This window comes from Physella acuta, unplaced genomic scaffold, assembly GCF_028476545.2.
Source record: "Physella acuta isolate Inbredline_101_S28 unplaced genomic scaffold, ASM2847654v3 ptg001446l, whole genome shotgun sequence".
NCBI classification, from domain to species: domain Eukaryota; kingdom Metazoa; phylum Mollusca; class Gastropoda; family Physidae; genus Physella; species Physella acuta.
Genome location: NW_026732961.1, coordinates 71,663 through 143,751, shown reverse-complemented (window position 1 = coordinate 143,751; position 72,089 = coordinate 71,663). Strand labels below are relative to the sequence as shown.

Sequence of the window (72,089 nt, the reverse complement as noted above, 5' to 3'; positions counted from 1 at the left end):
CTGTCTCTGTCTTATTAGGATTTTTGTAGCTCAGTCTTGATGACCTGGACTATGCTGAAGACACTCATCACTTATACCCCACGGGCCACATCCAACAACAACAAAAATAATAAGGTAAAATGTATCACTCGTGTCGTAAATAGACGCTCTGATGAATACACACGCCGACCACTAGATAAGCGAATTTTCATCGGGCTATAGAGTAGATTGGCTTTTTAAAAGAAATAAGGCGTGTTTTTTTTCGCATCAGCTAAAGTAATACTATAGGCAGAGCTACAGGAGGAAAAGGTCAACATGTATAATAAACGTATCACTCTTTTCTTTGTTGCTCTCCATAATTCTCAGGAAATCTGCCGAACCACATACCAAAATTTTTGACAATGTTTAGCATCTAGAAGCATGTTTTCAGTTTTGTTTTACATCCGTATCATCTGTTTCTTCTTCTTCGTTCTTAATTGTAATGTTGGAACGTAATCCCCCCCCCCAACACAATTAAGTATTCGTGTCAACTTGTTTTGCGCCATATAGGCTGTTAATTTTTATTTCATCCTGGTTTCCTTTTTGGATTTGCTTGTGTAGTCTTTGACCAACCAAGAACAAATTACAAGGCAACAATTGTTTGATTTTGGAGTTGTCTCTCCTAGAAGAGTGGCTGTCCTCAGCTAACGAACCTCATCTGCCCGGGTGTTCGAACTCGTGCCTTTTCGGTTATATATATATATATATATATATATATATATATATATATGTATATATATATATATATATATATATATATATATATATATATATATATAATTTTTATATATCGGATAGACGACCTCCCTGTAGGGTGTGACTAAGCGTATCGCGGCTATCCTAGCACATTTGATTCATTGTCTGATGTGTTCTGCAGGGCGGTCATGGGTGATATTTAATTCATTGGTCAAACTTTACGAGACGCGCGCTAGGACGTCAGTGTGATGTAGTAACTCGAGGTGTTTTCTCAGCTTTGTACAACGTGCAGACTACTTTGTTGCTGTACAATGTGCAGACTACTTTGTCAGCTTTGTACAATGTGCAGACTACTTTGTTGCTGTACAATGTGCAGACTACTTTGTCAGCTTTGTACAATGTGCAGACTACTTTGTTGCTGTGCAATGTGCAGACTACTTTGTTGCTGTACAATGTGCAGACTACTTTGTCAATGTACAATGGGCAGACTACTTTGTCACTGTACAATGTGCAGACTACTTTGTTGCTGTGCAATGTGCAGACTACTTTGTTGCTGTGCAATGTGCAGACTACTTTGTTGCTTTACAATATGCAGACTACTTTGTTACTGTACAATGTGCAGACTACTTTGTCACCGACAATGTGCAGACTACTTTGTCACTGTACAATGTGCAGACTACTTTGTCACTGTACAATGTGCAGACTACTTTGTCACTGTACAATGTGCAGACTACTTTGTCACTGTACAATGTGCATACTACTTTGTCACTGTACAATGTGCAGACTACTTTGTGACTGTACCATTTGTGCAGACTACTTTGTCACTGTACCATTTGTGCAGACTACTTTGTCACTGTACCATTTGTGCAGACTACTTTGTCACTGTACCATGTGCAGACTACTTTGTCACTGTACAATGTGCAGACTACTTTGTCACTGTACAATGTGCAGACTACTTTGTTGCTGCACAATGTGCAGACTACTTTGTCACTGTACAACGTAAGGACTACTTTGTCAATGTACAATGTGCAGACTACTTTGTCACTGTACAATGTGCAGACTACTGTGTCACTGTACAATGTGCAGACTACTTTGTCACTGTACCATTTGTGCAGACTACTTTGTCACTGTACAATGTGCAGACTACTTTGTCACTGTACAATGTGCAGACTACTTTGTTACTGTGCAATGTGCAGACTACTTTGTCACTGTACAATGTGCAGACTACTTTGTCACTGTACAATGTGCATACTACTTTGTCACTGTACAACATGCAGACTACTTTGTCACTGTACAATGTGCAGACTACTTTGTGACTGTACCATTTGTGCAGACTACTTTGTCACTGTACAGTGTGCAGACTACTTTGTCACTGTACAATGTGCAGACTACTTTGTCACTGTACAATGTGCAGACTACTTTGTCACTGTACAATGTGCAGACTACTTTGTCACTGTACAATGTGTAGACTACTTTGTTGCTGTACAATGTGCAGACTACTTTGTTGCTGTAACCCCTATAGACAGATGGTGTTGTAAGACAATCGTCATCGGGAGAACCACCATCTGGTGTACGTGTGGGATTTTTGCATTCAGACACCTTACCACATCCTTTTTGATAAGATAATTTTTCTTTTTCATTTTTTAAAATGTCCCTGTCTTTAGTTTAAATATGCATATATAATTTTTGTGTCAAAAGCTTCAGAGAATTTAAGTAAAGTTATAGTTATATGCTGTTTAAAAGAGATCTTCAAATTAATACATAATGTAATAAGCCTAATCTGTCGTATATGGTACATGCAAATTGTCAATTTTATATCCAAGTTTTTACAAATTTAAGAAATTACAAAATTCAAACATAACTATCGTAATAGATGTCTCTTCGTTTCTAGCTGTATAATTTAAATATTTAATTTTGCAAAATGTGGGATAAGGCAGATAACTGTGTACAAAAAAGTATCATTATTTTTAATTGTTATTTCCCTTAGATCAAAGTCCGAGTTAGTGGCCATATTTCAAATAATAAATACAAATTGTAGCTGAGGTTAATTCAATTAGTAATAAAAGCAGATAGTGTTAGTTTTATTACTAATCCAAAATAAAAAAATAATCTATCATTTACTTTTCCCCAACAACTACATTAAGAGAGGGAAAGATGTGGGTAAATCTAACGGCTCTTCAATAACATACTATAAACATAATAAATTCAACAAATATTTAACTTACAAATCAACTTAATAGTTGTACCTTATTTAGACACTGTTACTATCAGCGAAGAAAATGTCTTCAGTTGAGGATTTATAACAATTAAACCTACGACATATCCTCTACTACTACTAGAAGCCATAGGCCGATGTTTTCAATCGAAGATAAGCATGTTGTCATTAAATGTGATGTGAGGATATTTAGTCACATCCCCTAGGTCCAGCCACACACGTTCAGTGTGTCAGAGAATCTCTTTCTATAATAGCGTACGTCAGAAGTAAATTATATCTTATGTACGTCTTTATGTATGTTACATTTGGTTCTAGGACATTAACCCCCACCCCTGTGAATTACCCCCTCCCCCTGGATATTCCACCCTCATTATCCTCAGGAGACATAACCCCCATGTCAATTACCGCATGAGAAATTAACCCCCGCCCCACCCTCCACCAAGATAGAATCCTGACCCTACCTGCAAAATTGTACCTATATTATCTTAATCCAAGCTTTAAGAAAAAGACCAAAACCTAGGTATTCACTTCAACAAAACCTAACACTAACCCTACACCTAGCGCTATCCCTAACCCTAGATGTACCTTAAGCTATAACCGGGGGGGATGTTCTACTGGGCGGGGGTAATGTTTCGGGAATATCCGAGAGTAATTAACGGGGGGGGGGGGGGTAATGCCCTGTTCCCGTTAAACTTCATATATGGATCATCTACAATATCTCAAAACAAAATTTGGTAGAGTTTACTGTCGGGTACACAACACATCAATATCACTTCACATTTGTGTACAAAAAGTCATAACTTCACTACGGGTATCTTAATCATGGACTAAACTGTAATTACATTGTGGGTTTTGTTACACAGTCGCGTTTTAGTTACAAACTTGACTGCCGACATTAAGTCAACAAACTTGACTGCCGACATTAAGTCATCAAACTTGACTGCTGACATTAAGTCAACAAACTTGACTGGCGACATTAATTCTCAGCTACAAACTTGACTGCCGACATTAAGTCAACAAACTTGACTGCCGTCATTAAGTCATCAAACTTGACTGGCGACATTAATTCTCAGCTACAAACTTGACTGCCGACATTAAGTCAACAAACTTGACTGCCGTCATTAAGTCATCAAACTTGACTGGCGACATTAAGTCTCAGCTACAAACTTGACTGCCGACATTAAGTCAACCAACTTGACTGCCGGCATTAAGTCATCAAACTTGACTGCCGACATTAACTTTCAGCTACAAACATGACTGCCGACATTAAGTCTCAGCCACAAACTTGACTTCCGACATTAAGACTCAGCTACAAACTTAACTGCCGATATTTCTCTTCACTACCATCGTGTTTTGTTTATCATCAACACAAAACATTAAGATTATTAACGATAACAAAATGAATGAAAGAAACTTTGAAATCTTCTAAAACTTTATTGACAGCCATACAAACAGTTGATTAATTATTGAAAGAAAAATGTTCAAATAAAATCCACAAAGTTCGTACAGATTAATCTTAATGATTAATTAATAAGCAACAAAATGCATGTTTTGAGTAATTAACATTTGTTTATAATTTTGTTTATATGTCTAACAACTCTAAACAAATGACGTGAAAGTAACTAAATCATTTATTTCTTGTGTTCACCAGAATATAAAGTTGCTGATGAAGACATTAAAGTCTTGACACACACACACGTTTAATGGAGGGAGCCGCCGTTTTGTTTGTTTACATTAGACAAGGGGAGAGAACTAACAGTTACATTAGATAAGGGGAGAGAACCAACAGTTACATTAGGTAAGAGGAGAGAACCAACAGTTACATTAAACAAGGGGAGAGAACCAACAGTTACAGATAGATCACAACCACACATTCTCCCCACTATAATTTCCTTCAGAGTTTGATCCACTGTGGTAACGTGAGGGGAGATGAGCTATGTTAAAATCATTAACAGGTATAAATTTTTTATGACCTGGATTCTTCTTACAGCCGGTATAGTGCTTGTGTAAGTCAGCTTCACCTCCATAGCAGATCTCGGCTTCATGATGTCCTGGAGATTTACAAGGGGAGATAATTTATTGAAAGAAAAGTTGAGCAGTTAACTAATAAACAAAGTATGGCAGAAAGGGAGATCATTTATAATATTAAAACATCACTATAGAAAATATTTCCTAACTAAAAATATCTTACCTGGTATAAAGACAGGTTCACTTTGTGTTTCAGCCATGTTTAGAATTTTACTTTCTGTAATCTGAAAATAAATTAAAATTGATTGCAGAGCATAAAAATAATGGAATAATGTATGCAATAATGTCAGCTAGCCCCCCCCCCCCCCCCACACCCTCTAAACACACTTATATGTTACAAAATCAGACCGAGAAGCAGGCTTGACAGTATATGTATATTTACTTTATTTTAAAAACTCTATGACACATCTCATATATTATTTAACTTATATCAAACTGTGAGACATGTTACTCTTGATTTAGTTATAACAATTTGAGTATTTTTAAAAATTAAAACTTAGGAGTTAATCAATATAAAAGTTCTATAAATCAACAATTACCAGGTTCACTTTGTGTTTCAGCCATGTTTAGAATTGTACTTTCTGTAATCTGAAAATAAATTAGAATTAATTACACAGCCTATGAATGATGTAAGCAGTATGGTCAGCTAGTCCCGCCTCCCCCCCCCTCTCAACACACTTATATGTTACAAAATCAGATTGAGAAGCAGGCTTGAGAGTATATATTACTCTATTTTAAAAACTCTTTGACACTTCTCATATAATATTTAACTTATATGACAAGTTACTCTTGATTTAGTTACATAAATTTGAGTATTTTTCAAAAATAAAACTTAACAATTACTTTTTATTTGTGTCGTTTTAAATTATTAAGTACACTTAAATATTAGGTGATTAGTTAGGACATTTTTAAAAAAAAACTTTGATAACTGGTATATAAAATGTTTGCAAGTTTTGCTGGTACAACACTTTTTATGCCATTCAACAATTAAAAATGTTTGAAATGATTCTTTGAGTATTCTATTTAAAATGTTAATAAATTGTTTAAGTTTAGATTGATTAATTAAAAGAAATTAGTTTTTACAACAGATACAGATGCTCTTTTCATCAGCTTACCACCACTCACTAATTACGTCATGCTGTAAAGCTTATTTTAAAATTCTCACCTTCAAATTCCACTATAAAATCCGTGTGTGTATTGCCTGATTTTTCGTTCTGAAGTCTTTATTTCTTTACTACCTGTTAAACAGAAGGATACAAATTTAAACTTGTAAAATATACATAGGGTCAAAATATAGAAGGTGAAAATAATTTTAAATTTGTTTAACTAAAGTAGAAGAATTAACAAAAAAATTAAGTATGTATAAAAATCAGGTTTTAAAATTAATGGAATTCTCATTTATATCTAAATATCTAAATATACACAATGGAATAAAGTATAAATTTACCATTTGACACATTAGGCACCCATAGGTTGTGTCTGATGTTGGCTGAGCTTGTGATGTCTGATGTTGGCTGAGCTTGTGATGTCTGATGTTGGCTGAGCTTGTGATGTCTGATGTTGGCTGAGCTTGTGATGTCTGAAGTTGGCTGAGCTTGTGATGTCTGATGTTGTCTGAGCTTGTGATGTCTGATGTTGGCTGAGCTTGTAATGTCTGATGTTGGCTGAGCCTGTGATGTCTGATGTTGGCTGAGCTTGTGATGTCTGATGTTGTCTGAGCTTGTGATGTCTGATGTTGGCTGAGCATGTGATGTCTGATGTTGGCTGAGCTTGTGATGTCTGATGTAGGCTGAGCTTCTGATGTCTTTATTGGCTCAGCTTGTGATTTCTGATGTTGGCTGAGCTTGTGACCTGTAACACCCAGTCAAATACTTTTTCAAGGGTCCTCAAATAATTTATTTAGCTTTATGACATGAAAATACATGAAAGTAGAAAATGTATTACAATGGATTGAAATATGTAAAAGTATGATGATAGTGTCGTTATTAATGATTCTTGTATTTTAAAAGGCATTTTGTTGTGTCTTTAAAGAATGGACAAATGCCTTGAGTTAAAATATATATATCCTAGGCGAATGGTAAAATAGTTGAGTTTATATAATGTCTAACATTAAATGTATTAGAAATTAAATTTCAATATTTTAATTACAGCACACATAGTTATTTTCTCTTACTTTACCAAATTACATTTTCCTCTTAAAAAGATAAAAAAAACTACTTACGTCAGAAATGCAACTAAATTTATTTGATTAATAATGCTGACTAAAATATTATATGGCTTTAATTGTATTTGGTATTCATATGCTAATGTAATATTGTATACAAATACAGACACATCACAACCAAGAGCATTTAGTTTTTGAAGTTTAAGACAAATGAATTATACACCTTATAATCAATTTCTGCTACCAAAATATACATTTCTATAATCTTCTTCCATATTTTGGGACATATTTTTATGAATTTTCAAATTGCGGGTCCATTAAAAACACTAGTTTAATGCCCCAAATTCACCAAAATTAAGTGAAATTTTGAAAATTCATAATAAATTATTTTGAAGATATGCACTTAAATTGTTTAGCTGAGTGCTCCAAAATATGGAAGAAAATATGGAAGAAGATTATGAATTCATTGTTTATTAAGGGGTTAGTTTTTTAAGATAGCCGTCGATGTCATGGTTACCAAGATTTTGTTCCACGAATCTTATATAGTGGAAATGCATATGCGGATGTATTTTAATAAAGCTGTAAAGAAATAACTGTTTTCTAACGAGTATTGAAAAAGTTTTTTTTACCGGAGTCTCCTCCCTTAAAAATCGTAATCATTGAGTGACAACTTTTGAAACTAAACTAGATTTAACGACTAACATTAGCCCAAATCTAAATGGAAACTCACAAAATTGGTTTTGATTATATTTGATAGTGACGGATTAAAAAATTGTACATTTTATTAAATGCTCTTTGAAGTGCTCTGGTTAATGTTCGACTCTCACAACTAAAAAGTTCAGCTTTTGGCTTTCAGATAACAAGATATATTTGCCCCCCCCCCCCCAATCCCCTATCATACAGGCACATAGGCTAAACTGAAAAGGAAATATAAAGTCTATTTTTAACTTATTGTTTTTCCATAATCACGTGACTTAGTTTTAAAAGTTAGTTTTCCCGTTTCTAAAAAAGAGATTGTAACATTTATATAGTAAGCGGAAATAACTTTTAAAAAAACACGCCATTTATTTGTTGTTTTAACGAATGTACTAACTAACAATAGATTTACGCTCGAATAATCTAGAATATACTTCAGGCTGTAGGGGCGATGTCAAAACATGTAGACAATATTCACATGACAACATAATTGTCATACAAAAATCTTCAGTGAAGTAAACCCTAAACTGACGTAACACCTAAACTAAAAAGTGCTATATTGGTTGGTTTTTAATACCGATTTCATTATCAACATTGACTATATTGATCCATATTGATTACAATTTACGAAAAATATAACAACACAATTTTAAAACACAAAATAACGACTAAAACTCACTTTTTAAAATGCAAATTATAGGCACACCCTCCTTAGTCAAACATCGTCATTAAAGTCCGAGTTCCCTCTATTCTCAATGAAAATTAGGTCAATTAAAAACGTTGCGCCACCTCACCCCCAATTTAACCCACTCCTAGAATAATTTTTTTTTCACAAAGATGACTGTTTTTTGTCAATTTTTCTGTCCATGCTTACAAAACTGACCCCCCAAGATGTGTACTATAACGTCACATTTACATATCCCACGTCTCCACTGTCTTGGCCCATACTCTCCCCTATTTTATGAGCGTCCCTATCTTTAAGATCTTTAAAGTAAAGTGCTTACCAAATAAAAACAACAGAACCGGGCTTCCCATCTATCAAAATTTTAACAGACCAAAACAAATAGAAACTTTCAACAAAAACTGACCTCTAACGCCGCTATCTTCAGCTCCAGACAAACTGTCTTTTGAGTTGCTTGGTCTACATGCTTAATGAACAGGATACTCACTAAAAAGCTAATTTTAACAACAGGGTTTTCCATAATCTAGTGTATTTAAAAACCCCGTTTCTTGTCTAGTTTTAAATTAATGTCAATCGGCTAAAGTATAAAAAATATTTGGTCCTCTTACTTGGCATTTTTCTTTGCAATGTTACTCCTAACGTGCAGACTTACTAAATCAATAACTAGATCTATAGATTAGATCTATATTGTAAATAGTCAATATAAAAACGGCTAATTTCAGTGTTGCTCTAGGAATATCTTCAAGCCACAAGCATATCGTAATAAAACAACAAACACACGTCCAATGTTTAATTTACCTATTTCAAAAAGTAGAGGTTTCTGTAGTTTTTAATGATTATTTTTTCTATGATTTTTAAAACGGTCTTATAGCTTTATTGAAAGTTGCTATGTCAAGAACTCATGATTCTAATATAGTGTACTAAATTTGTTTATATATCTATCGTATTAAAAAAGTTATGACGTTTCAAAAAAGTTAGTTTTTAGCTTTTTTTCAACACCCTAAGAGGTGCCATGTTTGAGAGGTTTTAATTGTAAAAGTTTATGTCACAAACACAATCTTTTGAACTCAACACAAACACACATACACAGAGAAAAGACTCATTTTTTTTTCAAACCTCAAAAATAAGTAGGCCTACATCATTTAAACTGGTTGCATTGGCATTGGCGTTTCTCACTTTTCGATAAAATTAAAAAGGGAAGTAAAAAAAACACAGATTTTGTACTTTTTGAAAACAGCACAAAAAAAGGTCCAACAAAAGATCAAACCTAGATTAATATATCAGAATGTAGGGGAACAACGCTTCTTTGAATTTAAGTAATATGTATGCCTATAACATGTATGTTTGAAACACACATTTGATAAGAAGAGTTCAGGGGTTCACAATCTGTCGAAAATGCATCTTTTCCAAAAAAAAATAAATTAAAAATACATTATGACACTTACAGTAGATCTGGGTTCATAGAAATAAATAATAACCATAGTTCTTAACAGGTAAACATTCTTTGTGTCAGTGACTAATTTGTTAGCGATCCAATGGTGGCTGGAACATTGCTAGGGTCACATAAAGAAAATATTTTTGTTGAAATAATTACTAGTCTCTAGAACCAGTAGTACATTTAAAAGTAAGAACATTTATTTAGAATGCCTCAGTCGATGTATCTTTATGTTATAAATATGTATTCATAAATAGCTGGTTCAACATTTTTTGCGATATGGTAGGGCTACACCAAAATACACTTGTCGTTCTTCACAACTATAACCTGTAAATATGCAATCAATGACCACAATAAACGGTCAACATAATTTAGAGGACGTAACAAGGTTATTTTCGTAGACAATGGCTATATTCTTTTAAAGGACTTTTATAACGGTTTAATTTCCAAGCTGACTGCAAAGTGTAAATGCATTGGCACTCGTGCACTGATCATTAATATATATGTAAATTGTAATAACTGTAGTAAAGATATCGCTTACCCCCCCCCCCCCCCCATTCCAGGTAAGTGTTGGAGGCATTAACAAAACATCTACTCAAAATGAAATTAAAGAACACACTCACAAATCGATTCTTTTGCAAATGTAAAATATTTTAAGCTACACATCATGTACTAGTTAGTTTAAAATCCAAATCATCCATGAACTTAGCTGTGTTTTATACTTTAAACTATACCCATATATTGTTGACACTGGCGACGAAATATACGATCACGTGACCTTTTACATTTAACCTATAAAAATATTCAGGTATTCTAAAAAGATTGGAAAAATATGTTGTAATTAATTTTCAAAGTACCCTCTGTCAGAAAAGACAAAAATATTTGAACTAAGCAATCAGAACAAAAATTAGACTCTGATACAAAGTGAGGAGGGGTTTAGCACATCGGACGAAGCTGAAAAATTACGTGGAAGTCTAATCATTGAACGGCGTTATAGCTTTAACAATAAGCATATACTGAAGAAATAAACAATAAATAACTAGACCAGTGGTTCCCAACCTTTTTTGAGTGGCGACCCCCTTTCATATAACGTAAGTGACCCGCGACCCCCATATAAGTAACAAATCGAAATTAGAAAAGAAAATAATAAGCACTAAATTAATATTTTCTAGTAGACTTTAAATATGAATTATTCTTGATAACTGTTTTAATACGATGAGCAAAATTACATGCTATTAACAAGCATTAACAAGCGTTAACAATTAAATTTTGCAAATTTAAAAATTCATCTTGGTATTCATCGGCAATGCTGGTAACATCAAGGAAAGTAGAGAAAGGGTGACTATGCAGATTCTTCCTCTTTCAGCTCGGGGAAAATAACGCCGCAGTTCGTTGTCAAGAGATTCAATATGCACAGAATTCTTTCAAAATTTTATCTATCACACCACACTGCAGAGTTTCTCAAACATGGCAGTATTTCAAATATTTATTTTTCCTCGCCAATTTTGCAGCTTTGATGAAAATGCCAAGAGATTACCATGAAAAGAGATAATATTCGTTCCTTTATCAGGTTAAGCTTATGTTGATGTTCGAATATATTTGCTAGGTATGATACTCTCTCCAACCACACCATGTCGTTAAAGTATATCAAAAGAATTTGTTTCCTTGCACTTCCAAGAACATCTTGATTTCATCTTTCAATTAAAAAAACACGATTGACATTTCCTATTCTCAGCCAGCGTACTGAAACATGTCGCACCATCCGTACAAGCCCCACAGCCGTTTTCCCATTTTAATCCTTCAGTTTCAAAAAACGTATTTATTTTCTCCATGATATCTTCACAAAACATCAACTCTTATTTGCAAACATCTGAATGAATATATTTCACAAAGACAAGCAACTGCGAACACGAACTCAACGTCTGTCGATTCGTCAACTTGAAATCAAACAATGGTAAAAGCTTGATTTCAATCTAAATTTGTCTTTTAACATAAGCCGCTGCATAGTATTATTAGACAGAGATATTTGTTGCATCTTTACTGCAATGGAATCCCCAAGAATTAATTTTACCATCTTCAGCATACATTGTTTGATGAGATTTTCTCCTTTGTGTGAAAGTTTTTTTTTGCTTGGCAATTTCTAATACTACTTCATATGATGCATGCACTAATGCTGTGTTTTCTTGGTGAAATGAAAGATGGGTCAAATCACTTTCTCGACTGCCGTTGAAAAATCATCTCGGTGATAGTTTTCAAACGGTAAATGATATACATTGTGTAATATCAATAACTATAAAACATTACTCATAATTATAGGGCTTAAGTCAACTTTTAATGGTACCAAGCTTACTATACGAGCACTTTTTATTATAGAAACTATGACGTGAAAACCTACTATATTTTGGCGACTGGGCGGAAACGGCGTTTTTACGTCCGTTTGACATACCTACAATAAGCAACAAATGTCATTATCAAACAAGCCAAACTTAACAAACACATATCCGATCTGTTAGTCAAACCAAACTCAACAAACATATATCCAATATGTCAGAGAAATTAAAACTGACCAAACACAAATGATTTGACATTTTAATCCATGTAAAGGAGAACAAATCTAATTCTATAAAGCCAGGCTTATAGAAAGCATAAGAAATGTTAACATCAACTTGTGCTTGAAGCAACATCCAATTACAGGTAAACTATCACACCTACACCTAACATTATTTACAATTATTTGCATGATGGAATCCTGAATAAAGGACAGAAAAAAACTTCGTATCCACAATTTCAATTTTTTTAGTTACACAGAGTTTCTACATTTAACGTCTGGCACGTATAGTGTCTTTAATTAAGTCAAACTTAACTTAGGTGAAGATAATTGATTTTAATTAGCTCTAATGGTAGAGTACTTGATGGTCAAATTTTTAACACCAAATTTTGTTTTCAAATCAAAGCACAGGTTAAATTTGATCATGAGTGACAGGATCAAAGCAATAAAAGTCTCCGGCCCATCTTCTGATATTTTAAAATGTATCAACAGATAGCCCAGCATTTCTTTAGTCAGCAGATCTTTCTTCATGAAATCTCTTTTCGTTTTATCAAAAGAGTTTTCCCTGATGGACAAAGTTTCTCCGATGGTTTTATCGTAGTAGACGACGTCCTGGAAGTCGAGCCTGAAGATGTTTATGTATTCAGATTACAGAGGGCAAGGGTCACCAAGTATAATACTCATAAACGGGAACAAAATGTTGTGACAATATTCAATAACAAAATCCATGCTTCCATTTATATTTATTTCAAAATTGAATGATTCTCACATCAGACAGGCTAGCCTGTTGATCCCTAGATTTCCATTTGGATTTGTCTGTGGATAAAAAAGCAAGCGTTCTATATCATACATAAAACCACATTACACACTGTAAAGCCTTTGTTTATTTCAGGCATTTCTTCGGGCGTGGGTGGGGCACTGCAGCTCAAATTATAATTTATCATAACAAATTATAATGTATATAGAAAATATATACAATTACCAGTAAAATATACAAAGTATTATAAATTGGTCTTTAGTTATGGCAGACAAAACTTACAATAAAACTAGGAGACTAAAGCTAATAAAATACTTCATTCTCAACACTACAGCGTAACAATTCTATCCACAACTTTAAAATATGTTACACATAACAATTCTATCCACAACATTAAAATATGTTACACATAACAATTATATCCACAACTTTAAAATATGTTACACATAACAATTCTATCCACAACACTGAAGCTAGTTCAATCATATCCTTCAACACAAGCTCCTCTATCCTAGCATGTAAACACTGAACACTTCCTGCTTGATAAGATTTTTTTTTCTTGATTTAAATTTTCATTTCTTTAGTTCAAACGGGCAAATACAATTTTCATATCAAAAGTTTTATTTTAAAAATATTTTAATTGCTATTTAAAACTTATCTTTTAATAGATACATACATAATAAGCCCTGTCGGAAGTAAATTTGCTTGTTGGTTTTATCAAGATACAAGCAAATTGTCTATTTTCTATCCACCTTTCTAACAATTACAGCAATTACGTCGTTATTTTCTGTTTATATCATCAAACCACACCTAATAGAATCTGGTGTTTTGCAGTAGAAGAATAGAGCCCTATCTTTAGAACCATTTTAAAACGTACATCGAATTTCTAGTTATAGCCAGAGCATTTTGAATTGCATATCTTATATATACAATAATCAGGAACATAATACTTCGTATCGATAAGTTAATTGTTGGCGTTCTATTTTAAAACTCTCTTAGCGTATTAGATCTCACTTCGTTTCTAGCTGTACAACATACAAATTTAATCAGAGTATCTCACAGGCTTTTTTTCGTGGGGGGAGGGGGGCCGAAAATTTTCTACCGCCTCCCTCCCCCCCCCCCCCCCCCCCCGGAACGAAATGAAATTTATATAATTTATATAGAAAATATATACTTTTAACAGTGTCCGCCTCCCCGAAAAAAGTCTACCGCCCCCCCCCCCCCACCCCCCGAAAATTTCAAGTGCCCCCCGGAGAGAAAAAGTCTGGAAGAAACACTGCATTCAATCAAGCAAAATATTTAATAAGGCAGGCAACTGTGTAGCAAAATGTATAATTATGTATTTTCATTGTTATTTCCCTTTGACCATAAACCAATGCAATTTTTTCAATTTATTCAAAAAACGGTAACAATTGTTGTAGGCACGAAGGCCTTTTTTCACATTGGCCGTTTAAACAAATAAAACAACAATTCAAAAACATCATTAATAAAAAAAAAAAAAAAAACAGCAGCAACATAGCACTAAAATGTGAAATAAAGAGATAATGTTACATAGTTATAATACAAAATGAGATAAGAAAAAAGAATATAATAGATGAATGAGAAATGTTTCAATGAGTCAGTTAGAGGTCATTAAATAATTATTGTTTTCGTTTAGATTTGAATATATTTTCAGTTCTAGATAGCTTTATTTTATTAGGAAAATCGTGCCACAAATTAGAACCAGAGTAGGCGAAGCTATGTTTTTGGAAAAAAGTTGTATATGGGAACGGTAAATTAAGACGACGATTTAATTTTATGTTAAAAGAAAATAGTTCTGATAAGTAAGAGGGGGCTATTTCGTGGAATATTTTATATAAAAAAATTGATTTAGTATATATTATCTTTTTATTTAATGGAAGTAATTTACTTGTAATAAAAGAATCCAGACTACTAGACAAGCACGTAACCAGTTTTATAGCATGTTTTGTAATGATAGAAGAGGACGCTGCTTAGTTATAAAGCTGCCGCTCCATACTACAGAAGCATAATCCAACCTAGATTGAATAAAAGCTTCATTAAAAAAACTAGCCTGCTCCTATAGTCATAGGAAAGTTCATTATCCTTGCTAGTTGAAAAGTTGTCTTTAATAAGGACATTCTTAGAAGATGGATATGACCGGACCAAGTGAGATTGTGATCTATAACCAATCCTAGGCATTTGTAACTATCAACCTGTTCAATGTTTGTGTTGTCTATAGTAATGCGTAATGAGGTGGATGGAAGACGAAGGCGTTTCTGAAGAGTTGTAATAATCATTGACTTATTTTTATCGGGGTGAAGTTTATTTTGTTACATTTTGTCCAAGTAGCAAGCTGATTGGCACATGTCTGAAGTTTGTAACCAATTTAGTCGTCATAATTCGAAATGGAAAAATAATCAATCCTTCTTTTTTTCACCTCTTTACAACCACATACAGAAATAGGTGGAAGGAGGGTGGTTATCGTTATGGGTAATTATAACGATTATGCAATACTTCAAACTAAATAAATTCAACTAATATTTTACTTATAAGTTCACTATATAGATGCAGGGAAAGACAACATCTCATGTTATTTATACACGTCAGATACCATCAATGAACAGAGGCGTAGCGAGGGGGGGTGGAGAGTGCGGACCGCACAGGGAGACACCATTTAGGGGGGTGACACCAAGGCAAAAAAATAGCAAAATATAGAGAAAAATTAGAGGGGGGATGCCAAACCAAAGTTTGAGGGGGGGTACAATTTGTCGCTACGCCTCTGGGGATGACACCATTAAGTGCCGCAGCAGGTGACACCCGACCTCGCAACGCCACTGTCAACGAAGTGATTATCTAATGTCAATGAGGATCTATAAAAATTAAAATTACGACTGTCTACACATCACTTTTTACCCCTACCAATACGCTTTTGTTGCTTGGAAACAGGAAAGTAGATATTGCAAGCGATAAATTTAGCTACCGTAAATGTTATTCCTTTTGACTAGTGTCTTAAATAAATATGAGCTTGTCTGTTACAATTTAGTCCACATGAATGTAAAAAGATAGGCCGTTGTTTTCAATTGACTGCCGACATTAACTTGATTAAGTCTCAGCTACAAACTTGACTGCCGACATTAAGTCTCAGCTACAAACTTGACTGCCGACATTAAGTCTCAGCTGCAAACTTGACTGCCGACATTAAGTCTCAGCTACAAACTTGACTGCCGACATTAAGTCTCAGCGACAAACTTGACTGCCGACATTAAGTCTCAACTACAAACTTGACTGCCGACATTAAGTTTCAGCTGCAAACTTGACTGCCGACATTAAGTCTCAGCTACAAACTTGACTGCCGAAATTAAGTCTCAGCTACCAACTTGACTGTCGACATTAAGTCAGCTATAAACTTGACTGCCGACATTAAGTCTCAGCTACAAACTTGACTGCCGACATTAAGTCTCAGCTATAAACTTGACTGCCAACATTTTAAGCTACAGACATGACTGCCGACATTAAGTCCCAGCTACAAACTTGACTGCCGACATTAAGTCTCAGCTACAAACTTGACTGCCGACATTAAGTCTCAGCTACAAACTTGACTGCCGACATTAAGTCTCAGCTACAAACTGCCGACATTTTTCTTCACTAACATCGTGTTTTGTTTATCATCAACACTAAACATTACGATTATCAATGATAACAAAATGAATGAAAGAATCTTTGAAATATTCTAAACCTTTATTGACATCAATACAAACAGTTGATTAATTATTAAAGAAAAATGTACAAATGAAATCCACAAAGTTCATACAGATTAATCTTAATGATTAATTAATAAGCAACAAAATACATGTTTGCAGCAATAAACATTTGTTTATAACTTTGTTTAGGTGTCTAACAACTCTAAACAAATGATGTGAAAGAAACCAAACAATTTATTTCCTGTCTTCACCAGAATACAAAGTTGCTGATGAAGACATTTAAGTCTTGACACACACAAGTTTATTGAGCCGCCAATTTGTTTGTTTACATTAGACAAGGGGAGAGAACCAACAGTTACATTAGACAAGGGGAGAGAACCAACAGTTACATTAGACAAAGGGAGAGAACCAACAGAATCATTACACAACCGGGGATAATCACAAATTTCAGTGCACAAGGTGAGAGAACATACCCAATATTCCCATCCTCCCCACAATAATTTCCTACAGAGTTTGATCCACTGTGGGGATGTGATGACGACCCTTCATATCTCGGCATGTAGACACACGCTCCACTGGAGCCTGGACATGTACATGTTGTGTACGTGTATGTGTACTTGTCCATACCTTCCCTCTTATGTCTGTGTGTCCATTGTCCTACAGAGACCTGTTTAGGACAGCCATGAGGATGTGACACTATAACGGCCAACTTGTCCAAAACAAAAAATCTCCAGTATTTGTTTATAACGTTATCACGTAGATCAGTAACGATCCGCCATATCTGGTCCAGTTCATGAAATCTCTCGTATTTGTCCCTTACTTTCCCACATAGATCTTCAAAGTGCCAACGCATCTTGTCCAGTTCATCAACCAACTCTAAGTCACATGACACACATGTAAACACACACACGTCTCCCTCAATGTCTGCCCACTTCACCTCCCAGCCATCAAGACTGACCACTTGACTTTTATTGTCATCAAAACCTACAACACACCTGGTCTGTCTCGTCTCACTGACATCAAACACCACGTGTGCGGCTGTCTCCACAGTAACCTCCCCCCACACTTTGCTGGGTGTGTCCGAGTGTTGACACTTGCCACATGGACAAGTGCCCATGTTGTAACTCTCTGTGAACTTGAAAACACTCCTCACCCACCCTGTCCCTGTCCTCAACACGTCACTTCCTCTGGTGTTATAAAATGGATACTGACCACTGAAGCATGGAACAGACTTTGGTCTCTCTAGACTGGTGTACTTGACCTTTATCAGGACCGTTAGGGCAGACAAAGCTTTGATTAGCTCCAACATGATGACGTCACGGTAACGTGAGGGGAGATGACCCAAGTTAAAATCATTAACAGGTATAAAGTTGACATGACCTGGATTCTTCTTACAGCCGGTATAGTGCTTGTGTAAGTCAGCTTCACCTCCATAGCAGATCTCGGCTTCATGATGTCCTGGAGAGGTACAAAGGGAGATAATTTATTGAATGAAACTATAAACAGCAATATAATGAAATAAATAAACAGAATATTACAAAGGGAGGTAATTCATAATATTAAAACACTAATATTGAAAATATATTTTACACAAAATATCTTACCTGGTTCAAAGACTGTTTCACTTTGTGTTGTACCCATGTTTAGAAATAGTGTTAACTTTCTGTAATCAGAAAATAAATTGTAATTGATTACACAGCCTATGAATAATGTGTGCAATGATGTCAGCTATCCCCCCTATTGGATAAAAGATTAGAGTGAGAAGCATGCCTGACTGACAGTATATAAATATTTACTTTATTTTAAAAACTTTTGGCTTCATGTGGCCTGGAGAGGTACAAGGGGAGATAACTTATTGAAAGAAAAGTTGAGCAGTAATCTAATAAACATAGTATGGCACAAAGGGAGATCATTTATAATATCAAAACATCACTATTGAAAATATTTCCTACCTAAAAATATCTTACCTGGTATAAAGACAGGTTCAGTTTGTGTTTCAGCCATGTATAGACTTTTACTTTCTGTAATCTGAAAATAAATTTGAATTGATTACAGAGGATATGAATAATGGAATAATGTCAACAATAATGTCAGCGAGCCCCCCCCCCCCCTTCTAAACACACTTAAATGTTACAAAATCAGTGAGAAGCTGGCTAGACAGTATATGTATATTTCCTTTATTTTAAAAACTATATGACACATCTCATACATTATTTTAAATATTTATATCAAACTGTGAGACATGTTAACCTTGATTTAGTTACCATAATTTGAGTATTTTTTAAAATTAAAACTTAGGAGTTAAACAATATAACCGTTCTGCAAATTTACAATTACTTTTTATTTGTGTCAAGTGTTTTAAATTATTAAGTAAAATTGTACTTAAATGTTAGGTGATGAGTTAGGCACATATTTTAAAATCTTTGTTTACTGGTATATAAAATGTTTGCAGGTTTTGCTGGTACAATACATTTTATGCCATTCAACAATCAAAAATGTTTGAAATGATTCTCTGAGAGATGAATTTAAAATGAAAATTAATTGTTTAAATTTAAATTTATTAATTAAAAGTAATTAGTTTTCACAACAGATACATATGATCTTGTCACCAGCATACCACCACTCATCTGGTTATGCTATAAAGCTTATTTTAAAATTCTAACCTTCAGAATTCCACAATAAAATCCTAGTGTGTATTGCCCTGATTGATTATTGCGCATGGTTGCACTCATCGTGGAGAGCTGTAAAATAGTATGTAGGTAGAGAAAATTTTTTGTTTTAAGACAGACTGTTAATCACACATTTATTTAAAGACGTTAATTAATTTATTGATTTATTCATAGTTAAATTAACCGTATTTTTTTAAAAATGTTAATACTTTGAATAAACTTTGTTGGGATAGTGACGTCCCTTGATGTGTTTACTTTTTAGTACAATAAAAATGGCGGACTCCATCATAGACTTTGTGGCCCATTCAAAAGTTTAACGCGTTACAAAGCTAATTTTCTGCCGGCTATAACTTAAACAATACGTCCGTTTGCTGTATTTATTACGTTCCAACACTTATATCAATTTTCAACTGTCTTTTTTATTTAGTTTTACGATAAATTTCTCTAGATCTAAAGATCAGCTATCGAAGGAAAGTTATGAATCTAGCCTAGATCTAGATCTAAATCTAGCCTAGATGTAATGTAGGTCACTAGACTCAATGTAAATTCTAGATCTAGACTTAATGTAAATTCTACATCTAGAATCTATTTCAGGCCTTAATTATTTTATATAAATCTTTGTTTGGCTAATTTAAGATAAAATTTAATTTGAAAGTTAGTACTAGACTTAGATCTAGAATCTATGCGCGTAAATAAAGTTGCATAAGGAGACTCATTGTATAGTATAAAAATTCACTTGGGACGTCACGAGTAAATAGCTAAGATGGTAGCGTAGTCGGCTCTCATGCAGGTTGCACGGGTTCTAGACCAATATGTCAATGAAATTTTTTTTTCAATTTTTTTTTTAGATGTGAATGATAAAGTTGCCTATCTGAACTTGGCAAGATACAGGGCAGGTGAAGTAGAGTTCATCTGTTTCTTTGTCCTAAGCATATGAAAGGATAGTGTGGTCAGAGACAAGCTCGGCTGGAATCGTTTTTTAAACGATAAATACATGTTGTCTGAGACTTGGCGGGACACTGGGCAGGTGAAGTAGAGTTGAGTAGGTCACGTGTGACGTCAATATATGAAGGGATAGTCCGAAATCGGTGTTTTCGGTGTTTTTAAAAGATAAAAAAACATATTTTTGAATGTGGGGTCTGTTTTATGTGACGATAAGTGACAATGCAGTAGCGTACCGAGGAGGGGGGACGGTAGGGGAGGGGAGGCGGGGGGGAAGGGGAGGCGAGAGGGGAAGGGGGGGGCGGTGGGGGGACATATGTTGGGGCGCCAAAATGGTTTGGAAAAATAAATTGAAAGGTTGAGGGGGGTTCAAATCGAAAGTTTGAGTGGGGGGGGGGGGGTGCACATCAAAAGTTTGACGGGGGGGGGGGGGGGGGTTCAAATCGAAAACTTTGTCCCCGGGCGCCGGGAAGGGTCGCTAAGCCTCTGAGTGACAGACGTGTTGTTTTTTGATGGATGACCCCCGAAACCCACAGTTATCTAACGGATGACGGGTATTCTAGTTTATATTTAAATATCTAAATATGCAAAATGGAATAATGTATAAACTTACCATTTGACCTAACTGTGTAGTGACATATTAGGCACCCATTTGTTTTGTCTGATGTTGGCTGAGCTTGTGATGTTTGATGTTGGCTGAGCTTGTGGCCTGTAACACCCAGTCAAAAACTTTTGCAAGGGTCATCAAATAATTTATTTAGTTTTATGACATAGAAATACATGAAAGTAGAAAATGTATAACAATGAACAGAAATATGTGAAAACAAAATGATAGTGTCTTTATTAATGATTCGTGTATTTTAAAAGGAATTTTTTTTTGTTTCATTGAAGAATAGACAAATGCCTTGAGTTAGAATTTTGTTATGGAATCAGCTATACATATCCAAGTCGAATGGAAAAATAGTTGAGTTTATATAACGTCTAACATTAAATGAATTAGAAATTAAATGTCAATATTTTAATTACAGCACACATAAATATTTTATTTTACTTTACCAAATTACATTTTTCTCTTGAAAAGTTAGAAAACTACTTTGGTCAGAAATGCGACTGAATTTATTTGATCAATAATGTTAACTAACATATGAAATAGCTCTAATTGTATTAGACATGTATAAGCTTATATATAATTTTGTACAAATACCAGACACTTCGCAACCAAGAACATTTTGTTTTTGAAGTATAAGACAAATGAATTATACACCCTATAATCAATTTCTGCTACCAAAATAAACATTAAAATATAGATCTACATGTCTATTCTACAATGATATAACTGACAATCTAATATAGGAATGTTTTTTTCTATTTGAAATTATTTTAGGTGGTAATTTTTAACTTGAGATTTCAAGAAAATGTTTAAAAAGAAAGTAAAGTTTTCCTTTTGAAAATGACAGTCAACAAGGCAGAGGAAGTAGAGTTAACTGATTATGTGGTTTCAGCAGAAGATATATCAGTTCTATGCCTAGCCAGGGGTGGACTGGCCCACTCGTCTACATAGATATATCCCAGTGGGTCCCCAGAAAATAAATCTTGGTGCTTTAAATAATTAGTCTAATTAAATTTTAAAATTTAAAAATGTTTAAATTTTAAAAAATAATAATTTGTTGATATTTCTTCATTTACCATTTACATTCCTTCCTATCAATACATAATATTTAGACCTAGAATAGATCTAGATCTTAAGTATTATTAAAAAATATTAGGCCTAAGGCTAATCCTAAGCATCAAAATAAATTCAAACTCCATTCGACAATGTAGACTCTAGTTACACTCTAGTAGTAGTCTAGTACTAGTAGTATTGCTTACATTTACAACAAACGGCGATTCTATTCTAATGTTAGTTCGGAGTATGGATCTAGATATAGATCTATACACTAGATTCTAGATCTAGAGCTTGATCTTAATAATAACTCTTGATCTAGATCTAGATAAGAAATAAAAGTAAAATAGTATAGATCTAGATCTAGATTATAGACTAGATCTAGATCTAGATTTAGAGTGCACGACGTCTGCTGAATGATGAAATAAGAGCCTCAATTCTGCTGTTGTTGAGGTCATAAATATCGAATATAGAGTTTAGCCAACATTTCGACTACTGCGCGACAGTCATTATCACTTGAAAATATTTTATTGCTATGTTTTAATATCAAATTTCAAATCTAATCTATATTCATGTTTTAAAATCTAATATTTAAATTAAGCACAAGCTTTTTTGTGTGTATTTTACTCATTTACTGTTGCTGAACGCAAAGTTTTATAATAGGAAATTACAAGTAGAGTATTTATCCGACTTTGGATTAATTATTAAGCGGAGTAAAACTATCGATACTGTTGTAACTATGCCAGAGTTTTCATAAGTTTTAAGCTAATATATTTATATTGAAGAAAAATTATTATGTGAATTAAAATTCCATTATATTAAAATTAATTTTAGGTTACATCTCTTATTAAGTTGTTGATTTAATTAAGTACCGTAATAAGCGAATGACGACTGTAGAAACTAAATTAAATTTAACGACTAACATAGATACTTAAGCCCAAATTTAAACGGAAACTCGACAAATTGGTAGAAATTAGATTATATCTGACAGTGACGGATTAATTAAGACATTATACGTGTTATTAATTGCTATATGAAAAAGACATACACACATAAAACATATTTCAATGTTTGATACTCACAACTAAAAAGTTCAGCTTTTAGCTTTCATGTATGATTGTCCCCAATCATAGATATAAATAGGCTACACGGAGAGTTAAATATTATAGTCTATTTTTAACGTATTGGTTTTCCATATTCACGTGACTCAATTTTTAAAAATTGGCTTTCCCGGTTCTAAAAAAAAAGAAAAATATCCTCAAGTAGGGGAAAATAACTTTTTTTTCTAAAACATGTAAAGAGTTCATACCGATATCACGCAATTTTTTTTTTGTTTTTACGAATATGATAACAAAATATTTGAATCGATTCAATACACTTCAGGCTGTGGGTGCGATGTCAACAGATGTTGATAATTTTCACACATACAACAAGACTTCAGTGAAGATTTCCATAAAAGACGTCACGCTTTTTGCCTCCCTTCCCCCACAAAACGCTAGATTCTCCAACCCTAAAATGACGTAACACCTAAACTTACGACCCCCCCTCCCTCTTACTATATTTGTTATTTTTCAACACCGATTTGTTTATCAACTATTGTCTGAGCTCGGTCAACATTGACCATATTGATCACTATTTATTACAATTTACAAAAATTGGCTTTTTAAAACACAAAATAAAGACTAAACATCAATTTCACATTACTTTTTAAAACACAAAATAAAGACTAAACATCAATTTCACATTACTTTTTAAAACACAAAACAAAGACTAAACATAAATTTCACATTACTTTTTAAAACACAAAATAAAGACCAAACATCAATTTCACATTACTTTTTAAATCACAAAATAAAGACTAAACATCAATTTCACATTAGTTTTAAAATGTAAATTCTGGGTACACGCGCCCTAGTCACACATCGTCAATAAAGTCCGACCCGTGTCCCTTTTCTTCTCAATGAGTTTTAGGTCAAATCGACACATCCCCTTCCACCCACTCCAAGAATCATATTTTTTTTCCCACAAAGATGAATGTTTTCTGTTAACTTTTTTTTGTCAATGCTTACAAAACAGACCCCCAAAGAAATTCACATTTCCCACGTCTCCACCGTCTGAGCCCACTCGTCTGGGCGGATCTTTTTTATGAGCTTTCCCAGTAGACTAGACCTTAAGACACGACACGTTGTTTGTATGACCAAACGAACAACACAACTACAAAATATTTTTGTTAAATTATTTCAAGTCATGACAACACGTCAATTTTCCAGACATTTAAAATAAAATTCTTACCACATAAACACGACATACAACCGTGCTACACATCTATCAAACTTTTAACAGACCAAAACAAATAAAAACTTTCAACAAAAACTCACCTCTAACGCCACTATCTTCAGCTTCAGACAAACTGTCTTGTGAGTTGCTTGGTCTACTTGGTATAATGTACAGGATATTCCCTGAAATCTAATTTTAACCGGGGGCTTTCCAAAATCTACCGTATTGTAAAAACCCGTTTTTGTTTCTATTTTTAAATTAATGCTAATCGGGTAAACGTAAAGTATAACAACAAACGAGCGACCCGTGGTGTATTATAGGCTACGCCGCTATTTAGTTGTTTTATTTTCTACTTTTCAGTAATTCATAATTTGTGAATTCGACAGTACCAATGCTGCCACTGAAAATATTTGCTTTAAACCCTATACCCCCCCCCCCCCCCGTGAAGGCAGCCTCCTCTTAATTACCTCCTCCAAGTTTAAAATCGTTTCAAACAAAATTATCTGCCCCTAATGGCCGTCACTACACTAAACCCGGCTCCACGAATGTAAACATTTAGAGTGAACCATCGCTCACCAGGCCATGTGGGGGGGGGGGGGGTGGTAGTGATAGAGGAAGAACGGGGACTGTAAGGGCGCGCTTGCATCTTGTTTTCTAACGTCTCCAAGAAGAGAATTATATATATAGATATTTAGTCCTCTTACTTGAATTTTTCATTATGTTAGTCCTAACGTGCTGACTTACTAAATAAATACTAGATCTATATTGTAAATATTCGAAATAAAAACTGCTAATTTCAGTGTTGCTCTTAAAATATTTTCAAACCACAAACACATCGTACTATGTTCAATTTACCTGTTTCAATAAGCAACCCAAGTCATTTTCAGACAAACCAAACTCAACAAACACATATCCAATGTCAGACAAACCAAACTCAACAAACATATCCAATATCAGACAAACCAAACTCAACAAACATATCCAATATCAGACAAACCAAACTCAACAAACACATATCCAATGTCAGACAAACCAAACTCAACAAACACATATCCAATGTCAGACAAACCAAACCCAACAAACACATATCCAATGTCAGATAAACCAAACTCAACAAACACATATCCAATGTCAGATAAACCAAACTCAACAAACACATATCCAATCTGTCAGACAAGCCATCCCAGTAAACATACTCATATATCCAATATGTCAGAGAAATTAAAGCTGACCAAACACCAATGGTTTGACATTTTAATCCATGTAAAGGGTTTAGACACATGAGAACAAATCTAATTCTATAAAGCCAGGCTTGTAGAAAGCATAAAAATGTTAACATCAACTTGTGCTTGAAGCAACATCCAATTACAGGTAAACTATCACACCTAAACACCTGACTAACATTATTTACAATTATTTGCATGCTGGAATCATGAATAAAGGTAAAAAAAAAACTTAGTATCCACGATTTCAATTTTTTTTTAGGAGCCTTATAATTTTTTTAGGAGCGTGAATTAAAATATAAATCATGTTCATGTAGATTTTACACAGAAAGTCTGACATTTAAAGTCTGACACATGAAGTGTCTTAAATTAAGTCAAACTTAACTTAGGTAAAGATAATTGATATTAATTAACGTTAATGGTAGAGTACCTGATGATAAAAATATTTCAATAAAATATTGTTTTAGCTCAAGGTACTTTATATGAAGTTGTTGTCAATGTAGTCACCACACATGTACAACCTGTGTCACCATGGAGTGGTCACCACATACAGTTCTGTTTCATCACACAATGGTCACCACATACAGTTCTGTTTCATCACACAATGGTCACCACATACAGTTCTATATCACCACAAAATGGTCACCACATACAGTTCTGTTTAATCATAATAGGATTACTGTTATGTAGTAGATTTATATAACACAGGACTTGTGATAGAGTAAGACTCAAATGGTTGCCATATACAGTATTGTATATATTAAACCATTGTTAAATGTGTAAGAATTTGGTTCACTATCTAAGAAAATACTAAAAGGATAGCACAATTAATAAAATGAGCTTTAACTTGGCATAGTATTAAAGGTTCATTACCAGGTATTTAAGAAAATACTACAAGGGTGGCCTTGATTATAATTATAAAAAAAACTTATGCTGTAAAACAAGTCTCAAGCATTTATAATTTACATCAGGGGTCTCCAAACTACGGCCCGCGGGCCGTATGCGGCCCGCGAGGTTCTCTCATCCGGCCCTCGGAGATCTTTTTGTCCACGAAAAATAAATGTTTCTTGGAGGTGGCTGAGAAAAAATTCAAAACAAACTGAAAATGTAGCATTGAGTGCTAATACCATTAAAGTAAACGAGTAGACCGCTGCGTATCATACGCCGATATTTAGTTTTTTTTTTTCTACTTTTCAGTAATTTATAATTTGTGAATTCGACAGTACCAATTCTGCCACTGAAAATATTTGCTTAAAAACACTACCCCCCCCTTCCCCCCCCCCCCAACGTGAAAGCTGCCTCCTCTTAGTTACCTCCTCTAATTTTAAAATCGTTTCAAACTAAATTATCTGCCCCTAATAGCCGTCACCAAACCCGTCTCTATGATTGTAAAATGTAAACAGCATGAACCACAGCTCACCAGACCATGTGAGGGGGTGGGGGGTGGGGGGTGGTAGCGATAGAGAGGAAGAAAGGAGAGTTTAAGGCGCTTTTGCAGCTTGTTTTCTAACGGCTCCCAGAAGAGAATTATATATATAGATGTGACCAGTTGCCCAGCAAATGACCTCATTAAAGACAAGTTGAAATAACGGCGGGTGGGTTTTATAAGTATTTGCCCAAGGAAGATTTCCTAATATTAAAACTTTTGCATTAAAGCACCTTTCAAATTTCGGAACAACATACAAACTTTGTCAAGAATGAAGAAAGCCTACGTGACGAACAATTTGAGAACAAACTTGGACCTCGAGTGCGTTGTCGGTCCCCGAACGTATTTCTTTCAGACCTTATTTCTCGGTAGGGGGGCACTTGAAATGTGTATATTATATATATATATATATTCCGTTGGGGGCGAGGGTGGGGGGATGCGCCTCCGCGAAGAGATGCCTGGAAGAAACTCTGGCCCCCGAACTTATATTTGATAGCTAATGCGGCCCTCGGGCTGAAAACTTTGGAGACCCCTGATTTACATCATAAGTCTGACACTGTATTAGTAAACTAGAAGTCCAATATTTTGTCACATGACCCGGTTGTCACATGACCACAGTTGTCACATGACCACAGTTGTCACATGACCACTACAGCAGGTACATCAGGTCTGTGTAACAACAATAACAACAAATGGTAACCAGAAATGCCAGAATCACATTATGGTTCTTGTAACTTAGGTATTTTATACTGAGCGCTGTACATAGTTTCTATAGAAAATAGATGAGTAGTTTCTAAAGCATTTATCACAAGCCAAATTTCTTCTTTAAATCCTCGACTATGTCCAGACGTCCAACCTGCTCACTACTGAGGACTTGAAACAACTGCTGGACCTTCTCTTCAGGGCTGTTGGCTTGGTCTGTGTTTCTCCACTGTATCAGGGCTTTTAGGATCTGTTGGTAGACGTCCTGTGGGTACACGACAGACATCAGACATTGGGGGACAGACATTGGGGGGACAGACATTGGGGGGACAGACATTAGGGGGACAGACATTGGGGGACAGACATCAGACATTGAAGGACAGACATTAGACATTGGGGAGACAGATATTAGGGGGACAGACATTGGGGGGACAGACATTGGGGGGACAGACATTAGGGGACAGACATTAGGGGGACAGACATCAGACATTGAAGGACAGACATTAGACATTGGGGAGACAGATATTAGGGGGACAGACATTGGGGGGACAGACATTGGGGGAACAGACATCAGACATTGAAGGACAGACATTAGACATTGGGGAGACAGATATTAGGGGGACAGACATTGGGGGAACAGACATTGGGGGAACAGACATCAGACATTGAAGGACAGACATTAGACATTGGGGAGACAGATATTAGGGGGACAGACATTGGGGGAACAGACATCAAACATTAGGGAAAGACAATGGGAGGATGGGGGCAGACATTGGGGGGACAGACATCAGACATTGGGGACAGACATTGGGAAGATGGTAAACAGAGGTCTACGAAAAATTCCCGAAAGACGCTTGCCCAAAATCGAATATTGCCTGAAAGCCATTTACTCGAAGGCATTTTGTCCCGAAATTGTTTAATAATATATACAACCTAGTAGACGATGTTAATAAATCTGAATTCGGCATATTGATTGTAAACATAACTCTAAGCATAAAAAAACATAATTATTTATATTATACGAGCCGACCCGCGGCATATCATACGCCGCTATTTAGTTGTTTTATTTTCTACTTTTCAGTAATTCATAATTTGTGAATTCGACAGTACCAATGCTGCCACTGAAAATATTTGGTTTAAAACACTATCAGTAGGTCGTTAAGAACGATACTACCCCCACCCTCCTTTCCCCCAACCCCTACCCTACCCCCCCCCCCCCGTGAAAGCAGCCTCCTCTTAGTTTACCTCCTATAAGTTTAAAATCGTTTCAAACTAAATTATCTGCCCCTAATAGCCGTCACTAAACCCGGCTCTACGAATGTAAACATTTAGCGTGAGCCACAGCTCACCAGACCATGTAGGGTTGGGGTTGGTAAGGAGCGCGCTTATAGCTCATTTTCTAGCGTCTCCCAGAAGAGAATTATATATATAGATTACCAAGTTGACATAGTAGACAATAAATTTGTATTTGCATTGTTACAACCGTAAAATCACTTTTTTTTTCTTCGTATGAAACAAAAATAAATACCATTTTATACTAGATTTTTTTACAAAATGAATCTTAAGTTCTTTATTACATAATTATTACACATTGTGTAAACAAGATATGTTGAATGGAGATCAAATATCAGCGACTACGTGTAGTGTTTGAAATTTGCCACCTAGACCATGTCTAATTCCTTTGTAAAATGATCCCCACACAACACAGGCTTAACGTGCTGAATGTGACTAAAGCCAACCGTCAACTCACATATGGGTTCCCTGACATTTGCTTGTACGACACTTGCCCAAATACTGTTTATGGGGTTGTATGTTTTTAACTAAAGCCAACTGTCAACTCACATATGGGTTCCCTGACATTTGCTTGTACGACACTTGCCCAAATACTGTTTATGGGGTTGTATGTTTTTAACTAAAGCCAACTGTCAACTCACATATGGGTTCCCTGACATTTGCTTGTACGACACTTGCCCAAATACTGTTTATGGGGTTGTATGTTTTTAACTAAAGCCAACTGTCAACTCACATATGGGTTCCCTGACATTTGCTTGTACGACACTTGCCCAAATGCTGTTTATGGGGTTGTATGTTTTTAACTAAAGCCAACCGTCAACTCACATATGGGTTGCCTGACATTTGCTTGTACGACACTTGCCCAAATGCTGTTTATGGGGTTGTATGTTTTTAACTAAAGCCAACCGTCAACTCACATATGGGTTGCCTGACATTTGCTTGTACGACACTTGCCCCAATGCTGTTATGGGGTTGTATGTTTTTAACTAAAGCCAACTGTCAACTCACATGTGGGTGGTCCATGTGTAGCTGTTCAATCCTGGATTGTGTTAGGCCAAGATTGAGGGCCACAATCGTCCAGTTCACGCCCAGATTGGAGGCCACAACGGCCAGGCTTCCGTCTGTCAGGATGTGGTTGTTGCCTGGGCCATCGACAACATCACAAGTTTTACTCATAAAATCTGTGGCAGACTTCATGTATTTCTGGAGGTCCTCGCGGTCTTTACAGCAAAACAAAATAATTAGAAAATATTTTTATATTTGTTTTATACACGTTTGATGATAATACTATAATTTTTTTATAAACAGCTAATTCGAAAAAATTAGTATCAATTACTTTTTGAAGTCTTCAAAAAAATGAAAAAAGTAACTAAACTACAAAATATGATGGTGTAAACACTACTACACAGAAAATTATTTAAATTTTAAAATTATTTAATTTTTCTGAGTAATACCAAATAATATGTTTTTTGTCTATAAAGTTAAATTAAACATTAAATGTTTCAATGTCTTAAATAAGTTCATTGAAAGTTCCTGCCTATTTAGAATGACAGATTACATGTAAAGTTTCTTCGTATTTTTAAATGACAGATTACATGTAAAGTTTCTTCGTATTTTTAAATGACAGATTACATGTAAAGTTTCTACCTATTAAAATACTCACCCGTTTCATCTAAAGGAAAAACAAAACAGGTGGGAACGAGTTCATCAGGGAACTTGTCACAACATTTCATAGAGTAGACTCCCTTGGGTATTGAATGCTTGAGCACGTAACCAGGGTACCTGTAGGGGTCCTCAGCCCCTTTCAGCACACAGTGCATACACACCAACAGAATCTCACACTTCATCAGAGGCCAGTCTTTGAACAGCTCTGTGGACACTTCATGCACGTTTAGAATCAATGACCAGAGTTCTTGAAGGTCTGACTCCCCACGGGCGGTTACCACGACAACCGTAGAACCATTCCTCTTCTCCCTGACAACCAGGAGCTTGGAGAAGTTTTTCTCCGCCAGAACCCCATCCTTCCAGTTGATGCGGCTCCCGTCACACAGGAAACTGTGCAGCTTTACGGAAAGTTTTTCAAAGAAATTGGGCGGGGCTTTACCGTCAAAGAAAATCTCCATGCTCAGCTCAAAAGTGTTGTACGGCACCGTGGCAGGCCAGGTTTTGTAGAAATCTAAGGGCTTGTCTTGAGGGAAGAACCAAGGGAATTGAACAATCTGTGACGAGCCATGTAGGGCGTTGGTTGTCGAGTTTTTCAACTCAAAGCACAGGTTAAATTTGATCATGAGTGACAGGATCAAAGCAATAAAAGTCTCCGGCCCATCTTCTGACAGTTTAAAATGTATCAACAGATAGCCCAGCATTTCTTTAGTCAGCAGACCTTTCTTCATGAAATCTCTTTTCATTTTATCAAAAGAGTTTTCCCTGATGGACAAAGTTTCTCCGATGGTTTTATCGTAGTAGACGACGTCCTGGAAGTCGTGCCTGAAGACAGCGCGCAGCATGTCAATCAGGGCCTCAGGCTTGTGGAACACAGTGCCGCGCAGCTCCTCGTTATCTGAGTACCAGACAATCTCGCCAGTGGAGTGGAAATATTTCAGCACCATCTCTAGGCTACGCTCTGGGGAGCCGGCCATTCCCATCATAGACTTGTGGCTGTCTGACATCACCTGGTTAGAATTTAAATTTTATAAAATACATTGATCTAACAGAGATTTATTTTTGTGAAACTAAATCCAATTACTCAGACAAATGAAATATTAAAAAAAAAAATGTAAAAATTTTATTTTCTACTTTGTTAGAATTTAACTAAACATAATAAGATTAAGCTGTTAAATTTGAAAACCAATTAGCATTATTTTTATTCTCTTCCTGCTTATCATGTTTGAGTTGAATCTCACACCCTATACTAAACACAACAGGAAATGGCTGGTCTAGTGGCACCATACACTTGCTTTAATTGACGAGATAAATGGCCAGTTGAGAGAGATACAACTGGCACTAGGTTGATAGTGGTGTCTCTTTTCTCAAAACCAAAACTAAATCTTAAGTCACCACCTCAACTTCAAATTTAACCGGAAACGAAAAATGTCATTGAAACAGATTTTTATACCATGAGACGTCACGTTTCATTTTTCGTATTACTATGTTTTTACTCTGCTTGTGTTTTCTCTATAGTAAAAGCGTTCCAAACAGATACATACATACACAGATAGATAGACAGACAGCAAAACTATTATTATAGATTAAGAGAACAGATAAATAGAGAATTTGATTCGATTCTGAATAGGAAAAAAACTCAATCATAAAGTTGTGCGCATAGAAGAATGGCAAGAAGATAGTCATGTAAAAAATAAACTTGCACCCATAAACATACAAACTTCTATAATACTCCTTGCTGAGCTATCTGTGAGTGGGTAGAATATTTTGTATGCAAAATTTTTTTGGCACATTTTTCTGCAAGTATTTTTTTACATTGAAATTTCTCTTTGTATTTTTTTGAGTTCTCAAACTTCAACTTGAGTACTTTTATGTGTGCTCAAGTTTCTGTTGTGTATTTTTCAGTCACCTTACACCCAAGCCCAGATAGTGTAGTTGATGGTTTAACCCTTTACGGGCCGCGGTCGCCAGAGTTTTTTGTGTGGTACAATCCGTTGTTTTCTCTTTGTTCTATCACGGATGGTTCATTTTCTACGATTTTTCTCAAGTTATGATTTGTTTTCTCAAAATTACGGGCAATATAATTAGTGAAATTAAATCTAATTAAATGTAACTATTGAAAAAGAAAGTAGCTCCAGTTAACAAAATGGAGTTTTCTCAACAATGGATATATTATTCTTGTGGCTAGATTAGATATTGCAGTTCAATCTTTTCATCAGCTTTTTTTTTTACTGAACTTAAAAGTGTTAATCCAAACCTGAATATGTTAATCCAAACCTGAATGTGTTAATCCAAACCTGAATGTGTTAATCCAAACCTGAATGTGTTAATCCGTTAATCTAAACCTAACACCGCGTTTACACTTATGACATGTAAATACTAGACTTGACCTACTAAAGTGTATACTAAACATGTTACGGGTATATGGAACATCTTCTGAGTCGCAGGGCACAAAACTACGCCCCTTTTTGTGTTCTGGGTCAAGTTTTTGTCATCGCTCGCTGAGCGAAAACATTGGACATGTTCTGAATTTTCAGATGAGTGCGCATGCGTCAAAAGTAGTAAGCGCATCCTAGGTCTCAGCTGATTGCAAAATTAAATATAGATTCTAATGATTTTGAGTTTTTGAGCACATTATTTAATAATTTATAACTTCTCTAGGCCCAACTAAAATTTACATTTTAATAATTACTTATTATTTCTTTAATTAAATTCCAAACACATTTTACTGAAATAATGTAATGTCTAAGGCATTACAATTTTGTCTTAAAACCAGTTTAGGTATTAATTACGAAAATAATAATTAATTAAAAAATATAATTTAACCAAACGTATCTCCAATTTTTCATTGACCAATATTTTGTTTTAAGTGTATCAACATATTTTGAGTTTCCCTCTGACATGAATAAATCTTAAGGGCCACCAGAATGTGCTCGTGGGATCACACATAATCAACTTACTATAAAAACAGGCAGATAAAAAAGTCATAGGGGACATCCATAAATGACGTCACGCTTTTTTTGACGATTTTTACCTCCCTCCCCCTCCCCTCCGTCACACGTCGTTACAAAAAGCCAGACCCCCCTAAAATGACGTCACACCTCAGCCTACAACCCCCCTCAAATTTGCAGTTAAATTTTTTTTTAATTGATTCCTATTACAATTGATTAAAACAGTTTTCTAAAACGCGAAATAATGTCTAAAATTCATTTTCTAACATTGCTTTTGTATAATGCAAAAGTGTGACGTTGCACCATCTGAACCCCCCCTCCCCCTCATCACACACCGTCACAAAATTACGGATCCCCCTCCCCCCTATGAGTGTGACATCATTTATGGACGACCCCATAGGCTAATTATTTAGATTTAAAATGGGACATAATTAACATAAAGAAGCGAAGTGGGAGGGGGGATGTCATAGGCCCTACTCTAAAAACTATATCTACTTTTATTCTTAATAATAGACTCAGTATAGTTATAACACGATCTCAATACGTTTAATGAACTTGGCAGATGCACGTTTTCGGAGAAATCTGGCCTTTCAGCAAACAAATATTTAGCCCTGTTTATTGGAAGCTGTTTCTGAAGGATTTAGACAAGCAATTAAAGAAGCTGGGGAAATGGCTACCATGGGGTTGGGGTGGGAAGCGGTGATCGTACTGAGGGATGGGAGAAAGGGGTGATAAAATGTGGGTAATGTCTACGACCCGTGGTATTATACACAGCATTATATTTATAAAAACTGTCTAGCTCCAGTAGCTGGCACTCCAGTAAAATTTATAAATTCTTCTATGTTCTCTAATTTTTATATTATTTTTTGTTGAATCGCAAGCACCGTGGCTACACCATTTTCCTTTTTAAAAAATAAAACTGTGTGCCCATATCTACGTTTTTTTTTACTTTGATTACTCGATTACTCTTTATTTTAATTGTCTGGGCCTATATAGCAGACGCTCCATGTCAAAGGGCATGCTTGTTTTATAAAATGTTCTAAAATATGTTCTGTAAGTGTGAACGCTAAAGTATACATGTTCTGTGGAGAAAATTGTTCCAGATAAAAATAAATTTTGGCGGGCTTTGTGTTCTGAAAATGTATAGTATACATGTGTAAACGCTGTATAAAAGTGTTACCTGTATGAATAGATCCAAGGTGTTGTCCAGCCGTATGACCTTGTCTGGCACCTGTTGTATGGTCTCCAGGAAGAGGAACCAGTGCTCAGGTAGGGCTGTGACAGGTTCTGACTTGAACTTGAAGATGAGAAAATCTCGCAGGTCTGACACACCCAGCAGGTTGTCAGCACAGCTGACCACGTAGATCTGCTCGGGTATCTGGTGGACAATGGTCAGTTCACATATAACATGGAGCATAAAGGTAATTCATATGTAACATTGGGTTGACAATAACACAATGGTCAATTCAGTTGTTTCAAAAATTTTAAAAAGTATTTAATTAGACCAAATCATTATTTCCAAAAACGACAACAATGTTGTTAGTATTTATGTGTGGAGATGGTCAGATATTATAAAATATCATACAGTATATTTAAAACAATTTATCAAAATCTCACTTTCATTTATAGTGTAGTGAGAACTGATGCAATGAACTGAAATGATATGAGATAATAATGTTAGAGCTTTGTCCTTAAGTTGACTAGTCAAACAATGCAATATACACTGATTTTAGAATAATTTTTTTTTTCTGAAATAAGTGTGTGGGGTGGTATATGTGTGTGTGTGTGTATGGTAGTGGTCATGATGAGTTTATCAAAGAGGAGCTAGTTTTAGATTTTTAAACTTCAAAAACAGAAGTATATAGAATTTGTAGAGGGTCAAACAAGCAGTTGGTAGTTTAAAAAATTGTAAGAATTTACTGAGACTCTTGATAAATCAAACATGATTGAGTATAGAATTGAGTATAGAACAAGACTAATATCTTTGATCATTAGAGAAAAAGACTTGCCTTAGATCTAACATTCAACATCTTCTCCAGTTTCTTGAGTTTGTCTTTCATCCTGTCCACCCCAATCTCTGGGATGCCAGCACTGACTTCTCTAGAGTCTGGCCTGTCCAGCGCTGCGTTGATCTGGTCAATTTCCTTTTGTATTTGCTGACGTTTCATGTCCTCGTGTCTCTTCATCAGCCGCATGATGTCGTCCACATTTTCAGATATCTCCTCCAAAGTGCAAAGGTCACAGTGTGTCCCCACTATGACAATTTTAGCTCCGGCAGCTCTGTCCATGATGGCCTCTAGCCAGTGACCAATCAAATCATCATAAACCTGAAAATATCCAGCCAGTGACCAATCAAATCATCATAAACCTGAAAATATCCAGCCAGTGACCAATCAAATCATCATAAACCTGAAAATATCCAGCCAGTGACCAATCAAATCATCATAAACCTGAAAATATCCAGCCAGTGACCAATCAAATCATCATAAACCTGAAAATATCCAGCCAGTGACCAATCAAATCGTCATAAACCTGAAAATATCCAGCCAGTGACCAATCAAATCATCATAAACCTGAAAATATCCACCAGTGACCAATCAAATCATCATAAACCTGAAAATATCCAGCCAGTGACCAATCAAATCGTCATAAACCTGAAAATATTTGTTTTCAAACAACCCTCTAGCCAGTGACCAATCAAATCATCATAAACCTGAAAATATCCAGCCAGTGACCAATCAAATCATCATAAACCTGAAAGTATGTTTTCAAACAACCCTCTAGCCAGTGACCAATCAAATCATCATAAACCTGAAAATATCTAGCCAGTGACCAATCAAATCATCATAAACCTGAAAATATCTAGCCAGTGACCAATCAAATCATCATAAACCTGAAAATATCCAGCCAGTGACCAATCAAATCATCATAAACCTGAAAATATCCAGCCAGTGACCAATCAAATCATCATAAACCTGAAAATATTTGTTTTCAAACAACCCTCCAGTGACCAATCAAATCATCATAAACCTGAAAGCATGTTTTCAAACAACCAGATAATATTTTACTAGCATTTAAAAATGTAACAAATAAAAAAAAAACCTTTTAAATTTTTCTATTACATTAATTTTAAAGTAACACTTTTCTAAAGATACAGAGTATTAAAATTATAGATACGTTGATAAAGTATTAATACTGAGTTTGATTATTTGTTATTTATTTAAAAAGCTAATTATTTTTTGGACTGTGTAAAAACTATCTGCTGTGCAAGCATTACATTAATTTTCCTACATATTGCTAAGAAAAATTAATACATTTTTTTTAACCTTAACACGTTATTAAATTATTAAAAATATCCACATTGAGGGCATAAAGCAATATTAGAGAAAAATGGACTGAGTGTATTAAAGTCTAAATGGCATGACAATTAAAAATTAAAAATAAATTAATGGCAAACTTGGAACATATACAGAAAACCCATTTTTACTACTGATAAAATTAAAACATTAGCAGTTACTGAAACTGCTATATTTTTACTTCACTACTTTACGTATATTATAATTAACGCAAGATTAAATCAATATCATATAATTACTTATTATATCAAAAATTATATCTTGTCTAAAAATACCTAAAAAAAAAATTAAACTGAAATCGTCATACCAAAAGGATTTCAATTCCTGTGTAGCAATTAGAGTAACATAAAGAGTAATATAGTTCCTCACATAAAGAAAAATCCTGAGTGATTTTTTGTTTTGTTAGGCAGGAAATGGATTAACTCGACATACACACTACAAGAACTCACCTCTGAGGAGTATTTGGTGTGTAGGGCAGGAAATGGATTAACTAGACATACACACTACAAGAACTCACCTCTGAGGAGTATTTGGTGTGTAGGGCAGGAAATGGATTAACTAGACATACACACTACAAGAACTCACCTCTGAGGAGTATTTGGTCAGGTCAAAAACCAGGACATGCAGGGCATCAGGGGAGAGAAACATGTGGTGTGCTGCCTGGTAGATGTGGTGGCCTCCAAAGTCAAGAATCTGTTTATAGCCATTGTGTAATTAGTGCAATTAATTTATATGTAACTGTAGACAATTGATGGCCATTTAAGTCAAGAATCTGTTTAAAGCCATTGTGTAATTAGTGCAATAAATGTATATGTAACTGTAGACAATTGATGGCCATTTAAGTCAAGAATCTGTTTAAAGCCATTGTGTAATTAGTGCAATAAATGTATATGTAACTGTAGACAATTGATGGCCATTTAAGTCAAGAATCTGTTTAAAGCCATTGTGTAATTAGTGCAATAAATGTATATGTAACTGTAGACAATTGATGGCCATTTAAGTCAAGAATCTGTTTAAAGCCATTGTGTAATTAGTGCAATAAATGTATATGTAACTGTAGACAATTGATGGCCATTTAAGTCAAGAATCTGTTTAAAGCCATTGTGTAATTAGTGCAATAAATGTATATGTAACTGTAGACAATTGATGGCCATTTAAGTCAAGAATCTGTTTAAAGCCATTGTGTAATTAGTGCAATAAATGTATATGTAACTGCAGCCAATTACAATCTATTCATGGCCATAGCAACAGGTAAACTTTCCTTTAACCGTATAACTATTGAAATCAAATTTTTTTAAAGAATTTATTCTAGATAAAAGCTATTCCACGTAAACATGAGATGAGTAACATGTAGGTTAAACTAAGAATTTCTAACCTGAACCCTAAGCCTAGACTCAGGCTCCCACAGGTGGCGCTCCATGACCCAGGTCCTCTCGTGTTCAGCGGTCAGCTTGGAGCGGCCGAGCATGAGGGCTTGTCTTAAGCTGGTCTTGCCTGCCTGGGCTGCTCCGATTAGAATCATCTTCCATCTGTGGTGGGCCTCCTTCAGTCTGATGCCTGCGTCAAACATTTTCATACAATTTAGTTATTTGTATAAACAGCCTGATGCCGGCGTCAAACATTTTCATACAATTAAGTTATTGGTATAAACAGCCTGATGCCTGCGTCAAACATTTTCATACAATTTAGTTATTTGTATAAACAGCCTGATGCCTGCGTCAAACATTTTCTTACAATTTAGTTATTTGTATAAACAGCCTGATGCCTGCGTCAAACATTTTCTTAATATTTAGTTATTTGTATAAACAGCCTGATGCCTGCTTCAAATATTTTCTTACAATTTAGTTATTTGTATAAACAGCCTGATGCCGGCGTCAAACATTTTCTTACAATTTAGTTATTGGTATAAACAGTCTGATGCATGCGTCAAACATTTTCATACAATTTAGTTATTTGTATAAACAGTCTGATGCATGCGTCAAACATTTTCATACAATTTAGTTATTTGTATAAACAGCCTGGTGCCTGAGTCAAACATTTTCATACAATTTAGTTATTTGTATAAACAGCCTGATGCATGGGTCAAACATTTTCTTAATATTTAGTTATTTGTATAAACAGCCTGATGCCGGCATCAAACATTTTCATACAATTTAGTTATTTGTATAAACAGCCTGATGCCTGCGTCAAACATTTTCTTAATATTTAGTTATTTGTATAAACAGCCTGATGCCTGCGTCAAACTTTTTCATACAATTTAGTTATTTGTATAAACAGCCTGATGCCTGCGTCAAACATTTTCTTACAATTTAGTTATTTGTATAAACAGCCTGATGCCTGCGTCAAACATTTTCTTAATATTTAGTTATTTGTATAAACAGCCTGATGCCTGCTTCAAATATTTTCTTACAATTTAGTTATTTGTATAAACAGCCTGATGCCGGCGTCAAACATTTTCTTACAATTTAGTTATTGGTATAAACAGTCTGATGCATGCGTCAAACATTTTCATACAATTTAGTTATTTGTATAAACAGTCTGATGCATGCGTCAAACATTTTCATACAATTTAGTTATTTGTATAAACAGCCTGGTGCCTGAGTCAAACATTTTCATACAATTTAGTTATTTGTATAAACAGCCTGATGCATGGGTCATACATTTTCTTAATATTTAGTTATTTGTATAAACAGCCTGATGCCGGCATCAAACATTTTCATACAATTTAGTTATTTGTATAAACAGCCTGATGCCTGCGTCAAACATTTTCTTAATATTTAGTTATTTGTATAAACAGCCTGATGCCTGCGTCAAACATTTTCATACAATTTAGTTATTTGTATAAACAGTCTGATGCATGCGTCAAACATTTTCATACAATTTAGTTATTTGTATAAACAGTCTGATGCATGCGTCAAACATTTTCTTACAATTTAGTTATTTGTATAAACAGCCTGATGCTTGCGTCAAACATTTTCTTACAATTTAGTTATTTGTATAAACAGCCTGATGCCTGCGTCAAACATTTTCTTAATATTTAGTTATTTGTATAAACAGCCTGATGCCTGCTTCAAATATTTTCTTACAATTTAGTTATTTGTATAAACAGCCTGATGCCGGCGTCAAACATTTTCTTACAATTTAGTTATTGGTATAAACAGTCTGATGCATGCGTCAAACATTTTCATACAATTTAGTTATTTGTATAAACAGTCTGATGCATGCGTCAAACATTTTCATACAATTTAGTTATTTGTATAAACAGCCTGGTGCCTGAGTCAAACATTTTCATACAATTTAGTTATTTGTATAAACAGCCTGATGCATGGGTCAAACATTTTCTTAATATTTAGTTATTTGTATAAACAGCCTGATGCCGGCATCAAACATTTTCATACAATTTAGTTATTTGTATAAACAGCCTGATGCCTGCGTCAAACATTTTCTTAATATTTAGTTATTTGTATAAACAGCCTGATGCCTGCGTCAAACATTTTCATACAATTTAGTTATTTGTATAAACAGTCTGATGCATGCGTCAAACATTTTCATACAATTTAGTTATTTGTATAAACAGTCTGATGCATGCGTCAAACATTTTCTTACAATTTAGTTATTTGTATAAACAGCCTGATGCTTGCGTCAAACATTTTCTTACAATTTAGTTATTTGTATAAACAGCCTGATGCCTGCGTCAAACATTTTCTTACAATTTAGTTATTTGTATAAACAGCCTGATGCCTGCGTCAAACATTTTCTTAATATTTAGTTATTTGTATAAACAGCCTGATGCCTGCTTCAAATATTTTCTTACAATTTAGTTATTTGTATAAACAGCCTGATGCCGGCGTCAAACATTTTCTTACAATTTAGTTATTGGTATAAACAGTCTGATGCATGCGTCAAACATTTTCATACAATTTAGTTATTTGTATAAACAGTCTGATGCATGCGTCAAACATTTTCATACAATTTAGTTATTTGTATAAACAGCCTGGTGCCTGAGTCAAACATTTTCATACAATTTAGTTATTTGTATAAACAGCCTGATGCATGGGTCAAACATTTTCTTAATATTTAGTTATTTGTATAAACAGCCTGATGCCGGCATCAAACATTTTCATACAATTTAGTTATTTGTATAAACAGCCTAATGCTTGCATCAAACATTTTCTTACAATTTAGTTATTGGTATAAACAGTCTGATGCATGCGTCAAACATTTTCATACAATTTAGTTATTTGTATAAACAGTCTGATGCATGCGTCAAACATTTTCATACAATTTAGTTATTTGTATAAACAGCCTGGTGCCTGAGTCAAACATTTTCATACAATTTAGTTATTTGTATAAACAGCCTGATGCATGGGTCAAACATTTTCTTAATATTTAGTTATTTGTATAAACAGCCTGATGCCGGCATCAAACATTTTCATACAATTTAGTTATTTGTATAAAAAGCCTAATGCTTGCATCAAACATTTTCTTACAATTTAGTTATTTGTATAAACAGCCTGATGCCTGCGTCAAACATTTTCTTACAATTTAGTTATTTGTATAAACAGCCTGATGCCTGCGTCAAACATTTTCTTACAATTTAGATATTTGTATAAACAGCCTGATGCCTGCGTCAAACATTTTCTTACAATTTAGATATTTGTATAAACAGCCTGATGCCTGCGTCAAACATTTTCTTACAATTTAGTTATTTGTATAAACAGCCTGATGCCTGGGTCAAACATTTTCTTACAATTTAGTTATTTGTATAAACAGCCTGATGCCTGCGTCAAACATTTTCTTACAATTTAGTTATTTGTATAAACACCAGGCGCTGTATGTGCTGAACTGTAGCTTTAAATAACATACAGAAATGTACATACACATTTTCACAAATCTTAGCCTCTACCCTCTCTAGATACATGATGATTTTAGTTAACTTCTTAAAGTAATGGACAGTAACATAAATGCCTATATGAGATCTACAAAGCAATCTAAATAATTCAGCTAGTTCCCAAATGAATTTATGTAGGCACCGCTGCAATAGATAGTAGGAACTTGAATGATAAGGGACACAATCAATGTGTCTAGGAAAACAAGAAAATAAAAGTAATGAGGTAACTACAAGTTGTGAGTGTTAAATACCACACCACTAGGCAAGCAGATGATAAACAGAAAAATGTCCAAATAGATATTCAACCAACATGAGGGAAAGTGAAATAAGCATTTAAATACCCTCATAGAATACTGAACTTATAAAAATTACATCCTATATGACAAAATGTCCATGTTAAAATCCTACAAACCTTTAAGGAACTCAAACAGAGCTAGAGTGCCCTGTTCACTGATCTCCTTGAAGGGACTGCGCAGGTTGTTGTTGCTGATGTGCAGGCCATTGTTCTCAGCCAGCATCTCTAGCTGGTCCATGAGCAGAGGAACCTCTGTCAGTTGGTTGTTCTCCACATCCAGCGTGCTCAGGTTGTGGAGTAGGTAGATTCTCTCTGGGAGCTGGGGACACAAGTAGCATGTTTTATGTGGTTAGTGGGCTTAGGGCGACACAATTAGCATGTTTTATGTGTTTAGTGGGGTTAGGGCGACACAATTAGCATGTTTTATGTGTTTAGTGGGCTTAAGGCGACAAAATTAGCATGTTTTATGTGGTTAGTGTGAGATTCTCTCTGGTAGCTGGAGACACAATTAGCATGTTTTATGTGGTTAGTGTGAGATTTTCTATGGGAGCTGGAGACACAATTAGCATGTTTTATGTGGTTAGTGTGAGATTTTCTATGGGAGCTGGGGACACAATTAGCATGTTTTATGTGTTTAGTGTGAGATTTTCTCTGGTAGCTGGAGACACAATTAGCATGTTTTATGTGGTTAGTGTGAGATTTTCTATGGGAGCTGGGGACACAATTAGCATGTTTTATGTGTTTAGTGTGAGATTTTCTATGGGAGCTGGGGACACAATTAGCATGTTTTATGTGTTTCTCATTACTGACAAAAATGTAGCCTACTAATCTTAATCAATTTTATAGCTTTGACTATACCTTGAAATTATTTACCACCTATGGTTAAATGTGAAACACATGTTCATTTTATTTTTTTAAATTCCATTTATCTGTATAAAACTCAAATTTCTTTTAATATGACACATTTTGCAAATATCTCAAAATACACAGATATATAAAATATGAGAAAAATCTAAAAATATAACAGTTCTCAAAATGTTTTGGTAATTTTCTTAATATTACTTATGCATCAGTTTTGACTGATCTCATGAGCACAAAAAAAATGCCCAATGTATATAATTGGATTATTTATTATTTTACAGTAATTCTTTTTAAAAAAAAAACTTTCTTTGTGAACAGTATAATTTTGAGTGGGAATGATTAGTAACTATCATAGTAAAATTTACAGAATATATAAGTTTAAGATAAAAATTAAAAAAAATTGTACAATTACATTACAACAATGAAATAAACACAATTTTATTATACAAAACAAGAAACAATATTTTGCTAAATGGCCAACAATTTCATGTTACTATCCAATGTTATAAGTTTTAAATAAACCTTATGGTGTAAAACTTGCAAAAAAATATTTTAAATTTAATTAGAATTTTAGTAATCATTGTAAATAGAAAACAACTGAGATGCATTATTGAAAGGTTAAATCCATTATCTTAAAATCTTATCAATGACCAACATTAATGTTGAACCATCTCACCTGTGTAATTTTATTGTTACCTAACTCCAGGTAACAAAGCTGCTCCAAGGAACATATTTCATCAGGTAATTCAGTCAAACAGTTTCTACATAAACCCAAATAGCGAAGTCTTTTTAAGTTTCTTAAACCAGGAGGCAGAGCTGTAAGAAAAAAAAGATAGTAGTTAATGGACACTTCAACAGAGTGTAAGAAATAAAATGTAGAAACATTATAAAAAGCGACAAAACAATTAAAAATCTTAAAGGCACATAAATTAACTATTGCAACATCAACAAATTGCCTGCTAGTAAGATTTTTTTATTTATTTATGTTTACTGTTTTGTTTCTTCTGATTAAAAAACCGCACAAGTTGCTATTTTATTGACATTTGTATGTATTTAAGCACTTATTAATATAAGCAAGTTAATAAATTATTTTAAATAAATTATTTGTATAATAATTATAGTTACAAATTTCAGTTTCAAATGAGAAATGTGGTTATCTTAATTAAAAACATTTTAGGGGTCAAGGCAACCTTCAACTTACTGTCTAGGGGTCAAGGCAACCTTCAACTTAATGTCTAGGGGTCAAGGCAACCTTCAACTTACTGTCTAGAAAGTTCTCACTAAGCTCCAGATGTTCCAGGTACCTGAGCTTGTACAGGTCAGGTGACAACCGTAGCAGGGAGTTACGCTGCACAACCAGGCAATTCAGCTTGACCAAGCCACAAACTTGGTGAGGGATGTCAGTAAAAAAATTATCACTCAGATAAAGTTTCTGCAAAAAAAAAAGGTATAATAATAATTATACAAAAGAAATATCAAGTAAAATTAAAATGTTATTTACCAAGTTTTTGGTTAAATCTTTTAATGAATAATAGAAAAAAAAAGAAAAGCTGAAATAAGATGGCCAAAAAAGCTGCGTCCTTACATTAAGATCCTCCAGGCTAAACAAGGCCTCTGGAATTGCAGACATAAGACGTAGCGCCCCAGACAAATCAACTTCCCGAAGTCGTGTGCATCTGCGCAGCTCAGGAGAAACTCGCTGGAGTTGATTCCACTTTAAAATTAAAACTTTCAACTTGCGCAGGTTCCCAAAGGCGTCAGGGATGTTTTTAATTTGCTGCCAGGATAAATCCAAACTGACCAGTTCAGTCAGGCTGCAGATACACTCTGGAAAGACTGTTAGGTTGCCCCTGGGGTAGAACTTGCCGGACAGGTTTAATATTTGAATTCTACGACATCTCCTCAGTTCTTCTGGCACGTCAGATAATAAATTCCCACCAAGCTTTAGAACTCTCAAATTTTTTAAATACTCAATTGATGAACTAAGAATTTCTAGATCATTATGCTCTATAATTAACTCTTCTAATTGTCTAAGGTTATATACAGGGAAGGGTATTTCTGTGAACTGATTGAATGACAAGTCCAATTTTTTGAGACCTGAACATTCAGCAAATGAAACAGGGAGCCGTGAAAGACAATTGCCAACAGCCTCGAATACTGTTAAATTTCTGGAGAGTGAACCAATAGCCGTCCCGCCAACTGGGAAACTCAACAAGCGCAGGAAGGGTAAACAGACCTCCTTGGGTGACAGAGAATATAACGACCGAGGCACCCATCCCCGGAATGTTCCCTCAGGTATGAACAGACTCTGGCTGTTCTCATCATTCTCATCAGTCACAATGAACTGAGTTAATGAATCAGCGACATTGGACATTTTGACGACTCAGTTTTCTTCTCTCATGGTTCAGTACATCTGGAAGTAAATAATAATTTTAGGAAACTTTTTTTTAGAATGAAATGTATATGATAATATAACTCAGGATGATATCAGCATCTCAATATTAAAACACCAACATTTGTCACAACCATCTTTTTTTTTGTAACCCATAACTAGATCATAAACTTTGATTAAAGTTACTTAATGAATATAATGTTGATGTTGATCTTTAAAAAAAAAACTCACCCTGAATTGATGAGTTTTTTCATCACATGATTTTATTAAAATGTCATTGCATAATCTAAAACATGTCAGCTATAGGTGAGGAATCCTATTCCTTTCAGAAAAGAAATCACAACAATAATTTGTATTCTGGTGTTTAAAAAAGTTAATCTATCAGTAATATCACAAATATTTTTTCAGCCTACATGTTTTAAAACATAACTTTTAAAATAATGATTTGCATTAAAAAATTCAAATGTAAGGTAAACTAAAATTAACACTCAGAAAGACAGTGAGGTATAATTTAAGACATGTTACGTATATAAACAGGATTCATTGGATGGTTTTTTCTATTAGCTTTTGACAATGATCGTTTCCAAAGAATAAAAGTGTTAGATATTTCCCTTTTGGAACCTGACGGTCCATGGGGCAAGTGAAGTAGAGTTCACCTGTTTCTGTGACCTCTGCATTTGAAGAGATAATGTGGTCAGCACTATGCCCAGCAGCCTTTACTTTCCCTAACTTGACTTAGGTACCCATCAGACTCAGGAATGTTCCAGTGAGTTTGATTGATAATGTTTTATAAAGTAATGTGACCTGAGGACTTATGGGGCAGATGACGAAGAGGTCATACAGGCTGGTTAATAATAATAAACTTTATTATACAATAATAAATGGTTACAACAGTAGGCCAGCTTTACTTTTCCAGAGTCAGGCACCCATCAGAGTTGACTTATTGTAGGAACAGAACTTGAGACTTTCTTTTTACTGCTAGTAATAAATAAACTTATTATGACTTCAGCCTAGGGCCTAGGGTGTTAATTTAAATTTGTGCCACGTTGAATTTTTTTTTTTAATTGTCACTACCATACTGGATTACTGAGGCATAACTGCCATTTTTTTTTTCATCAGTAGTCTGGGTAAAGTTTGAAGCAATGTTATAAAAACAGGATTAGGAACATGGATACTGGATAGGGTTATATTATACTAGCTTAAGTCATTTAAAAGATTAGGTTAAATACGGCTCATATTATTAAACAAGTGTGTTTGAGTAGTTCAATAACTAGGCCTAATAACTTTTAAGACTAGAATAGAGAGTAAAACTAAAAGAAACTCCAAGTCTAGGATGCTGGCTTAAGTAGAGAAGATGTTAACAATAATAATATTATTAATATAGGCCTATTAATAATAATAATTGGATTGTCTGCATTAATATTTAATAATAATATTCCTAATAATTATTATTAATAATAAGATAAGAAGTCAAGTGAAGTTAGCTAGCCTAAGGTTTGTTGTAATACAAACGACTGGGTAAGGCAAAACTCTTAGAAGTTGTTACATAAGAATAAGACAATATTTACTATTTAGGCCTATCTAGAATCTAATTCTAGTTTAAAATCTAAGAAAATATTAAAAGAAGCATAGATGAAGGGAGGTTCTTATTTCTATCCCCTTCCACTCAAAACTTACACCCCCCCCCCCCCCTACCTTTAACACTACAGACTTTAACTTTAAGAAAAATTGATTCCAAAACCTCCAGCCAATGCATTCTTGAATTACATTGTTTTAAATTAAACTAAGTTTAAATAGATTCATATTAAATTAACCTTAGGTCATTTAAACGCGTGTACAAGAACAGGGATCTCATTAAATGTATATTTTTTGTTACAAAATCCTCGTATGTTGCACCCAATGTCACTTTTTTTTTCTGTAACTTTATATTATGGTTCACCTACTTACCATTATCTGCCGATCTTACTCAAGTAGCATTTTATATATATATTATAATTAACATTTCAAACAATATTTTGATTTAAAAAAATTATGGCCCCACTAATACTTTTACTAATTCAAATGAATAAATTTTTTTTAATTAAGTTTTGTGCTGGAGAATGCACCGGCCGAAATTAGAGGAAATTATTGAAATAAATTCAATAAATCTAAACAGCATTATGGCTTATTATGTGGTTAAAAATAGCTATTAAAGTGATCTGACATTATCTAGCTGTAATTTATGTTTCTATATTTTGTAACGAGACATTTTAGCCATAAAAAATATAATTAATGATTATAAATATTTAATAGACAATTTGACTAGACTTCAGATAGGCATATCTTTAGTTAATTTGATCCGAACTAGATCTAGGACAACTCGGGTCGTTGCAGTCAGCACATCTTTATTTTTTCAACAAACCGCTACTGTTTGTATGAAAAAGATTTAAAATATGTTCATTTTATGCACCCAAAATTACAATCTAGAATTAGAATGACACCACAATACACTTACAAGCAATAAAACGTTGGTACTAGAATCTATAGTAGGCCTTTATATTAAAACGTGGTGTGAGGTTTTTCCAGAAAGCAAAATTTGTGCTATTATTGTATTATCAAAATGTATTGCAATCTTTCACATAATTATACCGACTTGTCGCGCTGAGTACTATTAGTATTAGGGTCATAGTTTTATATTTCGGTATTTAGCTGTTATATTTTTGGTCTCCACTTTCACCCGGAAGAAAAGGAAAAACATTTAAACAACTATATTGTCCCCCTTTAATGATAATGTACTCATACCCAAACAAAAAAATTAAGATAGGCAAGCCTTTGAATAATGCTATTTAAATATGCCCCTATTAAAATTTGTAAACAAGAGCTTATGGTCAATGCGTTAAAATTATTATCAAACCGTTCACTGCTTTTTTCATTACCGGTAATGAGATAGATTAATACAATCTAATATAAAATGCCAAATAAGCATTTTAGCAAGATGATAATAAAACAGGGGACACTACTGTGAAATAGTGTTTTTATTTTTGCTAACACAGAGTTATGTTTCTTGAATATAACCACCACACATTGTAGATGGGCATGAAAAGTCAAGGTGGTTATAGATCCTAATTGGTCAACATGAACATAAAAAAAAAAAATATTTCATTTATATAAAAGCTTTATCAGTTAAGGGATACATTTTTCTTTCTAGTAAATTTTAATTTAAGAAACTAGAGAATGTCTTGGTCTGTTTACTGCTGCTGCATTAAGTTGGGTGAGTTTTTTTGGGAGGAAATTGAGAGGTGGGAGGGAGGGGGGGGGGGGGGTGCTAACTTAACATTCACGAAGGCCTTGGTAATTTTGTTTGAGTCAAAGTTACTGTTATAAACTCTCTCGGCCTATGTAGCCTATGTGCGTACATCGTAACCTTTAACCACACTGAGGTTGTAGTCGATTTTTTCCTGTTTAAACAGTATACTCTTTCGGTTTAAAAAGTATACAAATAAAATGAAAACGTTTTTTTTTCAGGAGCTATCCCCCCACTCACCAGACTAACATGTCTGAAAGAAACCCTAATTACATCATTACAAGCCTACAAGCCCCCAGCAGTGAAAAAGACACGGGGCCTACACATTCATTCAGAGGCCTTAGGACCAGTGGCTGACGAACGACTGCCTTCTCAGTTAAACTTGCAAACTAAACATTTTGCCTATATAAACGTAGACCGGGGATTATCTAATTATTTTAATACATTTTTACGGTATTTAATTTATATATATAAGCTCTATAGAAGCACCCACTTAACTCCAGGCAACACTTCTACGCCCCTGAGTGTCCTGTCAGATTAATGCACCTAGGCTAATGTAAAGGTGATAGTGCTAAAATGTTTATATATCAGATATATTTGATCCATTCACTGTTCTTTATGATTACACATACATACATACATAAATACACACATACATACGTACCTATCATAGCATCTACTAAACATTAAAATGTTTACTTATATTATTATAAGCTAACAGTTGTATATAAGTGTAAACACAACGGCAGATGTGTTACCAAGACAACCAAGCTCTCCATTAGCCTATCGCTACTCTTGATAGAAGAAAGACATGACGTATCAATAGCCACACCTTACCTGACTCTCTAGCAGAGAGTACTTTGGTTAGGTCTCATCTACATATGTCATTCAAATCTAGACATAAATATTTTGCTTTAAACTTTTGGTGCACGTAATTCTTAACATCTTTAAATCAGGTTTTCTTACAGATTTTTTTTTCTCCGAGCGAGGGGGGGGGGGGAGGGAGGAGGAGTACTTGACATTTCGAGGGGTGGGAGGGGTTGATCTGGAGATTTCCGGGATGCTGGACATTTGTTGAAGTATATATTTTCTAGATAAATTGATTGTATGTTTCCCCGGGGTGGGATGGTGGACGTGCTCCGATGGGAGAGATGGGTGCTGCCCGAATAAATTCCTGAAAGAAACTCTGCTTAAAAGTTAATTAAACGTTAAGGCGTCGCTGTCGTTCAATGCAGACGCTGTGATAAACTGTATCATTTAAGCAGAGTTTCTTCCAGGCATCTCTTCGCCCCCCCCTCCCATCCCCCCTGAACAAAATGGAATTTATATAGAAAATATATACTTTTACCAATGTTCGCCTTCCCGGAAACTGTAGAATGTAGTCCCCCCCCCCTCTTCCCCCCCCCCCCCGAAAATATCAAGTGTCCTCACCCCACCCCCCGGAGAAAAAAGTCTGGAAGAAACACTGCATTATTTAAGTCCTAAGGACGATGATGTCTTGCATCCAGTCACCTTGATAGCATTCTTTACTTTAGTCATTCAATGTTACACGCCTTGAATTAGTGATGAGTCTTGGACACGGGGGTGTATAAATATTGGTTCCCTCAAAATCTTGGTTCCCTCAAAATATTGGTTCCCTCAAAATATTGGTTCCCTCAAAATCTTGGTTCCCTCAAAATGTTGGTTCCCTCAACATGCTGCTTCCCTCAAAATCTTGGTTCTCTCAAAATGTTGGTTCCCTCAACATGCTGCTTCCCTCAAAATCTTGGTTCCCTTAAAATCTTGGTTCCCTCAAAATCTTGGTTCCCTTAAAATCTTGGTTCCCTCAAAATATTGGTTCCCTCAAAATCTTGGTTCCCTCAAAATGTTGGTTCCCTCAACATGCTGCTTCCCTCAAAATCTTGGTTCCCTTAAAATCTTGGTTCCCTCAAAATCTTGGTTCCCTTAAAATCTTGGTTCCCTCAAAATCTTGGTTCCCTTAAAATCTTGGTTCCCTTAAAATCTTGGTTCCCTCAAAATATTGGTTCCCTCAAAATATTGGTTCCCTCAAAATCTTGGTTCCCTCAACATGCTGCTTCCCTCAAAATCTTGGTTCCCTCAAAATCTTGATTCCCTCAAAATGTTGGTTTCGTCAAAATCTTGGTTCCCTCAAAATCTTGATTCCCTCAAAATGTTGGTTTCGTCAAAATCTTGGTTCCCTCAAAATCTTGGTTCCCTCAAAATCTTGATTCCCTCAAAATCTTGATTCCCTCAAAAAATCTTGGTTCTCGCTGTATATGTTGGTTTTATATCATCAAATGTTGTTTCCCAACTTATGTATCGGCACTATGTAAATGTTGGTCCCTCCTATATATGGACAGTCTTCTAACCAGAAAATGAGAAAACCACCAGCAAAGGATAGGTGCCTACTGGTTCATTTTGTTATGTTGTCGCTGATTGGCTAGTAGATTATTTTTTTTTAATAAACCCGAGTCTACTTCTTGTCAAAATCTAGACTAGTACTAGACGAAGCTACTTTATTTATTTTAAAATTTAAAAAAAAAAAAAAAAAAAAAAAATACCGAAACTTGTTTTAAAACTTTTCCAACGGGAGAGCTCTCCGCTGCTCCCAGACGTATCACGTGACAAGTGACCTGAGTCACGTGGTACGGGTTACACACTTAAATGCAAACCACGTATCTTGCGACAGTGAGTTGAGTGCGCGCTACCAACTTCGCGCCGTTCAAAAAGTTTAACCGAATTCTTTTTCTGATATATTTCACGCGCGGAAAACGATGGAAAAAAAACTTTTATCAGCTTTGTTGTAGATTTTTTTTTATATGTAGGCGGCATGGGGGTGGGGAGGGAGGGGTGGGGGTGATGTTGCGGGTTCAGCGTAAATGCAAGCTTGTTGAAATTTAGGGGAAAAAATGACATAGACTACACATAAATATTGTCGCGACTTTGATGCGATCGTCTGAAAGTTTTCCTGATTTACACTCTCGATAACTTGGTTAACATAGGCACACACTCCGGTTCAGATCTGGGTTAGCCAAACATCGGTGTGGTGGGGTCAAGGTCGGCAGACGCCACACCAGGGTCAGATGTTGCTCAAGACCTCTAGAATATCGCCAGTTCATCAACACCCGGACACATCTGGCTCGTGGGTGATACTGACCTTCACCTTCAGTTGGATTTTAAAACACCCGTTTTTTTTTTCCTCTTGATTTTTTTTTAATCATAGAAAGACGATGTTAAATACGGTATGAGATGTAGCTAATGCAGGACTTTTGTATTTTCATTTTTTTATTATCAGCTTCGCCACCAAAAGATGTTTTACGAGTAACTTTTGACAGACACTACGTTTCGTTAGCACGGCTAGACTAAACCAGACCCACTCTAAACCTGACCCACTCTAAACCTGACCCACTCTAAACCTGACCCACTCTGAACCTGACCCACTCTAAACCTGACCCACTCTGAACCTGACCCACTCTGAACCTGACCCACTCTGAACCTGACCCACTCTAAACCTGACCCACTCTGAACCTGACCCACTCTAAACCTGACCCACTCTGAACCTGACCCACTCTAAACCTGACCCACTCTGAACCTGACCCACTCTGAACCTGACCCACTCTAAACCTGACCCACTCTAAACCTGACCCACTCTAAACCTGACCCACCCTTAACCTGACCCACCCTTAACCTGACCCACCCTTATCCTGACCCACTCTAAACCTCACCCACTCTAAACCTGACCCACTCTAAACCTCACCCACTCTGAACCTGACCCACTCTGAACCTGACCCACTCTGAACCTGACCCACTCTAAACCTCACCCACTCTGAACCTGACCCACTCTGAACCTGACCCACTCTAAACCTGACCCACTCTAAACCTGACCCACTCTGAACCTGACCCAGACACCTCTTAACCTTATCCTCACCCTAGAACTGACAATAATCCAAACTTTCATCGATAAATCCATAGCAATATCGCTTTCAATACCCGAACTGCAAATGAAGAAGTGATTTATTTCTTTGGCCAGGTACAAGAAGGATTGTGATGTTGTCAGCACTATGCACATCCCCCTTACCCAGGTACTTATTAGAGCTGGGTGGACTCAAGGAATGCTAATCGGCTCACATTAAGTCAGACAGACTTTGTCGATTTATCTGTCTGTCGCTTGTCCTCGCTGAGAAATTGTACTGATCACTAATTAGATAATGAAATCTGTTATTCCAAAATTCAAAGAATTCACAATTTAATCTTGAAGTCTGCAAATAAACTAGAAGAAATTCTGTAATTTTTTTTGCGGAGTGATACATTGTTTGAGGCGGGACTATGCACACCTTTAGAATTGTTTCGATTAGAATTGTTCCGTTGTCTGACCTCTCCCCCTGCCAATACACTCAAGTGATCCATGTTTTTACTGGACTGGGACGAGAAAATGCCAAGTGTATCGGCGATGACGATCACTTCCGTGTTGCATGTGTTGGTGGGGTGACGTCACGAGCATCGTGTGTCGCGACACGTGTAGATCAACACGGGAGGGGGGGGGGGGGGGCAGGGGAGGTTGTTGTTGTAGCTGGGATACACACGTGTGGCGGCGCCGGTGTTGATGGTGTAGGGTGGGGTGGGGTATTTTGTGTTGATGCTGTGGGGGTGGGGTATTTTGTGTTGATGCTGTGGGGGTGGGGCAGTTCGTGTTGGTGGTGTGGGGGTGGGGCAGTTCGTGTTGGTGGTGTGGGGGTGGGGCAGTTCGTGTTGGTTGTGTGGGGGTGGGGCCGTTAGTGTTGATGTTGAATGTTGAGGGCGGGGGCGGAGGTAGCTCGTATTGATAATGTGGGTGTGGGGGGGGGGGGAGGTAGTTCGTAATGATAATATAGGTGTACAAGGGAGTGTAAGTTAATCGTGTTGATACCGTAAGATGTGTGTGTTAGGGTGGGGGGGGGGGGCTCTCTTGTTAGTATCATAAGGTGTACGAGTGTGTGCAATTGTGTGGTAGTCGTGTTGAAACTGTAAGGCGGTAAACTTGAAGCTGAGGTGTCGTGGGTGGGTGATGGTGAGTATAAAGTATAAAGGAAGGTAACTTTCAAAACTTTCATGGCGTGATGCGTGGTTCTATGTGTTGGTGGAGTGAGTGAAACATAGCTGTACGTAAAGATCCTGAGTGGAATTGTTAGTCCAGCATACCTCCAACTATTCAGATTTTACTCCCAGCTATAGGTACACGATGACTGCAACTATAGCTGCATGATATAGCTAAAGTCAACTGCATGTGTAGGCTATCAAGTAAGCAGCAGTGAGCCCTTCCCTGTGACCGTGTTTTCTACCCGACAACAACCTAACCCAAGATGCACCGAATGACCCAGGATCTGGAGATTAAAATAGATTAGACACAGACTGACAGACTCAACAACAGGTCAACTGATGACCTTTGTGACGTCATCTAAAACAGTTATCCTGGTGAGCAGCGCATGCTCGTGAACGTGCTACATGACAAACTCCTGGACTAGAGATTACAACTGCTGACAAGTCTTACAATCCTTTTACAATATTTCAACACTTAACCTAGAGCCCTCTCCTTACATTTGATTTACTTACGAGCCGACCCGCGGTGTAGCATTGGCCGCTATTTATTTGTTTTATTTTCTACTTTTCAGTAATTTATATTTTATGAATTTGACAATTTACCAGACTGGTGGGGATGGGGGTGGTAGCGAAATTGTCTGTTGCGCATGCCTAGAGAGCGAGGGAGGGGGCGGGTGGAGGGTTAGATAGTCAGCTTGAGTCGCATTGTCCTTGAAGAGAATTATATTACATATAGATGTGTTACTATGTAATCATTATATTTGGAAAAAAATTCTAGAAAAGTACAGTATATATTGTGTAACAAATATTTTATACTAGTTTTCAGTACTTCGGTGTAACTAACGCAACGTTTCATTGCATACACATCATTCAAGCAAAAAAAAAAACAGTAGCATTTATGATTTACACTTGGTAACAATGAGTTTGGGTGTAGGTACATATGGGATAGGCGTATTAGAGAACGAAGGATTGGGGTGGGATGTGAATGTAATTGTGGGTGGGGGGTGGTATACGTATTATTTAAGGGTGGGTGAGGGGTGCCCCAGAGTGTAACTCTGCATGCAGGGGCGCACCATGGGGAGTTCTCAAATAAACACGTGATGTCTGCAGACATAAACAATAATTTAACCCGCTAGGGTGCGTGACCTTCTGTCGTCATGTAGACAGATACAGATGGATACATAGACATGGCTCCAGGGCCTAGAGGGTTAACTATTGTAGACAGATACAGATGGCTACATAGACATGGCTCAGGGCCTAGAGGGTTAACTATTGTAGACAGATACAGATGGCTACATAGACATGGCTCAGGGCCTAGAGGGTTAACTATTGTAATCAGACTGATACAGATTGATACATAGACAGGCTCCAGGGCCTAGAGGGTTAACTATTGTAGACAGATACAGATGGATACATAGACATGGCTCCAGGGCCTAGAGGGTTAACTATTGTAGACAGATACAGATGGATACATAGACAGGCTCCAGGGCCTAGAGGGTTAACTATTGTAGACAGATACAGATGGATACATAGACAGGCTCCAGGGCCTAGAGGGTTAACTATTGTAATCAGACAGATACAGATGGATACATAGACATGGCTCCAGGGCCTAGAGGGTTAACTATTGTAATGTCTGGCATCCTTTGTTTGCCATCTTTTAATAACACGGAGATTGCCAAAAAAAATTCTAGACTAAACCTTTCATACAGGAACATTACAGGACTAGAACTGTTCCATGTAGGAATATTGCTAGACTAATACCGCCCGACGTAGGAACACTGCTAGACTAAAACCGCCCCATGTAGGAACACTACTAGACTAAAACCGTCCCATGTAGAAATATTATTTGTCAATATGAAGAAATGTAATTTTTAGCGCAATTTCCATACTGGCAATTGCGTTTAATAATTCGTCATTTCTGGATGGATGGATGTGTGGATGTGTGTCCGCAGCTTTAAGTCGTATCTCCTCCTCAACGAAACAATATCGAGGACTAGTTCCAAAAGCAAATATGTTAAGCAAGTTTCGAGGATGATTGTGGGCCAAACAAATTCCCGGAATTCCTTCCTGGATTTCCCGGAAAAGCCAAAAAAAAAAAAACCTCGAAAAAAATGCAGTTTTTGGCCAATATCTCGGCAACCAGACCACTTAGCGACTTGAAACATTATCAATCGATTCCTGCCATAATTTAGAACAATATTGCCGAAGAAAGTTTTCAAAAATATCCTTTCGTTCGGTCACAAAAAAATAATTAAGAACATTTAAACTGAGCATCGTGTAGGCCTAGGATGATATCTACTTTTTTAAACTGAGCATCGAGTAGGCCTACTCGTTAAAATAAAACTATTTCCGTTGATATAGGTTAATATAGTTGTCTTTTTTTAGTGCAAAAAAATATCCTTTCGTTCGGTCACAAAAATTAAAAATTGTTATGTATAACATAAGGAAATTGCGCTTAAATTGTCACTAGACTTTTTATTAACTTGTTTTTATTTCCGATGATAGTGTTCGTGTCATTAAAGTTGGTTGTCGTCGATACCGTATCTCCTGTCGTCTGTATGTAAACAAAACAAAGCTAGGGACAGATTGAAGGTCCGTGATGGTAGTGTAAGATGTACAGAAATCACACGGACATGGACGGCCCCTTGTGGGGGTGTAGGAGGGGTAGTGGTCGAGTGGTGGGGGGAGTGGTGGGGTGTAGGGGGTGGTGGTGGGGGGAGTGGGGTGGGGGTGGGGTGCGGGGTAGTGGTGGGGGTGAAGGGAGGTGGTGGTGGGGGATTGGGGTGAGTGATGGGGGTGTAGGGAGGTGGTGGTGGGGGATTGGGGTGAGTGATGGGGGTGTAGGGAGGTGGTGGTGGGGGATTGGGGGTGAGTCCAAAGAGGGGGTGGTGTGAGAAAGTCTCCCACACCCAGCATGTCTATCATGTGTTTATGTCTGCCAGAGATTTGTCTGGCTAATGGACCGTGGCCAAACCTGCGGGAGACCGGAAGTGGTGGCCTAAACAACTGACCGGGGCCATAAGTCAGGGCAGGTGGCTGCCTAATGGCCGGCTGGCTAGTGGACGCCTGGAAAATGGACGGCTGGAAAATGGACGGCTGGCTAATGGACGGCTAGATGATGGACGGTTGGCAGATGGACGGTTGGCTAATGGACGGCTAGCTACTGGACGGTTGGCAGATGGACGGTTGGATACAGACCGACAGTCTGATGGACGTAAACCTAGTCACGTGACCGCTGGATGATGTACCTGACAAAACTCACGTCTGCCGGCACTTGCCTGGTTTGTTTATCCAACTCACACCCGTACTGGGGTATGTCCTGTCCGGTTCGTGCCCCCACACTTCACCCCACACACCTCACTCCACACCTCACCCATCACCCCACACACCCGTACTGGGGTATTTCCCGTCCGGTTCGTGCCCCCACACTTCACTCACCACACCTCACCCCACACCTCACCCCACACACCAGTCCTGGGGTGTTTCCTGTCTGGTTCGTGTCCCACACCTCACTCCCCACACCTCACTCCCCACACACACCGCACACTTAAGTATGACTTGTCCACCAGACACCCCACAGTTCACCCCTCACACTCCACACAACCCGCACACCGGAGGATGACTTGACCACCTCACACCACACACACATATCACACAGTTCACCCCTCACACTCCACACCACACATCCTACACACTGAAGTATATCTGGTACACCACACACCCAAACTCCAGTAGCCTTCCCTCAAGACAATCTTTCACACACACTTTCTAGTACATATAAGTTGGAACTCCTTGCTAGCATGTTAAGAACATTTTGTGAAAGTATTTATACAACTTTTATTATCAGTACCTGGCTACTTCTTAGCAGAGTAATGTAAATTTAAATATAACATATTTTAAGGTTATTTATTAAGCATATATCTAAGGTTTACATTACACAACTACCATTTACCCTGCTCGCTTTTTCATGTTTTTCAAATCTCCGTTTAGACCCGAGTACCCACAGCCTGATAAGGGCAACCCAAGTTATCAGAGAATATCTAGAAGTTATGTTTTTTTATGTTGTGCTCTGTTTATGTCTACATCTGAAATTTGTATTTTTGTTATTGTATGTGTGTTCTGTGTATGTCATGTCTACTTCAACATTTGAGTCTGTATATGTGTATGTGTCCTTCTTACCTACCTGTGCAGTCGTGTGCTGGGTGCTTTATATTTCACCACAAACCAGAGGCGTAGCGACCCTTCCCGGCGCCCGGGGACAAACTTTTCGATTTGCACCCCCCCCCCCTCAAGATTTCGATTTGCACCCCCCTCAAACTTTCGATTTGCACCCCCCCCCCCCTCCCTCAAGATTTCGATTTTGCACACCCCCCCCCCCCTCAAACTTTCGATTTGCACCCCCCCCCCTCAAGATTTCGATTTGCACCCCCACTCAAACTTTCAATTTGCACCCCCTCAACCTTTCAATTTATTTTTCCAACCCATTTTGGCGCCCCCTAAGGTCGGCGCCCGGGGACATATGTCCCCCCCCCCCCCGCCCCCCTTCGCTACGCTACTGCCACAAACCTCTGCTCTCTCCTCTTGAGACACTAAAACAAAAGTCTTCTATCAGAACTCTGTCCAGTCTCAGCCACTGATCACGTGACTCGTGAACTAAAAATAGCTTGTGCTCTCCGTCCTTGATATTTAACTCGCTAATCACGCCGATAAAACTTTTTAAAAACTTTTATAGCCTAGGTCACGGTGATCTTGGCGTGATTTCTCTCCCTCTATAAATAAATCTTTGGACGGAAATAACATGACGGGAATGGATGTGTCTGGTCAAGTACATGCGGCTAGTGGTTAGCTAATGTTAGGTCTAGGGTTGAACTCACGTTTTATGGTGATTTAATTAAATACGGCTAAATTGGCAAGTAGTTACTTGGTGCCATCATAAAGTAGAGATACTTGGTGCCATCATAAAGTAGAGATGCTTGCTGTCATTATAAAGTAGATATACTTGGTGCTATCATAAAGTAGAGATACTTGGTGCCATCATAAAGTAGAGATACTTGGTGCCATCATACAGTAGAGATACTTGGTGCCATCATAAAGTAGAGATGCTTGCTGTCATTATAAAGTAGATATACTTGGTGCCATCATAAAGTAGAGATACTTGGTGCCATCATAAAGTAGAGATACTTGGTGCCATCATAAAGTAGAGATGCTTGCTGTCATTATAAAGTAGATATACTTGGTGCCATCATAAAGTAGAGATACTTGGTGCCATCATAAAGTAGAGATGCTTGCTGTCATTATAAAGTAGATATACTTGGTGCCATCATAAAGTAGAGATACTTGGTGCCATCATAAAGTAGAGATGCTTGGTGCCATCATAAAGTAGAGATACTTGGTGCCATCATAAAGTAGAGATACTTGGTGCCATCATAAAGTAGAGATACTTGGTGCCATCATAGGGGTCGTAGTGGTCGGGTCGGTAAAGATCATAATTGCTAAACTGAAAAGTCCCGAGTTCGAACCCCTGGGCAGATGACGTTCGAACCCAAAAAGGAGAAATAACTCCAAAATCAAACAACCGCTCCCTTACAGTTTGTTCTTGGATGGACAAAGGCTGTGGAAGCAAATCCAAAAAGAAAAGCAGGCGGATATGGCGCATAACCAGTTGACACGAAGAAGAAGAACAAATGTCCCATCATAAATTATGGATCGACGTATCATTAATTAGGGATCAACCTATCATAAATTAGGGATCAACCTATCATAAATTAGGGATCAACCTATCATAAATTAGGGATCAACCTATCATAAATTAGGGATCAACCTATCATAAATTAGGGATCAACCTATCATAAATTAGGGATCAACTTATCATAAATTAGGGATCGACCCATCATAAATTAGGGATCGACCTATCATAAATTAGGGATCGACCTATCATAAATTAGGGATCGACCTAACATAAATTAGGGATCGACCCATCATAAATTAGGGATCGACCCATCATAAATTAAGGATCGACCTAGTATTTGACGTTGTGAAATTTTTACCCCATGCCGTAACTCCGTTGACCGAATTTTCTCTAGTTGAGTGAGTTGTGTTTACACACGTTTCGACATGGCCGCCGTACAAGTGGCGCCCTCTTTGATACGGAATAACTGCCACGCCCACCTGCCCCGCAGACCCGGAAGTCAGAGACGATGCCAGAGCCCAACATGACGAGCAGTGACATGAGGGAGTAGCACCCCCACCCCCCTTCCTGTTGGCAGACCCCACCACACCTCCCGGCACCCCCTGTTGGCAGACCCCCCTCCCCCACACCTCCCCACACCTCCCGGCACACCCTACCCCTCACTGTTGGCAGACCCCCTCCCCCCCCCCACCTCCCGGCGCCCCTGTTGGCAGACCCCCCTCCCCCACACCTCCCGGCACCCCTACCCCTACCTGTTGGCAGACTCCCCCCTCCCCCCACACCTCCCGGCACACCCTGCTGACAGAATCCCCTCCCCTCACACACCTCCCGGCACCCCCTGCCTGTTGGCAGACCCCCCCCTCCCCCCTCCCCCACACCTCCCGACACACCCCTGCCCATCTGGCTTTTGTTTAACAGTCACAGATCCGCTCCTACGGCAAGTGTGACGTCACACTGGGCTTGGGAACCGGAAGTCTTGAAAAAAATGCCCTCGCTGCTTACGTGTTAGGTGTGTTTAAATTACACAATCAACCTTAAGACAGGATATCATCTGAAAACCCCAACCCTTGCAGAAATTATGCTTTAGAGACTTGTCGCAAACTCACAAGCATTGTATGTAACATGTTGGATTTCTACGCCAGATTTGCACAATGCTATGAAGTTATTGAATGGGTTGGTAAAAAGCTGAATGTAAATATCATGTGCAATGTAAAACAATGATAGTTATATGACATCAAAGTTGACATATGATTGTAGACTGACGTGTAAACAGGGGGAGGGGGGGGGGCTGTTGACTCACACGATACTGTGTTACACGTGTGTTGGTGATCCGCCCTTGAGGTGTGAGTAGAGCTGACAGATTCAGGTGAGGGTGGGGAGTAGGTTATGTAACAGACACGATAGGAAACGTACGTACCGTAGTACCACGTGATTCCCGTGGAGTAAGTTATGTAACAGACACGATAGGATACGTTGTACGTACCGTAGTACCACGTGACCCCCGGGGTGGGTGTTATTGTGACGTGTTATCAGAGGAGGGGGTGAGTTTGATCGATGAGGTGTTATCTCCGGGGTGGGGATGGGATGGAGTGGAGGTCTGTAGTGATAGGAGGAAAAAGGTAAGATGATGGGCATGGATTGAAAGGCTGGGATAGGAAGGTTCAGGGGGGGGGTATGCTGGGGTAGGGGGGGGGACTTGTTGCCTAACATATTCATTGGTCACTGTTCTAGTTTGATGGGGGTGGTTTATTTGTGAAAGTTGGGGGGGGGGGGATTCGTGAGAGGTGGTAGACTTGGGGGGGGGGGGGTTATTTGTGGAAGGTGGTAGATTTGGGGGGGGGTGGTTAATTTGTGGAAGGTGGTAGATTGGGGGGGGGGGGGAATTTGTGAGAGGTGGTAGATTGATGAGGTGTGGTTGGTGGTTTTTATCTTTTTTAAATCATATTTTAGTTTCATTCGTCAAGTCTGAGTTTAGTACCGCTCTAGATAAATACCAGCCAGCCAGACCTACTTACTGTGGCATGCAGTGTTTCTTTCAGACATTTTGCTTTGGAGAAGAGGAGAGGGGAGGTAACTTAAATTTACGGGAGGGGGGGGAGGGGGTCGGACACTGATAAATGTAAATGTTTCCTAAATAAAATATAACCTTTTCTACTTCGTTCGGGGGGGGGGGGGGGCTAGATAAAGAGATGCCTGAAAGAAACTCTACTCCCAACGAGTCTCTATCTTTAACAGATCACATTTCCAACCCCATTTCACCATGCACACACAATTATGGTTTATTTATTCAGAGAAATTGTTTAAGTTCAAAAACGTATTTCACATACATACAGATCTATTGTGTGATTGAAGTTAAAATACATACATATCTGGGATGTGCTTCCATGGCTCTTTACGTTACATACATTTCGTACCAAAAACGTCAAGGAAATGACGCCAAATCTCTTGCAGTCAAATTAGCTCATGATTGATTGACGTCTGATTATAGATTAAGATAATCTTGTAATCTCGCTGTGTGAGTGTGAGTACATGAAGACCACACACGCGTATCGCAACACGAATGATGTTTTTAAACTAAATAATTTTATTTTTAACTCACATTTCGCGTAGTGATGACGTCATGCACGAGATTTCTCTCAAAAAAATTCTAACGATTCGCCCCAGGGGAACTCAATCTTCTTTAAAAAAAACACAGAAAATGTGGGTTACTGGCGCAGGAGTCAATGAATGGTGTTTACATTTCGTTTTAAACCCGGTGATCGTAATTTTATTTTCTTTCCCGGTTTTTTTTTTTTCGTGCCTGACCTAAACTGCTGATTTATTGAAGGTAGAGCTAAAATACACTCACACTCAAGTATTTCATTCACACATATAAGTTTATAATTTATATACGTACATCATCCATACATACAAGTATATATCATGCGACCAAAATAGTTTGCTTTGTTTGAGTATATTAGTCGCTGACTTTCTTAGTGTTTTTAGTTTACCGTATACAGATTACAGAGTATAGAAGAAGTATTGTAATTATGCTGAATAATTAACAGATATTTGACAGTTTTCGCCGCTTTACAGCTCCTCAATTTACCGTACACGGAATATAAAGTAATGTATTGTAATCGTGCAAAAATCTAGATCCCAATTTTGACAAATTTTAACGTACTACATCTTTCCGGAACCGGAAAAACATAATACTTGCGATATTGTCTGTCTGTCTGTCTGTCTGTTTGTGAGTGTAAACACGATAACTTGAGTACCGTTTCAGTTAGGTTGACGAAGTTTAATATGTAAGTATTATATCTAATGTAGAGTTTGCTTTCAAAGTCTGAGAAGTTTCCATGAACCGGAAGTGGTACTTACACGTCTCTATTTTCTAAAATAACATCTAGCAGGTGCACATTTTCCTGTTCTAGCATGTTCCTTCGATTCCGTAGATTTTCTGTTACTTCCTTCATGCTCGATGCTGATTGGTCCGTCTGGCGGTAAGGCATATCCTACCAACTGCCTGTCGTCATTTGGTATTCTATAGAATGGCCAGTAGGCGTAGCGAGTGGGGGGGGGGGGGGGGGGGGGGGGGGGGGGGGGGGGGGGGGGGTACATATGTCCCCGGGCGCCGACGTTAAGGGCGCCAAAATGGGTTGGAAAAATAAATTGAAAGGTTGAGAGGGGTGCAAATTGAAAGTTTGAGGGGGGTGCAAATCGAAAGTTTGAGGGTGGGGGTGCAATTCGAATCTTGAGAGGGGTGCAAATCGAAAGTTTGAGGAGGGGGGGTGCAAATCGAAAAGTGTGTCCCCGGGCGCCGGGAGGGTCGCTACGCCTCTGAGAATGGCTAGGATATGTATGAACATCTGATGTATTTCATGCTATAGGGTTGGTAAGTAGGTCACCAACCAGTTCTATGGCTCATGCAGGTTTTATTGAGCCGTAGAGCTGGTTGGTTGCCTACTTACCAGCCCTATAGAATGACTAGGATATGTATGAACATATGAGTATTTCAGGCTTTGACGACCCTTTTCCGGCATTGTATACGTTGGTATTCTACAAAATTCCGGTTTTTTTTTAACGCATTTCCGGAAACACGTCTAAAATATAATTTTAATCTTATGGCGGTTTTAATACATTTTAAACATTAAAAATCAAAGTTGTTGTTGTAACCCTGGACAACACGGTTACAAAAACTACCAGTTGATACCATCAACAGACAACATCCGACACCACATCGTCACGGAAACGTCATTAAAAACATCACCAAAAACAACATTAAAGACAAAAATTTAAAGCCAAATTTATCAAGAAACACACATAAAACCCTTGGTTGTTTGCCTTACAAAATTCAGCATCATCATGTTTTTGAATGAGGAAAATGGCGCCAAATCTGCGAGCGATTATCTGGCAAACATCCGGTCACATGACAAGATAAATAAACAATTGTTTGTACAGCGAGCGACTTGTGTATAAAGAATTAGTTCCTCTGTTTACATCTAACTTTGATAGTGTTGCGTCAGACACCCCCCCCCTTGTGTTGCCAGGTGGCGCTACAACATCCAACATGATCTAATTCTGGCCAGTTTTATTCGCATTTTCATGTTACAGAATTTTAGAAAAATACAAATAATAAAAATAATTGCCTATTTAAATTGAACACGTTGCCAGAAATCGGCTACTTATTGTTCTATTTTCGTCAGATTGAATTCCCCATAAAGGTGATCGTGTGGGGGTGAGTTCACACGCGGAGTGTGTGTGTGGGGGTGTGTTCACACCCTGAGTGTGTGTGTGGGGGTGTGTTCACACCCGGAGTGTGTGTGGGGGGTGTGTTCACACGTTGAGTGTGTGTGGGGGTGCGCTCACACCCTGAGTGGGTGAGAGTGTGTTCACACGTTGAGTGTGTGTGGGGGTGTGTTCACACGTTGAGTGTGTGTGGGGGTGTGTTCACACGTTGAATGTGTGTGGGGGTGTGTTCACACGCTGAGTGTGTGTGGGGGTGTGTTCACACGTTCAGTGTGTGTGGGGTGTGTTCACACGTTGAATGTGTGTGTGGGTGTGTTCACACGTTGAGTGTGTGTGGGGGTGTGTTCACACCCTGAGTGTGGGTCTGCTACAAGACAACCTGGCAATATTTGCTCACCTGGTTTTCCCAGATTCTCATCCCAACTTTACCTCGTGTTTTCCTTGTAATATGGGAACAGTGGTCGTTGTTAATGTGGTCTGTTCCCTACTATATGGAAACCGTGGTCCTAGTCAATATAGTCTGCCCCATGTTATATCGGAAATGTCTGTAAAAATCGATCAATTGGTTATTGCGTCTTGACGTCCTGATTCTACTATTTCTATTTCAACGGCCATCCATAAATGGTATCACTGTTTTAAAATTCTATTTACCACCCCCACCCCCACCCATATTACCTCCCCAACTAGTCACACGTCGTCACTAAAAAGTCAACCACCATCCTTCTGCCCACAACAAGACAAGAATATTTTTACCCCCCCCCCCCCCCCTATCACAACTCGAATTTGAAACTTACTCTTTCCTCCCTCGATTTTGACATTTAATAATACACGAACAGTGATACCTTTGACTTCCTAAACACCCCCCCCCCCCCTCTCCATCTAGTCACACATTGTCACAAAGTCAAATCCTCTCTCCCAGGAGCGTGATGTCAGTGATAGACACACCATAAGTCAGCTACCATTCCATTGTTCAGCACTGTTTATATTCTCCTTAAAACATTTTACGTGAGCGTTTCTAGACAACTCTTGGTCGGGGCCACCCTAAGTGTTTGCGGGCCTCTGGGGCCACCGTAAGTGTTAGCGGCCCTCTGGGGGCCACCCTAAGTGTTTGCGGGCCTCTGGGGGCCACCCTAAGTGTTTGTGGCCCTCTGGGACCACCCTGTTGGCGGCTCTCTGGGGCCACCCTAAGTGTTTGTGGGCCTCTGGGGGCCACCCTAAGTGTTTGTGGCCCTCTGGGACCACCCTGTTGGCGGCTCTCTGGGGCCACCCTAAGTGTTTGTGGGCCTCTGGCCCTCTGCCTTATTGGCCTGGGAGATAGTTCGGCTCAGTTAATGACGCCATCATTAGTCCCCTTGCAACCAATCCATCACTCGACTAAACACATCCTTTAAGCATTACCTCCCTTATCACTGTAGGCGCGATAACTCTGTAACCTGTCGAACAAAACTTACTGCCCTTGTTTGTAAACTACAAGTGTCTCAACTCGGTGGTATAAAGATGAGTTATTTCCCCTAACGACGGGAGATAATTCGACCAAATATCCCTGACATGTGGAAAATTAGCTGGTTTTTGTATTCACACCAGGAGACCAGTTCTGCCAATCTCGATCTGTAATAAAAACATGCATTAAGACATGCATTTAGACATGGCTTATTTACATGGATGTCAGCGTTGGCGGGGGATTTGTTTAGAGAGAAGAAAAAAAATGTTGGGTATTACATTAATGCTGAGTCGTGCTTCTCTTTCAAGTTGTTGGATGACCTGCAGACGTAGGTCATTTGTACAGGCTGGGTGGGACCTTGGTGGTGTCTTATGGATGTGGTAGGTCAGTATCTAGTTATCCTGGCTCAATGACTAGATGATGTCTTGATGTGTTGTCTACTTGACTGGGCAGTGTCTTGATGTGTGGGCTTATTGACAAAATAGACCCGTGTTGTATTCACTAAACAGTGTCTAGACGTGTTGCCTATTGACTTGTGTCTAAATGTGTCTTATTGACTTGTGCCTAGATGTGTCTTATTGACTTGTGTCTAGATATATTGTCCAATTGACCAACTGTACCAGACAACACCATACAACACCAGACAACCACAACTTCAACAGCTCCATTGTTCTTGCCTTTCTGACTACGATCTACTATTTCTCTTTTTTAATGAACTTACGTAATGTTAGAAAAATGTGTGGGATTAGCGAACTGTGTGAGGGTGGAGTGTGTGTGTGAGTGGTGTGGGGGACGGTAACACAGCCTCGTTTGTTTCCTATCACCCAGTTCCCAGAGTGTCAGGTCACAGGCTCTATAGGCTGGCAGCCGTGTGGCCCAGGTCACAATGTACGACTACAACACTACAACATTACAGCTCCCACTAGATCACCACAGCTCCCACTAGAACCCCACAGCTCCCACTAGAACCTCACAGCTCCCACTAGAACCTCACAGCTCCCACTAGAACCTCACAGCTCCCACAGCTCCCACTAGAACCTCACAGCTCCCACTAGAACCCCACAGCTCCCAAAGCTCCCACAGCTCCCACTAGAACCCCACAGCTCCCACTAGAACCCCACAGCTCCCACTAGAACCTCACAGCTCCCACTAGAACCCCACAGCTCCCACAGCTCCCACTAGAACCTCACAGCTCCCACTAGAACCCCACAGCTCCCACTAGAACCCCACAGCTCCCACTAGAACCTCACAGCTCCCACAGCTCCCACTAGAACCTCACAGCTCCCACTAGAACCCCACAGCTCCCACAGCTCCCACTAGAACCCCACAGCTCCCACTAGAACCTCACAGCTCCCACTAGAACCTCACAGCTTCCACAGCTCCCACTAGAACCTCACAGCTCCCACTAGAACCCCACAGCTCCCACAGCTCCCACTAGAACCCCACAGCTCCCACAGCTGCCACTAGAACCCCACAGCTCCCACAGCTGCCACTAGAACCCCACAGCTCCCACTAGAACCCCACAGCTCCCACAGCTCCCACTAGAACCCCACAGCTCCCACAGCTGCCACTAGAACCCCACAGCTCCCACAGCTGCCACTAGAACCCCACAGCTCCCACTAGAACCCCACAGCTCCCACAGCTGCCACTAGAACCTCACAGCTCCCACTAGAACCCCACAGCTCCCACTAGAACCTCACAGCTCCCACTAGAACCTCACAGCTCCCACTAGAACCCCACAGCTCCCACTAGAACCCCACAGCTCCCACTAGAACCCCACAGCTCCCACTAGAACCCCACAGCTCCCACTAGAACCCCACAGCTCCCACAGCTGCCACTAGAACCCCACAGCTGCCACTAGAACCTCACAGCTCCCACTAGAACCCCACAGCTCCCACTAGAACCTCACAGCTCACACTAGAACCTCACAGCTCCCACTAGAACCCCACAGCTCCCACTAGAACCCCACAGCTCCCACTAGAACCCCACAGCTCCCACTAGAACCCCACAGCTCCCACTAGAACCCCACAGCTCCCACAGCTCCCACTAGAACCCCACAGCTCCCACAGCTCCCACAGCTCCCACTAGAACCCCACAGCTCCCACTAGAACCCCACAGCTCCCACTAGAACCCCACAGCTCCCACAGCTCCCACTAGAACCCCACAGCTCCCACAGCTCCCACAGCTCCCACTAGAACCCCTCAGCTCCCACTAGAACCCCACAGCTCCCACTAGAACCCCACAGCTCCCACTAGGACCCCACAGCTCCCACTAGAACCCCACAGCTCCCACTAGAACCCCACAGCTCCCTCAGCTCCCACAGCTCCCACTAGAACCCCACAGCTCCCACAGCTCCCACTAGAACCCCACGGCTCCCACTAGAACCCCACAGCTCCCACTAGAACCCCACAGCTCCCACAGCTCCCACTAGAACCTCACAGCTCCCACAGCTCCCACTAGAACCCCACAGCTCCCACAGCTGTCACTAGAACCCCACAGCTCCCACTAGAACCCCAAAGCTCCCACAGCTCTCACAGCTCCCACAGCTCCCACTAGAACCTCACAGCTCCCACAGCTCCCACTAGAACCCCACAGCTCCCACAGCTGTCACTAGAACCCCACAGCTCCCACAGCTCCCACTAGAACCCCACAGCTCCCACTAGAACCCCACAGCTCCCACAGCTCCCACCAGAACCTCACAGCTCCCACTAGAACCCCACAGCTCCCACTAGAACCCCACAGCTCCCACTAGAACCCCACAGCTCCCACTAGAACCCCACAGCTCCCACTAGAACCTCACAGCTCCCACTAGAACCCCACAGCTCCCACAGCTCCCACTAGAACCCCACAGCTCCCACTAGAACCCCACAGCTCCCACTAGAACCCCACAGCTCCCACTAGAACCCCACAGCTCCCACTAGAACCTCACAGCTCCCACTAGAACCCCACAGCTCCCACAGCTCCCACTAGAACCCCACAGCTCCCACTAGAACCCCACAGCTCCCACTAGAACCCCACAGCTCCCACTAGAACCCCACAGCTCCCACAGCTCCCACTAGAACCCCACAGCTCCCACTAGAACCCCACAGCTCCCACTAGAACCCCACAGCTCCCACAGCTCCCACTAGAACCCCACAGCTCCCACTAGAACCTCACAGCTCCCACTAGAACCTCACAGCTCCCACTAGAACCTCACAGCTCCCACTAGAACCCCACAGCTCCCACAGCTCCCACTAGAACCTCACAGCTCCCACTAGAACCCCACAGCTCCCACTAGAACCCCACAGCTCCCACTAGAACCCCACAGCTCCCACTAGAACCCCACAGCTCTCACTAGAACCTCACAGCTCCCACTAGAACCCCACAGCTCCCACAGCTCCCACTAGAACCCCAGTGCTCCCACTAGAACCCCACAGCTCCCACTAGAACCCCACAGCTCCCACTAGAACCCCACAGCTCCCACTAGAACCTCACAGCTCCCACTAGAACCCCACAGCTCCCACTAGAACCTCACAGCTCCCACTAGAACCCCACAGCTCCCACAGCTCCCACTAGAACCCCACAGCTCCCACTAGAACCTCACAGCTCCCACTAGAACCCCACAGCTCCCACAGCTCCCACTAGAACCCCACAGCTCCCACTAGAACCCCACAGCTCCCACTAGAACCCCACAGCTTCCACTAGAACCTCACAGCTCCCACAGCTCCCACTAGAACCTCACAGCTCCCACTAGAACCCCACAGCTCCCACAGCTCCCACTAGAACCCCACAGCTCCCACTAGAACCTCACAGCTCCCAATAGAACCTCACAGCTTCCACAGCTCCCACTAGAACCCCACAGCTCCCACAGCTCCCACTAGAACCCCACAGCTCCCACAGCTGCCACTAGAACCCCACAGCTCCCACTAGAACCCCACAGCTCCCACAGATCCCACTAGAACCCCACAGCTCCCACAGCTGCCACTAGAACCCCACAGCTCCCACTAGAACCCCACAGCTCCCACAGCTCCCACTAGAACCCGACAGCTCCCACAGCTGCCACTAGAACCCCACAGCTGCCACTAGAACCTCACAGCTCCCACTAGAACCCCACAGCTCCCACTAGAACCTCACAGCTCCCACTAGAACCTCACAGCTCCCACTAGAACCTCACAGCTCCCACTAGAACCCCACAGCTCCCACTAGAACCCCACAGCTCCCACTAGAACCCCACAGCTCCCACTAGAACCCCACAGCTCCCACTAGAACCCCACAGCTCCCACAGCTCCCACTAGAACCCCACAGCTCCCACTAGAATCTCACAGCTCCCACTAGAACCTCACAGCTTCCACTAGAACCCCACAGCTCCCACTAGAACCCCACAGCTCCCACTAGAACCCCACAGCTCCCACAGCTCCCACTAGAACCTCACAGCTCCCACTAGAACCTCACAGCTTCCACAGCTCCCACTAGAACCCCACAGCTCCCACAGCTCCCACTAGAACCCCACAGCTCCCACTAGAACCCCACAGCTCCCACAGCTCCCACAGCTCCCACTAGAACCTCACAGCTCCCACAGCTCCCACTAGAACCCCACAGCTCCCACAGCTCCCACTAGAACCTCACAGCTCCCACTAGAACCCCACAGCTCCCACAGCTCCCACAGCTCCCACTAGAACCCCACAGCTCCCACAGCTCCCACTAGAACCCCACAGCTCCCACAGCTCCCACTAGAACCCCACAGCTCCCACAGCTGCCACTAGAACCCCACGGCTCCCACTAGAACCCCACAGCTCCCACAGCTCCCACAGCTCCCACCAGAACCTCACAGCTCCCACTAGAACCCCACAGCTCCCACTAGAACCCCACAGCTCCCACTAGAACCCCACAGCTCCCACTAGAACCCCACAGCTCCCACTAGAAACTCACAGCTCCCACTAGAACCCCACAGCTCCCACAGCTCCCACTAGAACCCCACAGCTCCCACTAGAACCCCACAGCTCCCACTAGAACCCCACAGCTCCCACTAGAACCCCACAGCTCCCACTAGAACCTCACAGCTCCCACTAGAACCCCACAGCTCCCACAGCTCCCACTAGAACCCCACAGCTCCCACTAGAACCCCACAGCTCCCACTAGAACCCCACAGCTCCCACTAGAACCCCACAGCTCCCACAGCTCCCACTAGAACCCCACAGCTCCCACTAGAACCCCACAGCTCCCACTAGAACCCCACAGCTCCCAAAGCTCCCACTAGAACCCCACAGCTCCCACTAGAACCTCACAGCTCCCACTAGAACCTCACAGCTCCCACTAGAACCTCACAGCTCCCACTAGAACCCCACAGCTCCCACAGCTCCCACTAGAACCTCACAGCTCCCACTAGAACCCCACAGCTCCCACTAGAACCCCACAGCTCCCACTAGAACCCCACAGCTCCCACTAGAACCCCACAGCTCTCACTAGAACCTCACAGCTCCCACTAGAACCCCACAGCTCCCACAGCTCCCACTAGAACCCCACAGCTCCCACTAGAACCCCACAGCTCCCACTAGAACCCCACAGCTCCCACTAGAACCCCACAGCTCCCACTAGAACCTCACAGCTCCCACTAGAACCCCACAGCTCCCACTAGAACCTCACAGCTCCCACTAGAACCCCACAGCTCCCACAGCTCCCACTAGAACCCCACAGCTCCCACTAGAACCTCACAGCTCCCACTAGAACCCCACAGCTCCCACAGCTCCCACTAGAACCCCACAGCTCCCACTAGAACCCCACAGCTCCCACTAGAACCCCACAGCTTCCACTAGAACCTCACAGCTCCCACAGCTCCCACTAGAACCTCACAGCTCCCACTAGAACCCCACAGCTCCCACAGCTCCCACTAGAACCCCACAGCTCCCACTAGAACCTCACAGCTCCCAATAGAACCTCACAGCTTCCACAGCTCCCACTAGAACCCCACAGCTCCCACAGCTCCCACTAGAACCCCACAGCTCCCACAGCTGCCACTAGAACCCCACAGCTCCCACTAGAACCCCACAGCTCCCACAGATCCCACTAGAACCCCACAGCTCCCACAGCTGCCACTAGAACCCCACAGCTCCCACTAGAACCCCACAGCTCCCACAGCTCCCACTAGAACCCGACAGCTCCCACAGCTGCCACTAGAACCCCACAGCTGCCACTAGAACCTCACAGCTCCCACTAGAACCCCACAGCTCCCACTAGAACCTCACAGCTCCCACTAGAACCTCACAGCTCCCACTAGAACCTCACAGCTCCCACTAGAACCCCACAGCTCCCACTAGAACCCCACAGCTCCCACTAGAACCCCACAGCTCCCA

General features: G+C 38.8%; 2 protein-coding genes across 7 annotated transcripts; both read right to left on the bottom strand.

Annotated features, from left to right (window-relative positions):
* Positions 1–16,980: 16,980 nt before the first annotated feature.
* On the bottom strand, positions 16,981–24,676 carry LOC131927909 (uncharacterized). 6 transcript variants are annotated; one of them, XM_059283784.1, is made up of 6 exons: positions 24,593–24,675; positions 21,165–21,260; positions 19,604–19,681; positions 18,908–18,968; positions 18,545–18,603; positions 16,981–18,398 (listed from the first exon to the last, which is right to left on the bottom strand). In XM_059283784.1, the coding sequence occupies exons 5-6, from the start codon at positions 18,579–18,581 to the stop codon at positions 17,326–17,328; spliced, it is 1,110 nt and encodes a 369-aa protein (XP_059139767.1). In that variant the 5' UTR covers positions 18,582–18,603; positions 18,908–18,968; positions 19,604–19,681; positions 21,165–21,260; positions 24,593–24,675; the 3' UTR covers positions 16,981–17,325. The 6 variants fall into 6 exon arrangements, with proteins under 6 accessions (XP_059139767.1, XP_059139762.1, XP_059139766.1 ...); XM_059283779.1 differs by lacking the exon at positions 18,545–18,603 and having other exon boundaries at positions 18,893–18,968; positions 24,593–24,676; XM_059283783.1 differs by lacking the exon at positions 18,545–18,603.
* Positions 24,677–27,017: 2,341 nt separating this feature from the next.
* LOC131927916 (malignant fibrous histiocytoma-amplified sequence 1 homolog) lies at positions 27,018–47,463 on the bottom strand. Its single transcript, XM_059283795.1, has 13 exons — positions 47,358–47,463; positions 45,775–45,865; positions 44,737–45,564; positions 44,415–44,583; positions 43,828–43,967; positions 42,408–42,609; positions 38,480–38,661; positions 37,690–37,797; positions 35,758–36,075; positions 34,929–35,126; positions 30,799–31,807; positions 30,144–30,355; positions 27,018–28,107 (listed from the first exon to the last, which is right to left on the bottom strand). The coding sequence occupies exons 3-13, from the start codon at positions 45,523–45,525 to the stop codon at positions 27,946–27,948; spliced, it is 3,489 nt and encodes a 1,162-aa protein (XP_059139778.1). The 5' UTR covers positions 45,526–45,564; positions 45,775–45,865; positions 47,358–47,463; the 3' UTR covers positions 27,018–27,945.
* Between the last annotated feature and the right edge of the window lie 24,626 nt (positions 47,464–72,089).

Excerpts from the sequence above, each read along its gene's own strand:
- LOC131927909 (XM_059283779.1), bottom strand. Across the intron at positions 18,969-19,603 it reads TTTATTGTGGAATTCTGAAG|ATTACAGAAAGTAAAAGTCT; the intron begins GTTAGAATTTTA and ends ATTTATTTTCAG. Across the intron at positions 18,399-18,892 it reads ACCAGGTAAGATATTTTTAG|GACATCATGAAGCCGAGATC; the intron begins GTAGGAAATATT and ends GTACCTCTCCAG.
- LOC131927916 (XM_059283795.1), bottom strand. The coding sequence starts at position 45,525 with ATGTCCAATGTCGCTGATTCATTAACTCAGTTCATTGTGACTGATGAG. Across the intron at positions 37,798-38,479 it reads AGTCTAGGCTTAGGGTTCAG|ATTCTTGACTTTGGAGGCCA; the intron begins GTTAGAAATTCT and ends GGCTATAAACAG. Across the intron at positions 28,108-30,143 it reads TACACATGGACCACCCACAT|GACGTCTACCAACAGATCCT; the intron begins GTGAGTTGACAG and ends GTGTACCCACAG.